We start from the raw sequence: 72,089 nt of genomic DNA, 5'->3' as shown, positions 1-72,089 counted from the left end.
ATGTGCTATTTCAGTGAGTGCTAATAGTGAGCTTTCATGCCGAGTAAAAAAAATGGTAGTGTTGTTTAACCAAGATATTAAGGGCCGAAATAAGTAAAAATACAGTGGAAACTTTATTGCCGCATAACAATGGAAAGCAACAATACCCCATAAAACAATTGACTATATACAAGCAAACAGTCTTACACTAACAACATATTTTTAAGAAGTATAGATAGAACCTCAGAATTGCATGTTTAAGGCCAGTGGTGGCGACTGGGTTCCGAAACCTGGGAGTGGGGCGGTGCAATGAAAATTTACTTTCTCTTGGTAGACAAGGCTTACCATTAAGAGGCCATAGTGAGGAGGCAAAAAAATGGGGAGCAACTATCCCTTAAATCGTCGCCACTGTTTAAGGCTGCCATTTTAATTAGAACGTGAAATCGGAACATTTTTTACCACACGACTCCTCTGTTTCCAAGCATTAATATTGTGTCCCGGAACCATCTGAGTATGCGTGTTTGCCCATTTCTTCTCATCAGGCATCAAAACATCTGTGGTATCTGTGAGTGTTTTTACGAAGCCGTTACAAATGCACGGAATGGTCAATCCACTCGACAACGCGAGATTCTAACTGTGGGCTGCGAACTGAACGCAGGCAGTTCTCGAACATTTCTATCTGATTCGAACCATAACACCACTAATGTGTCTTGTCCTCCCATGTTTGCAGCTCTTATGAAAGCCGAAACCCACCAAATTGTCCATATTCAGGCACTCGCAAGTGTTCAAAGTTGTGATTGATTCATTGATCTGCTTTATTTTACTTCGCCTTTTGTGCCACTTTTGGCTAATTTGCGGAGATTGGAATGAGTGATGATATTATGAAATTGATGAATGGACACTCAAAAAACATCCACGTCCAGACCGGGATTTGAACCCGGTACCCCTGGCCTCGTAGCGCTATGTGATAAGCACTCCTCCACGAGGGGCGGCTGTTTATAGATGCCTATCACAGCTTCCTCAGTCTTGTCATATATCGGTACCAAACAAAGGAAGTTTTCTCGAATATAAGCCGGATCGAGAAACAATTAATGCACAGTTCCCAACACATCTAATGTTTCGTCTCCCAATGTGATCAAATGTTTGTCTACAGTGACGTGCCCAAGGGAGGGTTGGTGGGGTCATAACCCCATTTGACAAAGTATTCCTTAAAAAAAAGAACGTCAAAGACAGACAAATATGGCAAAATGAGGACTGACCACCAAAAATAGTATTCATAACCCCTCTCCCTTCCGAAAATTCTGGGGATACCACTCTTTATCTCTGACACATTATTTATAATGAACTCACCAGAAGTTTTTATCATTTCGTATTGGAGACTTAATTAAGATCGTTCTTCCCGCAGGTTTGTATATGATCCTTTAGGGTGTTGTCGCCTGCCTTCGCACCTAACCTTAACAAAGCAATAATTTTCCATCCTTGTGACTTGGATCTTCAAGACTTTTGAAGATTGATTGAATTGCTTTATTTTACTTCGCTTTTTGTGCCACTTTTGGCTAATTTGCGAATATGGGGATAAGTGACGATATGATGAAATTGATAAATGGACACTCAAAAACATCCATGCCCAGGCCAGGATTCGAAACCGGAACCCCTGGCGTCGTAGCGCGATGTTGCAACATCCTCCAGTTGGACACCAGTCGTCACAAAGTTAGTCCGCTACTCCATTTGTCGGGAACATTAGACTCTTAGTAACTCATCAAGGCTTGCTGGGTAACAAGTATAAAGAAGCCAATATCTGAAATATCAGTATCTGCTGTAGGTTCACACATGCATATGCATTTTTCTATTATATAAGGTTACAAACCGCATACACGGAATTTGGTCCGGGCACAACTAAATCATCAATCAGAACTTTGTTTTTCAGTTGATTTGTGTAGTTTATTTCTTTTTTAATAAACTGCTCCAATACCCGGTATTGCTGAAATATTAACTTCAGAGAAAGAGACCTTCGATCTCTTCAGCCCTCGACCCGAAATAGCACTACACTGAGGCTTCGGAAGTTCCGCTGTCGTCATTGTCTTCATCTTTGGACCCGAACTGGAACTAGTTGTCGACTTCGTTACTTTTCATTTTCAAATCACTAGATCTTATAAAGCCACCAATGGACACTGATCGACTGTATGAGTTGCCACACTTACCTCTGAAGTCTCATTAACCGATTCTATTGTACAGATCAACCGGGAAATGAATATTCTCATATTCTAGAACGTTCAGCAGGAAAACGATTCGTTAATATATCCAGTAGTAGTTCGACTCCTTCTCTTATTCAAGAACGTTCCCTCTCGCGCTTTCCAGAGATTAAAAATTACAACGAATTGTCCTACTTGTGGCGCTACCTTTGTTGTGCAGCTTTCAAATGCTGACAAGTTTTTCCATAGTGCTCAAGTTCGCTGCGACAACACCGAAAGCGCAAGAAAAGTTTACGTGAAATATTATGAACAACAAGGTTATAAAACATTCTTCGTCTTGCCTTGATAATTATTTCTCTCTTTAAGTCATCGTCCTATTATTCAAGAAGACAAAAACCTATTTTTTTTTCTAAAGTAAATTGAAAAATTTCCGATCCTCACCTTGGATACGTGCTATTAATAATAAGAGGGTTATAGAGCATTCTCTGTCTTGTCTCGATAATCATAACTCTCAAATTATGATCACATTATTCAAGAAACTGAAAGCCTCCTTTTATCTAGTGTAAACAGAAAATTTTCGGTGGGGGGCTCGAGCCGCCTTGGATACGTGCCTGATGTCAGATTAAGATCGACGACTTGCCTGTTGTATGCAGTAATACCGATCTCACTTCAAAACCTTTCTACGCTGAATATGACATGGTTTAACAAGTTGAACAAGGGATGCTGGACGGCGTGAGGAAGAAAATGAAGGGGTGATGAAGCACCCTTCCCCACCTCCTGGCGGCCCCCCTGATTCTAAGTAAACCCAAACTCATACACGAAAATAGTTATCGAACTACTAACACCGAAAAAGTTACCAACTGTATATTGCCAAGTTCATAGTTAATGCCAATCTTACATACTTACAAGTTTCTTGTGAACAATTTAATAAGTGTAAAATATCAGCACTATGCCACGAAAATTTGAGTTTCTGTTGTCTCGGCACGGTGAGGTTGTCAGTTTCGGAATGGTGTCCTTCCTTAATCCACAAAGCTGCATACTTTGGGGCAGGGAAATCTTATGACTGAACCATAAATAACAAATGATTTTTCAATGGTGTCTGTTACATAGTTAAGACATGGAATAATATATCCTTTCAATTCCATTTTTCTTTAAAGGGATAAAAACACTTCTGGCAGAGATAAAAATAATTTTCTTTTGCAGGGGATAAAATTTATTGTGGTCGGGAAATCACCAGCACCCCCTTCGCTTAATTCGCACACTGCTTAACTCATTTAATTATTAACCTTCCTAAAATACCACTCTTTCTCCCCTCTGTCTTAACACATTCTCCCCGCTCCCCAACCTTCGTTTCATTACTGACATAAAAAGTAAAGTGTTCCCCTGTGCTTTGCACCAAGCTATGAAGGCGTATACGGGGTGTGGAGTTAGGGCCCCACACTTTCTTGATCACGGCCGAAGGTGGGGCCGCCTTTATCTCCCAGAGTATCCTCCACGTACCCACTTTATACGACGCTGGGCGGGCACCAGAGCCGCTTGAACAGGTGGAACAAATCCCGGGTCTCTCGCATGGTAGTCAGACGCTAGCTGAGCTACCGCGGTTTTCATTACGAGCAATGCAGATGCCATTAATTTAATTCAATTACTAGCAAGTAAGATCTTACAACCAAGTTCGTTTCTAGAACGCCGGAACAATCTTGGTCAACTATATCCATGAGACGTTATCTAGATTTAGCTTTAGTGCCTCGTACATACATATAATTGAAACCGTCAATCCATAAGGACGAAGAGAAAAACGGGGAACAGAAATTCCGCTGATCTGACGCCCTTGTTTATTTTAAAGGCAGCATGGCACTAAGCACCTACCCCTGAACGTATGCGGGTGGAGGTTTCAGGGGTTTCCCCTTTTTCTTTCCTTGTCTGTTTATTACTGAGGCAAAATGCAGGGCTTGAAGCTGAACGCTAGCATTCCCTTTCATCCCGTGCTGCGGTGACCTATTGAAAGAATACGCTGCATTCTTTATGGAACCAAAACACAATTATAGTCCACCCCTTCCAAGGTCAAGTGGAAACAACCTGCATTTGTTTTCCAAACATATGAAGTCACGTACGCGGTCACGAAGACGACGTGGGCGACCCAATGCTTTCCGAATCAAGTTATGTTTATTCCGTACTGAAAGAGACGAACAATACCCAGTCTGTAGGCCACATCGAACCAACGGAAAGCGACGTAAAATAACGAAGAAATAACTAATTCCACAAAGAGCATATAGATATCTCACATATTTAATAATAATAATAATAATAATAATAATAGTAGGTAAAATGTAAAGTTTCCCGCGCATATAGCACCGTGCATGAGGCAAATTTAGGGGACGTGGGAGCACATATTTTTGATCTCGGCCATTTTGGAGGTGATGTGTTCAGCACCACACTCCGGCCGCCCTTACTCCCGAGGATTACCCCAAGGTACTAATTTTTTTGAGTCAGAGTGAGCCTCAAATAATAATAACAATAATAATAATAAACTTCTGTATCTGTATAATAAACAAAACTTTGTATCAAGATACTTTGAGAGTTACTTACAGATATGTACTTAATTTTACATTCATTTTGGAAGACAATGTATGTTTCATAATTCACGAGTCTCTTTGGTTATTCCTAGAACACCCTTGTTTATGAGATAGGGCCTAGTGTTGTGTAGGCCCCACCAGATCAAAACAAATATTGGAGGAGCAAGGGAGTTTGTGCTTTCTTCATAGCATTGCTAGCGACTTCTGCCCTGTCACGAATTCACAACTCTCATAAACAAATGCGTGTGAAATAATGTGTAACTGTAAAGACAAGAGAAGAATTCGCACGAAACCTAGTGGTGTGAAAAGTTGGGTAAAGTAAGGTTGAACCCGCATTATTTTATTTTTTAAGAAATAAACTTGAAATGATAGTGAGGAAACAACAACACGAACAACAAAAAGAGAGGTTAGGCAGAAATATTGATCTCCTTTCCTGATGATACATACCACATTTCATTTAGCATAACAGAGGGAGGGCTTGCAGCCATTGGATGTAACCGTCACTTGAACCTTACATCCATTCATATACCTACCTATATGTACATACATATGTATGTATGTATGTATGTATGTATGTATGTAAATAGATTTAGGCATATTCACTACTTACCCATTTTTGACATTTGCAACGCTCTGTAGAAACTAAATATTCAGAGCTTAATCATCGAAACTCAACAAACAATAGATGTACAATTTGCCAGTAAGAAATTTACTTTTGAGTGCATAGGTGAAGGGGGGGGGGGAGAGCGGGAACAAAATAGAAAACTTACAACTCTGCTAAGATGGTAATTACTGTAAATTTAGAGCTTTTAGGCAGATTTTTTTTACAGTCGCTGTATACCTTTGAGGACCAGAGTGATAATTCATTTGAGTAAAATTGGGTCAAGGCCTTCGATAAGGCGGGAGGAAAATGGATTTTCGCTATTTTGCGCGATTACAAAATGCTGTAAGTTGAGAGATGTTTAGTTTTTCTTTCGGCGAAGTGACGAACTTGATTGATTGATTAATTTGGTGTTTTAAGTCCCACTTTATGCACAATAAGGCTAATCGGGACTGGACATACAGTTTAAAGTGGGATCCAAATCATTATGTGCCTCTACTGGGTAGAAGTGGCGAACTTGTTTCAACAAGTTAAACTTACTCTAACCTCTGGCGATATCTTGAATTGTACAAACATTGCCACAACAACAAAAACAGTGCTTTCATGTCGCACAAATATCTACACATTCAGTTGCTTGCTATAAGCGAGTGGTGTCAAAGCTACTATTTAAACAGTGGATCTACAAGCTGATGGTCGATATTCTGACTGGATTGGTTTTCGTAGACACAATAATAAGGGGGGAACCCCCGAATGTTACCAAACCTCCACCCGTATGCATTCGAGGGCATACGCTTGTCCCAGTGCCTCTGCAATAAACTGGGACGTCTTTTGCTCGAATTACGGTTCCCCCGTTATCGTTGTGCACTACTATTTTATTGATAATTGCAGATACATAAGACTGAAAATAAAAAGTAAACAATACAAGATTAAATAACATAGTTTCGTAGACACACCCGCATCATGTCGTTCGAATCTGTGCTTCAGGACAACTCAGGGCATTATTAAATGCCTCGACACCCATGGAGAACATGATAAGCTGCAACCCTAGCTCCAACTTGTTCAAACACAAATCTAGAACATATTTTAAAAACGAAGATTAATTGCTTCACAATGAAACTACTCGTTACGACCCTGTTGATTACAATTTTACAACTTTGTTCTCTACAATGATAACAAACAATTCAGGATTTGAGGAATAGAAGGGTGGAGGAGCGGCACCTCACGGTCGTACACATTCTTGACACATGCGTACATCAAAATACCTTAGCCTACAAGAAAAATTGTCATTTAACCAAGTTTTACCTCAAGTATGCATTTTGTATGCGATATTTAATGGGAATAAAATTTGACTATTCCTAAAAAAAATATTTCGGTCCCCCCTTTTTCTTCTATCTTTCTCGGCGACACTGTAATGCTGACAGAAGCTCTTTGATATTTCCAAAATAAAATGTTTCCTCTATTCGGAGGAACGTTGTTGTCCATACCTTACTTTCTTCTGTTTTGTTATTTTACGTCCTTTTTTTACCTCTCTAGGTTAATCACAATACAATGAGGATGAAGGATGAATTGATGAGACAGATGACGGAACAAACACACATCGATTACCCAAGATTCGAACCTAGGATCAGTGTGTGAAAGTGCAACCCCCCCTCTTTGAAAGGTTAGCCCCCAGTCCCTGGTTTCTATCCGGCCCTCTGGATTACTTCCTGCTTTAATCCTTCAAACCCTCCTTTCACCTCACCCTGGGTGCCAAGCGAGCAGATTATATTTGAGCCGAAAATACGAAAGGGGGTTTCACATAACAATTTTTATTTTTAGTTCCTGGTTCGTTACGCATGTACATCAAGTGAATAAACAACTGGTTTAAAATGGACAGTACTGTAGTTCTTAGAGTTAATTCAGCAAATCATAACATTTCTAGTAGTGCCTCCTCGATGGCGCAGTGGTAGCGTCGTCGCCTTGCAATCAAGGGGTCCCAGGTTCGATACCCGGTGGAGGTACATAGTGGTTCGGATCCCACTTTAAACTGTAGGTCCAGTCCCGATTAGCTTTACTGTGCATAAAGTGGACTTAAAACACCAAATCAACAACAACAGCAACAACATTTCTAGTAGGATTATATTGTTTATTATACGTTGTTATATATATAACTTTGCAAAACTATCTCTGCGGGCCTACCCTCAGCTGAAATGATATTCCGTTCATTACAAATGCGTTTCCTTACGCCTTTACTCTTTCTTTTGGGCAACAACTGTTCAATACGGAAATATCCAAATATTCAAAACTTTTCTAAACGGGACTTGGGACAGCAAACAGGGTCTGGCTTACACCAAATGCTACATTCGTATAATAGTCTAGCCACCAAAAGTGTACTAAACTCGAGGAGACATTCCTCGTCGTCGAAAGATGGGGAAACACTGTTTTCTATAAAAGCCCAATTGGCTTTTTTATGGTCTGGGTAAACGTCCGTGGACGTGGACCACGTAGCGTTGGAAAATTCCACTGTAACGGTCTTTGGAAAGACATCTCCCCCACTGGGGTGATAAAGAACATGGGAATCTAATATCCAGCAAAGGACAATCCAATGAACACATACACTTACATCCAAAAAACTAAATGCTGACCAAGGCAGTAATTTTATTTTATTAAAAACATAAACTAACGTAACGTTTCAACCTTCTAGCAAGGTCTTCTTCAGACTCTGTATCTGTCTGAAGAAGACCTTGCTAGAAGGTTGAAACGTTACGTTAGTTTATGTTTTTAATAAAATAAAATTACTGCCTTGGTCAGCATTTAGTTTTTTCATAATCATGGAAACAAGGCTTAATGGTGTTATACTTACATCCAGTAATAACATATAAGTACGCACATGGAAAAGATATTACTTCACCCTACACCTTGTAGCTGGCCAGCAATTAATTAACATATTTACAAAACCAGTAATGCTCAATCCAACCATTACAAGTGCTCCGAGGTTTTTCTTGGCTATGACATTGATGTTACGAAGATTTCATACAAAATATACAAATAACAAGTACGTCCAGGAGACAAGCAAGTTGCTTGAACCAACAGAGGGTTTCGTACCAAAGCAACAAAATGCAAGGGATACAACACCTGGATCTTCTTTGCAATCTTCAAAACAGCATTCACTGCACGGGAACGGTGCAACTAGACTATAGAAAAAACTAACCTTTTCGAGAGTCACCCAATCTACAGGCAACTGAGCTGCATATTGCGTCGCCCCGGTGTGGAAGGTCACACTTGCTTCTTAATGTTCGTTTCAAACGGCACTTGTTTCTTATTTACTTATTCTTCTGAAATCTGCTTTTGCCTGAATCTTGCTTAATGCATCAAAATATCTGCTTTCGAAAGTTTTAATGAGCACGTTTTAAGAACATCTCAACGGCCAAAGTCAAGAATTAGTAGAACTTTTGACTGTCTTCTAATCACCGCAAATTAGCAAATATATTTCCATCAATGGATTGTAAATTGATTATGTACGAGTTACATGCAAATATATTTTGTAAACTTCAAGTTAGTATATTTCATTGATTGATTGATTGATTTGGTTTATTTTACTTCGAATTTCTGCCACTTTTGGATAGTCGCGAATATGAGGATGAGTGATGATTAGATTAAATTGATTAAGTGATACTCAGAAAGAATACTCATGCCCCTGGCGCTGACCACTCCGACGGTTAGTGTATTTCATTTTACATAGAACTTTAAATAATATTTTTCTTCCATGTGCAGCAAGTTGTACCACAGTTATGTTCGGAATTTGGCAACTTCGACATTTCCGTTAACGAAACAAATAGTTGATGAAGGCACGATGAATAAAAGCGAACTATAAAGATCACATTTTATGTATTTTCCGTCCGTAATTATAATACATGAATAAAGTTAACCCACAGTTTTAAATTTTCACATGCAAATTTGCTTCATTATTCGGGCTGGTTGATTAGAGGATAACAGCAGTGTACGTAAAAATGATCAAGCATAGCGTTATGAACCTCAGGTTGAAATTCTAAGTAAAGCATGCATGTGCGAAAATCCCTCCACTTATTTCATGAGTTCATGATTCATGCTTATGTCTCGTCGTAGATATGTAAAAAGAAGTTATAGCGGTGTTTACAGTGTAACTGCGAATGCTCTATGCTATGTGTACTAATCAGAAAGTAGTATATCCATAGTTGAACTCACATTGACAGACAAACAATTTTATCGACATCTCAATTATTCCATAATACTAGACTTAAGACTACTTTCAATCCAATTTGCAATTATTTCTGAGCAATCGACAGGTATATGTTGTCAAATTGTTTACCCTCACTTACAAACAGACAAACCATTTGAGAACATTTTGCCGAGAGAAGTTGCCATAGGCATAACTTTGCGGAGGCAAGGGCGGGCAACCCCCCCCCCCCCCCAAAATCAGGTGTTGAGTGAAAGAGAGGTATATTCCACACATAAAATGTCAGAGACAGAAAATAGTTCAGAACTCAATGTGCTGTCAGGAATTTGTGAATATAAGAACACTGATCATGAGTTTCAACCCAGAACTTTCTTGTGTGTGAGGAACAACATTTACGAGAACATTTTCCAAATTTGAAATGAACTGTTCAAAACATTATTGACAACCTCCGTGAGTTCAGGATGCTGTGAGCATTCTTTCTTGCCCTCGAAGGTTCAGGACCAATACACTGTATACTCAAAGCTACTGGGAATTAAATACTTCGCCTTATTGCTGTTTTGTATATTTAACAAACGAATGATATTAATAGGTCCAAAATTATAAATGAATTTTACTCGGACGCAACTCGTCAAGAAATGAAACTGAAGCTTCATTAGATTTTTGATTGATTTGGTGTTTTAGGTCCACTTTATGCACAGTAAGACTAATCGCGACTGGACCTAAAGTTTAAAGTGGGATCCGAACCACTTTGTACCTCCACCGGGTATCGAACCCGGGACTCCTTGATTACAAGGCGACGACGCTACCACTGCGCCATCGGGAAGCCCCAGAAAGTCAACGAATCTGAAAAGTTTCATGCATGCTGTGTGACGTATAAATTATCTTGTTGAGTTGTTGTTCTAACATCACTTTATGCACTAATAGGATAATCGGGACTGGTCCTACAGTTTAAAGTGGGATCCGAATCACTATGGGCCTCCACCAGGTATCGAACCTGGGTCTCTTGATTACAGTTTAAAGAATATTGACAACAATTGTATTTGTAAATTCCCACGTGAATAACCAGATGTTACTTTAAATATCAAAAATATTAAATTGAATACTGGGAGACCTGAAGCTTCATTAGAACTACAAGCTTCACTCATACTTGTGTGCTATATGTGGTATGTGGCGGATCGGATTTATATGCTATATAAAGATCGAAATATGCTATGCATAAAAACACCTTCGAAATTGTATTATGGTCTTTATACGTTTATGACCTCACGGATACTCTTGGGGATGCCATGTCTCACATGATTACAAATACTGAAGGAATTCCCTTCTAAAGCCCACATTTCTTGCGTGGCTGGGTACCATCATTTTTCAACATAGATAGCGCAAAACTATTGCATTCCTATCACTCGTATTTGAATAATAGATATCGTTTACAGAGGAGGAATTGATGAGTTGCTGGGCTCATTTATAGTTTTCTTCTGCAATAATAGAACCATTATGCACTAGAGGTATTAACTGCTCAACAAGAGTGACAAAACTTGCTGCAAACAAATTGTAAAATTTACAGAATTTTCAGAATCACCCCTTCCCCTCTCCAGGTACACTTTGGACGTCATCGTATATACATGGTTGAGCTCTGATTCTTGTTCTCTAAAAAATGGCAGAAATACAAAGAGCGAACTATCGCGCCCTCTCACAGAAAAGACTACAAAATTTAGAAAGAGAACTACATTGGTAAAATTTATAAAGTAGGTATTGTCCAGGTTTTCAGGGCTTTGCAAATACTGTGTGGTCCTTACGGCATGGAGGAAGTCCTGCTCTTCACGGCCACTGGAAATCACATGAAACCGTGGAACATTTATGCGTGTGAAAATTTCCATACAAGTCGATATTTCTCTACGGCTCAAGTGCTGGGACGTACACAGTGGATAGCAGAAAGTCAACGAGTTTGGTTTGAGTTGGTGTTTTGAGTCCACTTTGTGCACATTAAGGCTAATCGGGACTGGACCTACAGTTTAAAGTGGAATCCGAACCACTATGTTCTTCCACCGGGTATCGAATTCGGGACCCCTTGATTACAAGGCGACGACGCTACCACTGCGCCATCGGGAAGCCCCAGAAAGTCAACGAATCTGAAAAGTTTCAAGCATGCTGTGTGACGTATAAATTATCTTGTTGAGTTGTTGTTCTAACATCACTTTATGCACTAATAGGATAATCGGGACTGGTCCTACAGTTTAAAGTGGGATCCGAATCACTATGGGCCTCCACCAGGTATCGAACCTGGGTCTCTTGATTACAGTTTAAAGAATATTGACAACAATTGTATTTGTAAATTCCCACGTGAATAACCAGATGTTACTTTAAATATCAAAAATATTAAATTGAATACTTAAATGCGAACAGTTTGCTATATATTATTGCTATATATTAAATAATTCTGGCATCAGCGAATGTGCATGATCATCATCTATTCACTGTTGAAACAGTTTGACCTTAACTCCTTCAATATTAAAATTTCTAACATGTACCATTTGAAACAAGTATTTTCAGGTGGGGAAGGCCACCTTAAAACAAGCCCCCAAGGACTAATATTTGCAACCAGAAAGAAGAATGCTCTTTTATCTCCTAAATTTAAATTAAGTATAACAACAAAAGTTTGCTGTGCGTTTAAAATTTCTAATCGGCTTGTTAATTTTCCAATAAATAATTAATGGTTTTAAAAGTTTAATTAAAAATTGATTTTATATTAATATAACTTTTTAATTTTACCTATCTACGCTTCTATTTTATGGTTTTTGACTATCTAACCAATGATTTCGTGAATCACTACAACAATTAAATGAAAGACCCAATGGAGATTTTTAATAACGCGTCCGGTTGGTTTGACAAATTTCAATTTATAGCTCGAACCGTTTCGGTCACGTCACCACTTTAAAATTCAGGGTGATTCGAAAGTCGAAAGAGAAACACCCATATAATTTATACAGATATTATAAACCGTGAATGGAATCACGTGTAGTATGTAGGAGTCTATGTGTCCATACCTTACTTTCTTCTCCTGTTTTGTTATTCTACGATATTTTTCTACCTCTCTAGGTTAATCGCAACACAATGAGAATGAATTGATGAAAGTGGATAGAAAGATTTTCTTCTTTCTTTTCAAATGGGAATAGGCAAATGACATATCAAATTCATGTAAAATTTTCTGAAAAATTGCATGGTGAAATCCGGTTTTAAGATATTTGTATTACTTTCGAAGTTACGGGGTGTCAAAAAGTACCAACGTAGTACAGGTGGCCCGGTTCTAAATCCTCATTTGGGGCTCGAATCATCATGTGGGGCTCGCAGTGGTGCCAACTCACCCCCCGAAAATTTCACCAACTGATATTTTGAAGCCTTTCACGGTGTATGTTAACCTCACAAGCAGTGTTGCTAACTCGGCGTAGCCTTTTATGGTGTATGTTAACCTCACCAGCAGTATTTCCAACTCGGCGTAGCCTTTCACGGTGTATAATTTTTTTAGCTTTTTTTTTGTGTGTGAGTGTACATGTGTTTGGGCGAGGCGTAGCCTTTTATGGTGTATGTTAACCTCACCAGCAGTATTTCCAACTCGGCGTAGCCTTTTATGGTGTATGTTAACCTCACAAGCAGTGTTGCCAACTCGGCGTAGCCTTTTATGGTGTATGTTAACCTCACAAGCAGTGTTTCCAACTCGGCGTAGCCTTTCACGGTGTATAATTTTTTTAGCTTTTTTTTGTGTGTGAGTGTACATGTGTTCGGGCGAGGCGTAGCCTTTCACGGTGTATGTTAACCTCACAAGCAGTGTTGCCAACTCGCTTTACAAAAACACTCGCTGAAATAGCGCTCGCTGAAATAGCGCTCGCTAAAAATAGGCGCTCGGGGTCAGTTCTCGGAGAGAGGTTAATTTAACCTAATTTTTTTTTACCTCTGTCTTCCACATGTATGTAATGCGATTTGAGGAGAAGAGGGTGAATTAACCTTATGGCTGACAATGTTCTATAAAATAACAATTCCTATGAACTCTGTAAATTTCCGAACATATGTTGTATTCACACTTTTACATATCTTCGAGTGTACATTACAAATCTGCAAACAGATTGTGGCTAACTCGTACTGTTTAAGAGATGAACCTACTTCCGGTTGCTATTTTGGATTTCCGAGCATAGGTTGTATTCATACTTTTACTTATTTTCGAGTGTACATTACAAATCTGCAAACAGATTTTGGCTATCTCGTACCGTTTAAGAGATAAACCTACTTCCGGTCGCTATTTTGGATTTCCGAGCATAGGTTGTATTCACACTTTTACTTATTTTCAAGTGTACATTACAAATCTGCAAACAGATTTTGGCTATCTCGTACCGTTTAAGAGATAAACCTACTTCCGGTCGCCATTTTGGATTTCCGAGCATAGGTTGTATTCACACTTTTACTTATCTTCGAGTGTACATTACAAATCTGCAAACAGATTTTGGCTATCTCGTACCGTTTAAGAGATGAACCTACTTCCGGTCGCCATTTTGGATTTCCGAGCATAGGTTGTATTCACACTTTTACTTATTTTCAAGTGTACATTACAAATCTGCAAACAGATTTTGGCTATCTCGTACCGTTTAAGAGATAAACCTACTTCCGGTCGCCATTTTGGATTTCCGAGCATAGGTTGTATTCACACTTTTACTTATCTTCGAGTGTACATTACAAATCTGCAAACAGATTTTGGCTATCTCGTACCGTTTAAGAGATGAACCTACTTCCGGTCGCCATTTTGGATTTCCGAGCATAGGTTGTATTCACACTTTTACTTATCTTCGAGTGTACATTACAAATCTGCAAACAGATTTTGGCTATCTCGTACCGTTTAAGAGATGAACCTACTTCCGGTCGCCATTTTGGATTTCCGAGCATAGGTTGTATTCACACTTTTACTTATCTTTGAGTGTACATTACAAATCTGCAAACAGATTTTGGCTATCTCGTACCGTTTAAGAGATATTCCAAAATTATATATATATTTGATAAGCGACAACAACAGAGCCATCTCTGTACAAATGTTGGAACTCGATGAATGCTTGAGTGGGACAAGTTATTTTTTTTCAGTACGTCAACATTTTTAATTTTTTTTGCCAGTGAATGGGTTAGGTGACTTGCAACGACGAAGGCCTTCTAGCAATACGAACTTAGCTTATGCCGGCGTAATTCGCTAAAATATCTTTAAATTTGCATATTTCTCATATCGCCGTATCTTGTTCTATTAGACCTCTTCAAGAAAATCGCCAATTAGTGAAAACTAATTGAGCACAACAGCAAAAGAGGTGCTAATAGGGCAAGCATACAATGATATGGGGATATGTGAATTGTCGGTTTCTTCGATTCAGATAAATGGATCGAATTGAAACTGGGATATTTTGCATTTTTTTTATATGATAGCTAAAATAACAGAGATTTTGATTGGCTAATAATTTATACGTGGTGTTTTCTGATTGGTTTAAGTAAGCAAAATTTCTATTGGCTGTCTAAAGCCGGAGCACAGCGCTGATTTCTCACCTTTGCTGGATTGGCAGAGGAACCCACATGGCGGGGGATAGAACCTGAACGGGCTCCACCAAAGTATAGGAGACTAGAAGCATATAATTTGGCGAAAAAACCTAAGTAAGGTCATAGAGAATATTTCAAAAAAAGATTTTTTTTTAAAAAAAAAGTTAACAATTATATTTTGCATTGCACAGCATTGGATATTAAATAACATACCCCCAAAAAATCTCTGCATTATGCGTTCTGTAAAAAATTGCCCTACGTGCCAAACTGCTGTGTCAAGTAAACATTTTCAAAGGCACTGTCGTACTTGTGTGCCGGGAAAACAAATATGTGCGACCAAACTGTGCTCTAAGTGTGGAAAAAATATTTCTATTCCCAACTTCAAGCGACACCAGCTTACTTGCAAGAGCACTGGAACATCTCTACCGCAACCTTCCAAGCGAAAGGTAGAAGTAACCTCTCTCGATGCATCGCCACCTGCCAAACGCGTCAAGCTGGCGAAGAAAGCAGACCGGTTTGCGTTTGAGCATTTATTAGAAGACTTTGACATAACATCAGACAGCTTCTGCGATGTGCGTAGTTTTCTGGGGAGCGAGCGAGCTAAGATAATATCCATCCTCAACGATGCATTGGCCACACACTCCACTAAATTCTATGCTGTGCTATGCTGCAAGTATAAGAAACCGTCTGATAAAATATATAAATTCTTCCATGCCACAAAAGCAAAAACACTGCATCAGGCAGATGTCACTGACCTCGACAGCATCTACGACAAGTTTGTCGAGGAGCTTGTGGCAAAGCACGAGGAGCATCAGGCTGAAGGCTCGGGCGGTTCGCTGTGTGGCGACCCCCACAAACTTTGTTTGAAACTTAACAAATTCCTGCCACTGGCAGGGTCTAGCTATATTGCCCTGCCACCCGAGGTTAAAGCAAAAAAAGCTATTCTCAATATTCAGAACAAAGACACCAAATGCTTCCTCTGGTCGGTGCTGGCAGCATTGCACCCTATACCTTGGGAAAAGAGTCCACGCCGTGTTGCACACTACAAGCAGTATGAGTTGGAACTGGAGGATGCAATGGCGGGGATTGCCTACCCTGTAGAAGTCTCGCATATTCGCAAGTTTGAGGTTCGTGCTCGTGCCTTGTTGGGCCTGCAATTAGCCATCAATGTTTACGGTCTCGAGAACAAACATGAGGTCTACCCCATCCGCGTGAGCAACGTGAGCAACAACAACGAGGCACGAGAAATCAACCTCCTGCTCATCAAGGACGAAACCCATCACCATTACACCCTCATTCGCTCGCTCTCTCGGCTTGTTTCGAGCCAACGGAGCAGTGATAGTCACCACGTCGAGGTGTGTCGCAGGTGCTTGTCTACATTTCGCAATCGAGAACAGCAGGATTACCGGCGCATCAGAGGTCCCAACATTGCTGCTGAGAAGCTAGCTCGCCACATGCTCTACTGTGGTACCAACAAGCCTGCACGAACTATCCTGCCCGAACCTGGTGCAGTAGAGTGCTTTCGCAGGCACAGTGCTATGGTGAAGCATCCTGCCTATATTGTAGCAGACTTCGAGGCCTTTCTTCAACCTCTGTCTAACTGCGAGCCCAACCCCGAAACATCCTCTACCATTCCTTTCCAAATCCACGAGGCCTCGAGTTACTCCTATGTTGTGGTGTGGCGAGACCAACATATTGCCTCCGAGCCCTATGTGTATCGCGGTCCCGACCCGGTCAAACACTTCCTGGAGAGAATGCAACAGGAAGCCATCAAGATAGGGAAGGTGCTGTTGGCCCCCAAGCCCATGCTGCCTCTGTCTCCCAAAGACAAGCATCAGCACGAAATAGCTCTAAATTGTCCTGTTTGCAACTCGGTCTTCACTGACGATAACAAAAAGGTCCACCACCATGACCATTATGGGACCGGAAGCTACATTGGCCCGTGGTGCAGCAGGTGTAACTTGAGAGCCAGGGACCCGCGCTTCATACCGGTCTTTTTTCACAATGGCTCGGGATATGATTTCCATCACTTGGTCACACATCTAGGGTACGACAATGCAAGAATCAATGTCCTGGCACAAAACGAGGAGCGTTATATTAGCGTCAGCAAGTGGGTGCCGATCCCCGGCGACTCAAAAAACAGGAGCATCGAGCTTCGGTTCCTCGACTCTCTGAGGTTCCTCCAGGCAAGCCTGGATGCTCTTGCTGGGAAGCTCAGAGACGACCAACTAGCCATTACCACATCAAGTTTCCCGAACTTAGATGTCGCACTCATCAGACGTAAAGGGGTCTACCCCTACGAATACGTCACCGACCCTTCCAAGTTCGAAGAAGAGTTGCTGCCTCCCCAGGATAAATTCTACAGCCAGCTGAGAGGTTCAGGTATTACCGACGAGGAGTACAAGCATGCTCAGTCTATGTGGGTCAAGTTGGGTTGCCGAACTTTTGGTGATTACCACGATGCATACCTGAAGCTTGATGTGACGCTTCTTGGCGATGTGTTCCAGGCGTTCCGGGCGACTGCGATAAACATTTACAACCTGGACCCTGTATATTTTTACAGCCTTCCTGGACTGGCATGGTCGGCCATGCTCCTGCTGACTAAAGTTAAACTTTCCCTTATCTCCGATATTGATATCATGCTTTTCATCGAGAGAGCTATCCGGGGCGGCATGGTCCAAGTGTCGCAACGCTTCGCACACGCCAACAATCAGCACATGGCCACTGGTTACGACCGCTCCCAACCATCAAGCTACATCATGTACACTGATGTGAATAATCTTTACGGGCACTCCATGATGCAGCCACTCCCAACAGGACAGTTTGAGTGGGTTGATCCTTTATACCACGACATCGAAAAAGAGTGCGACGAGTTTGGATTTTTTGCCGAGGTGGACCTTGACTTCCCCGAGAAGCTGCAGGATACATTCTGTGACCTTTCGCCTGCTCCGGAATTCAAGTGTCCACCTGGCTCAGATCAACCAAAGCTCGTCATGGACTTGGAGCCCAAAAAGCGTTATGTGCTACACTACCGGAACCTCCAGTGGTTAATGCAGCAAGGGGTCTCGGTCAAAGCAGTTCACCGCGTGCTCTTGTTCAGGCAGTCTCCATGGTTGAAGCCGTACATCGAACTGAACACCGAACATCGCACTGCTGCCACTTCGGAACTTGATCGCGATTTTTTCAAATTAATGAACAATGCGGTATTTGGGAAGACCATGGAGAATGTGCGAAATCGCGTTGATGTGAGGTTGGTGACGAAGAAAACACAGTGTCGTCGACTTGTTGCAAGCTCGCTGTTCAGATCTCGAACAATTTACAACGAACAGATGTCTCTGATTCACATGAACCGGGGCGAGGTGCTACTCAACAAGCCCATCTATGTGGGAGCTGCAGTTTTGGATCTGAGCAAGTTGTGCATGTTCGAGACATATTACGACATACTACGTGCACACTACAACCACAATATCTCACTCCTCTACACAGACACAGACAGCTTGGTGTACCATGTTCGCACGGCCGATGCGTATGGTGATATAGCCAAAGTTCCAGCTCTTGTCAAGCTCTTCGACACATCGGGCTATCCCCAGCCAAACCGGTATGGAATTCTGCCCCGAAACAAAAAAATACCCGGCAAACTCAAGGACGAGAAAGACGGGGATGTGATTGTGGACTTTGCTGGACTTCGTGCCAAAGCCTATGCGATCCGGGCTGAGGGTTCTGTAACAAAAAAGGCAAAGGGTGTAAGCAGGCAAGTGGTTCGGGAGCACCTCAAGTTTGAGGATTACCTCGAGTGCCTCAGAACAAAATCGCCCATTCTACAAAAAGAGCATCGTATCCAAAGCGTCGATCATGTGCTTACAACTAATATTGTCAGGAAAGTTGCTCTGGATGCACACGACGACAAGAGGTGTATTCTTGAATGTGGGGTCCATACACTTCCGTGGGGCCACTATCGCCTCCAAACTAGTAAGGCCTGCCCAGAGTGCAACAAAAAGTAATAGGCAATGCAAAATGAAAAAAAAATCAATTTTAATTTACTTCAACTTCCTCGATTACATGCATGGCACAGCAAAATTAAACTTCTGGGAAACTGCTTATTGTAGTTTGTACTTGTGTATATAAAATTCCACATTTCTTATTGTGTGCTATTTTTTTAATTTTTTTTTTTGTATCTAAAACTGTTCAGTTACTCTTTCATTCTTGACGTCATACACAAATGTTTTCTCTGCAATAAGAATGACACTGCACAGAGTATCTGCAGGCAAGGCGTCGTGGAACTCGCATACAATCTTGATGTTGGTACGATCGTTAACAACCACCTGTTTTCTTTTAGATGTGTTGATGACAAACATGGGTCTGCGAGCTATGAACTCGTCGGGGTTGTAGTACACGTCCACATTGCCGGAGGTCACTCTCTTGTAAGCTGTGTACGCCTCGTAAAGTTTTAGGTAATCATCGTTTGTAATGTTTAAGTTATAATTCTCGCGTGGAAAAACTTCATTCCTTCCATTTTTGAGGTAAACATTCTTAATTTTGCAATTATCGAACTGGCTAGAATCTTTCTCTTGGTTATTATCTTTCCCCGTCTGGAAGAGCACGACGGTAAACTCTGGCATATCGTACCGGATGCTGTTGAACTGCGTAGTAACATCAAATTCAAAATGGCTGCCAGAAGCAGGTTTCTGCACGCACTGGTAGCCGTAAAATTGGATGGGTACTTGGGGGTTCTTCAAAATATCGGCTTTGTACTTGAGACCGTAGTTAGATTCGTATTCTACCACAGGCATGCGCAGCTCCATGAACTGGATGACGCACTTGGCTGCGTCGGGTAGTGTGTTGGCAAGTGCTGCACCGTCTGCACCCAAGGTGCTGTAACGCATCAGCACATCGTTGTCATTGGCGCTTCTGCGAAAAGTGACGCGCAAGCCACCCTTCCACATAATCTCCGTGTAGTCGGAGAAGAAGCCTGGAAGCAAGCGCATGGGAAACAGTACTGTGTGGCTTCGAGTTTTGATTTTTGTATCTGCTTCGAATCCCCCTGCCTGGTAATATGCCGCATCGCTCTTGGAGAGTTTCAGTGTTCCCACAGCTGTAGAAGTAATCCCGGGGTAGTCAACCCTATCGATGACGGTGCCATGCTTTCTAACTTCCACTTGCGAGAACAGATGCGGCACAAAATTGTCCACAAGTTTTAAATTTGCATTGGCGTTAAATGCTTCCCCGTTGTCTCTCTTCACCACATCAAACTTGATATACAAATCAGCTCTGTGAGGGTGAATGAACCCATCCCCGACGTCCACATCGTATTCGATCTCCCTGTTCGGTTCGTTCAAATTGGCGAACGTGCGACGATTGGGTGGGAAAGATTGCAACTCGTAACTTTCGATTTGCTCCATGATTGTTATTTATTATACGTTAATCTCCACGACGGCGGTGGTAGTAGCTCCGGCAAAATTCACCACCTCATCTTTTTCGTTTGTCACTGCCAATTCTATGTTGTCTATGCGATTACGAGATATAGGGAAGTATATCGGTGGTGAGGGTGTGTATATAATCGGTTCCATGAATTCAGAGTTTGGTTTGAACGTAGCGATGATACCTGTCTGCTTGTGGCTGCCTGGGATGCCATCCGAGGATTTGGTGATCATGCCTTCTGCCACGTTGCAATGTATGTTCAGAGTTTCGATGGCTAGAAATTTAGGAATGTTGGCACCGATGTGCTTGATGCCAGGTTCGAGCTTTGTGTTGTTCTCGAATCCCAGAAGCTCTCCAACAGTGCCTAGGTCTACTGTTTCCGTAGCAGACACAATTTCAACTCTGTGAGTTACAGAATTTTGAGATAGCAGTATATTTCTTGGCAATTGGGCTTGCAAGGTAGACAGATTGTACTGTCCTGGCGTGATAACTATTTTTTCATTTCCAACAGTAATTTTGTTATTGTGCTCCGTGACATTGGGTATCAGGTACATGCTGTAGAATGCACGAAGAGCAATAGATTTAGGATAAATGATGTCGTCATGCAACGCGAGTTTCAAGACCGAAGTCTCGCTGGTGAGATGGAACACTCCCATGGTGTTTTAGGTACCACAATACTTTCTGAAAATGCTCCACTGAGGGGTTATTTATTTTAGACATGTATGCGAGAACGGAAAGGCATAGGTGGCCGCAGTTAACATCGGTGAAACCCTGGATGCGTTTGTCATTGTAGTAGAGGTTGGCAACACTGAGATACTTCACCAACCTGGCAGGCGGTGTGCCACCGAACGAATCGAAAACAAATGCATTGTTATCGTCAATTTTGAGGTAGCATATCCAATGTGTACCAGGATTTTTGTAACTGTCCAGGTTGACCACGCCATACTCCTTTTTCTTCACAGCAGAGGGTAGAGAATCGGACATGAAAACACCCCTGAAGTTCCTTATTCCCAACAGTTCGATCAGAGATTCAATATCGAAGTTGGACAGGGCTTCTTCTTTTTTTTATATTTCTTCAAAGCATCGAGGTTGCTTTTTCGCTTTTTGGTCACACCTTTCCCCTTCTTTTCCATAGCCAGGTTGTGACGTTTCTGTTCTTCCAGCTCGGCCTTGTTCTTTTTTGCATCGATGACGGTTTTGGCAATGGCAGCACTGCCTCCTGCCAAGCTGCCCACTGCACCCAAAGCTGCCAAGATGGCCGGAATGCTGAATATGAAACCTCCAATCTTCTGCTGCTTCCGCGAATGTTGCAACTTTTTCAATTGTGGAGTGCTGAGCAGCAATTTCATTCCGTGTCCTTTAGACAAGCATGAACGTTTCTTCTCGCGTTGTTTCTTGGTGAGTAACCCATCGAGGGCACCCAGCGTTTTCAGATTCGAATATGGTATCTGGTACACGACGCCCTTGGGCTTCATGATGTAATTTTTTTTTTACGGTATGTTATTTTATATATGTTCAGAGATTTTTTGTTTTCCCTCCCGTGTAATTTTTTTTACGGTATGTTATTTATATATACTTTGCAGCTATTAAACAAATTCTATTATGTGCTTTGTTTTCTTACCAAGAAGTTCTTTTGTCCCCTTGTACACGATTCGAGTTGTACTCTCGATTAAAATAGATAGCTTCTCGTCGGATAACATGCTAGCGTATCGATCTGGTAAAAATAGACTGTATTGTCCGTTGAGCAACAGACGTACTTTGGGACCATACTGGGTTGCAACAATTGAACCGGAAGTTATTGCGTAAGGTTTGTCCACTTCCAATTCCTGAATTTTTACATACTCGACTGACAAATTTAGCATTTGTTTTAATGCCTGGACGTCACTAATTTTTTCACCCATATCGAAGAAATATTTTTTTGGTCTCGTAGATTTTTTACAGTGTGTTATTTATAGAAAAAAGTTTTGGCATTGCCTAATGCGATGAGGTGATCGATGATCCTACTGGTTTCAGCATTTGAAGCATACCAGTCGTCTGTATATCATGTCCTCCCCTGTCTCCACTCGTGAAGTTCGTCCATCTTATCAGCCAATTTTTCATCAGCAGCCCGAAAAAGAGCATAGGGAGAAGAAGAAGATTTTACATCGCTTATTTTTCTCAGATGATCCAGAAGTAGCATTTCACAGGGCAAGCGAAATTGTGGTGTTATTTTAACTAAATCAATAAGCTTTTTAACATCCTCGTGACTATCGTCGAAAGTAAATGTAAATATTTTGTATAACACTTCTGTTGGTAAGTCTGTTATATGCGTAGACATTTTTTACTGTATGTTATTTAATTACAGCCCCCACCCCAATTTTCGTTTTGTATTCATGGCAATGGTCGTGCCCAATGCTGCAACCCGTTCACCCAGCGAGGCGTCTCTGCTGACGAGTCTCCCGAACGCGGCATGCTCCAATTTTTTATCAGCATCGTGACGCGCATCTAAATTCGTATATGTGTTGTAAGCAATGTCGTGATCCTTGCATGCAGCATCCAGCAGATTTACCCCCTTGTCACCTCTCTCCAGTCGCCGTTCCAGTTTAGTACCCGGTCCGCAGTATTGGTAACCTGGTAGGTGCATCTCGAAGGGTAGCTTGTTGATGATGTCGTTCACGAGACCTCGACCCTCGGCCACATTCCAGAATTTGGGAGGCAGGGTGTTGATGATTTTGATAAGGTAACCTATACCTTTGTTGTCGTTGACAATAAAGTTGCTAAGCTTGGTGCTAATCATGTCCATGATGCCCACTTTCTCGTTGTGGAAGTTGCGATTGCCTGCATTTTCCTCGCCTGCGATAACCAGCAATCGATCTACAAGCTTCCTTACGTCGTCTACCCAAACAAACTCTTTAGGTAGGGTATTGTAGAGTTTGACACCGCTGCCAGTCTTGAGCTGGTTCCATATTGGCTTGATGAGGTTCCTGTATTTTTCTCCACTGCTTGATTTTACGCGATTCTGTGTTGCATCGTTGTTTTGGTACAGGGCATCCGTCATGATTAAAATTTCTGTGTAACTTTGGTAATCCTCGTCTGTGTAATCTTTAGGTTGCTTTTTGGTGATAAGTTCCCACAGGCCCACAGTGCCAGGATACCTAGTCCAGCTGTTCTTCTCGCCCAAATTAATTTTCACGTCGTCACCTTCGAACGTAACTTTTGACTTTCCAATTTTCCAAACCACACCCTCGTTAAGTTCCACAGAGGGGTACAATCCAAACACCTCGTCCTTTTCAAATTTCCCAGTGCTCAGGTAATCTCTCGCCAACGGACCTAATTCAACTACCTTGTCCGAAGAGGTACTGCCTAGAACCTGACGTCTCAGAGGTGCAGCTCCAAGTTCGAACGGGGTAGTGTGAATACTGGATATCGGTGTAGGCACAGCATAATTTCGAGCAGCAAGTGGCACGAGCTCGTTGATTAAATCTTTATTTTGCTCGGTAACATCTTTGATGTCTTTACCTAGTCCACTTATAGCATCAATAATAGGTTGGTCCTGTCGCTTTTTCTCTTCGTAAATTCCGCGATTCTCTGATTTCCAACCCCTGAAGCGTTTGGCCAGGTAGTCGCGCAGCTTCAAGTTGTCGTCTGCGAGTTTGCGTTTCATCATTTGTTATTTATAATACGTCAAGACGTTTCTTGTAACGTCGCAACGTTTAGAAAGTTGTTTATTTTGTTTCTGTATTTTCCGTCATTGGGTTTCCTCGTCATGTCTATCGTGGCGAATCCGAAATCATCTTGATTCCAGCATGAAGAGCAAAATTTGGAAAACTGATTGTAGTTCATGTCCCCGCCTACATAATCATCGTAAGCATGTTTTAAATTGGTGTGGTCTTGACGAAACAAGCAAATAAAATTAGCGTTGTCTCGGAGAAGCTGCTTGGGAATTTTAGAAAAAGTCTGAGCAAGGTAGAAGCAGTCCATGCCTCTGTGCCGCCCCTGTGTAAAAAAATTGCGAATTTCGTTATGGTTCTCCAGGATGACATCGTCGAAGACCACCACCGAATTTTCATGGCAGCAGTCTAGTGGCATTACTTCGGAGGCAAAAGTAGCTATGCTCAGCCCTTCGTACAGTTTTGTCAGCTGTTGATATTTTGCTTGCTCCAAACTTTTGGAAAAAACATACAAGTGCCTGTTCTTCCAATCTAACCAGTCGGGAGCAAGAAGAAAATTATCAATAAGTAAAGTTGTTTTCCCACACCCTGAAGGTCCGACAATAAGGCAGCGAATGTTGTCCGGCAACAGTTCGCCGTTTTTCCTAGCCTGACGCTCCGGGGGAAAATCTGGTAGTCGCCTCACCACATCCCAAGCACCCGTTACACAATCACCTCGTTTGCATCGATCCAACTTTTTTCCTCGAGTCCCAGCCATTTCACCAACAGTTTGTCACCTTTTCTACGTAATACTTTTTCGATAAGATACGTATTGGGGTATTTTGTTTTAGAGAGTTCCTCCTCGTAGAATCGCCCTTTCAAAATTTCGTCGCGATTATCTTTTATTATATACGTGTGACGGTTACCGGGTAACAATCGAGCAACAGTGAAAAGTTCCGTACTCCAGTTTTTGGTAAAGCCTTTTTCAAACATGCGCTTAAATTTACTAATTCTTACTTGGTCTCCAATTTTGAATTTCGGTTTTTTGTTAGTGGGCCGGTACTTGGGGCAATAAACAGTAGAGATCAGTCGTGCCTTATCAGACTTGCTGACATCGGCAGGCTTCATGCGTATCGTGCTATGCAAACTGTGATTATAGTCGTTTACGAGTTCCGGAAGCACATTGACCCACTTGTGGTTACCTTGAAGCGTGAATCGTTTCCACATGCGTGTTTTGAGAGTACGGTTAAAACGTTCCACTACGCTGGCTTTGATGTGACTGAAAGTCGAGTAATGTTGAATATTTTGTTTCTGAACAAACTGTTGAAATATCGAGTTGTAAAATTCCTTTCCGTTATCCGTTTGAAGAAATCGAGGTCGCCTGCCACTTTCATTGAAAATAGTTTTGAATGCTTCCATTACGCACACACCTGTTTTAGCCTTGAGGGGCAAAGCCCACGCAAATTTTGAAAATGTATCTATAACAGTAAGAAGATACTTGTATCCTTTGTTGATTTTATGTAAATTTTTCAGGTTGCCGCTACTCATTTCCACAAGGTCAGCCTGCCAAAGGTCATCCACGCCTTTGGTCACCACCGCCAGTCGTTTGTAGTTTCGTCGTGCAGGTTTATGCAGCTCGTTCACGATACCCTGCCTAGACATGGCGCGAAAATAAGAATATAGCCTGGATGGGATTTCTGGCTGCAGACAATGCTGGGTTTTCTATATACAGCTTGTCACCTATTTCTATGTCGATAATTTGAGTGGCATCTTCGGCATAGGCAGTCTCGCGACTTTCGGGGTGTGTGAAATCGACCAGCTCAACTCCTCTTATTTTAGGCTCATCGCCAATGTTCGTCACGGTCATGATTGGGTAGTGGGTTGCGTGAGGCAAAGACCAGTAGGAAACCTTGACGAACTGAAGTGTGCCAGCGAGGAAAAATTGATGATAAGCTTTTGCAGGAGTCAACATGTAGAGTTTGTAACCTGGATTGAAAGGGGAGGAGAACTCTCTGTTTGGTATGCTGTACAGTTCGATGACAATCGTAGACTTGAGATTGTCGATGCTGGCATTTAAAGTGTTTACGTTGGTTCGAACCTCGGTCTCTATATCCTCCAATCTGCCATTCACCGATTCCAGGTGTTCCTCGATAGCGTGAACAACAGTGTCGTAGTTTGGTTTGATCTTTACATCGACAATAAGGCTCTTGAATTTTTCATTTAAGTCATGTAGTTGGGTGCTGAAATTAGCTATAGTCGATTCCTGACTTGCCTCGATACTCCCAATTTGCTCTTTCACGCTGGCAATAATCTGCTGCAGGCTTTCTACAAGCGTCAACTTGGAGCTCTGTATTACAAGGTCGTGGACCTGGGTTCTAATTTCCGCAAACAATTCATGCAGCTCGGTGATGTTCTGGTTGGTAGGTAAAGTCGCGACAGACCCCCGTATCGATTCAATTTCGGATTGGATGTTTTTGATGTCGTCGGATTTGAGTATTCGGTTGAGAGTTCTCTTCACGCTTTTCAATTCCTGAGAGGTAGGCAGGGTGGCCACCGTGTTTTGGAGCGATTCCAAAGCTTTTTTCACCGCGTCCAACTCGGAGGCATCGGCAGCAGCACGTATGCCTTCTTGCAGTTGTGTTATGTCATCCTGGGTGGGAGTAGATTGTTGCAGGGTTTCCAACTTAGTCTGTATGTCGTCGATCAAGTGATGGAAATGAGACAACTCGGATTCTGCATTCAGATTTTCCAGTTTGGCGATTTGCTGTTGAACGTTGGCCAGTGTATCCCTGATGCCCGGCAGTTTGGTTTCCAGCTCATCGTGAACGTTCGCCAGATCATTTCTAATGACAGCAAGTGCATCCTCAATATGGGTTATGGTGCCTTGCAGCTTCCCGAAATCCTCGTAGGTCTCAAGTTGGACTTTGATGTTGGCCACGCTACGGGCAATGGCGTTCAGTTCGCTAGACGACGGTAGATTGTTGATAAAATCCTCCAGTGTTTGGAGTTTAGTTTTTACTTCGTTGATGGCCGCATGCAAAGCGTCCGTTTGTAGCTCAGCCTTGATGCTTTCCAACGTAGGGATTTTGAAAGATTGAAACTGTTCGCGCAATTTAGCAATACTAGCGTTCACGCGATCGTAGTCGTCTTGTGTTTTAATGCTCTGGATGATAGTTTGCAGTTCGGTCTGGATGTTGCTTGTTTGGTCCTGCAAGCGTTGTTTCAGCTGTTCAACGTCTGAGGTTTGCGTTTGTTGCAGCTTCAGAAGTTCGTTCTGCAGATTGCCCACACTCAGTGCCAGCTTGTCGAGATTGTCTATCGACGCAAGGTCGGTGTATTTTTGCAGCAGCGATTTTAGCTCTGCATCAATCTTGAGTACAGGGTCCAAGCACTGAGACTGCAAGCTAGCTATCTCGGACTGGAGGCTGGAGTTGAGCGTGGACTGGAGGGCCTGCAGATCGCTTCGCAACTTCTTGACCCTGACGTCGAGCATGAGAAGCTCGTCGCCATGGTCGTCGCGTTTCGTATGGCCAAAAATATCGTTAGGCATTATTGTTATTTATTATAGGATAGCTAATTTTCATTTCTATGAAAAAAGGGATGAGTTTGTCGTAGTCGTCCAAGAGCTCTATGTACAGGCGATCGCCAGCAGATACATCGTACGTGGTGGTACTGTTCATCCTATCGTGTTTGATGCGATAGATGTTCTTGCCGGAGGAAATTTTTGGCCTCTCCTTTATTCTCGGGATTCATGTCAAACTGCAGTTTGCCGGAGATGGGGAATTGGTAATAATTCAAGTTGTTGTTGAATATGTAGAAAGTTTTGCCCACATCCTCGTCGTACTGGGTCAGGATGCTATTCAAGTGTATAATCAACAAACCGTTGAGTTTAGATAATAGGGAGGGTAACAGGTCCAAGCTCGCAGGTGGCGACGGTGCACTTTGGGCGAATGCCTCCATAGCCTGCTTCCTGAAGCCAAACAGGTTCATAGGCATTGTTATTTTATTTTATATTTAGCGATTTGTTTCAAGCGTCAAATAATAATTCGAGCCTCGTCAGTGCTGCCAATTCCTATTTGTAGGTTAGCTTAGCCAGTAAAAAATTATATAGTAGAATTTTCTTTAAATAAATTGGCAAAAAAAACCCAAGCCTCAAAGAAGGCTACGCCGAGTTGGAAATACTGCTTGTGAGGTTAACATACACCATAAAAGGCTACGCCGAGTTGGCAACACTGCTTGTGAGGTTAACATACACCGTGAAAGGCTACGCCGAGTTGGAAACACTGCTTGTGAGGTTAACATACACCATAAAAGGCTACGCCGAGTTGGCAACACTGCTTGTGAGGTTAACATACACCATAAAAGGCTACGCCGAGTTGGAAATACTGCTGGTGAGGTTAACATACACCATAAAAGGCTACGCCTCGCCCAAACACATGTACACTCACACACAAAAAAAAAGCTAAAAAAATTATACACCGTGAAAGGCTACGCCGAGTTGGAAATACTGCTGGTGAGGTTAACATACACCATAAAAGGCTACGCCGAGTTGGCAACACTGCTTGTGAGGTTAACATACACCGTGAAAGGCTTCAAAATATCAGTTGGTGAAATTTTCGGGGGGTGAGTTGGCACCACTGCGAGCCCCACATGATGATTCGAGCCCCAAATGAGGATTTAGAACCGGGCCACCTGTACATCACAACTTCCCATCAAAATGGAAAATCACTAAAGTTAATCCCTTCCCAAAAAAAGGCAAATGCAAAGAACATTGATTGCTTTAGGCCAGTGTAAATTCTCTCAGTTTTTTTGCAAAGTGTTTGAACAAATACTGTACGACAGAATAATGGAAAACGTACGACCGGCCATATCTCCCATGTAACATGGTTTTATATCGCGGAGGTCGACAATCCCAAACCTTGCCGAATTTGCACATTTTGTAGCTTATGAATTAGACGAAAGGAAACAGGTATCTATGCTGACCTGGCCAAGGCGGTCGATTCGGTAAATGATGACATTTTACTTCAGGAACTATCGTATTTTAATATATTTCTGAAAATGTAATTATGCTGCTAAAATCTTACCTCATGGACCGAAAGCAATTTGTCAATTATAGAGGATACATATCTCGGGAATACCCTACGCCTTCTGGGGTGCCGCAGGGATCCAATTTGGGCCCACTCATTTTCTTACTCTTATTAATGACCTCCCGAAAATTATTACGAAATCACGTTGACTTATATTTGCTGACGATGTAAAAATATTTAGAACAATTTGCTCCGACGAAGACAGCCTTGACTTGCAGGCAGACGTAAATAGATTACTACAATGGAGCGAAAATAATAGACTTTCATTTAATCTTGTCAGGTAATGTCTATAATAAACGCTGAAATAAAAAGAAACTTCCAGTGTCAGATGGGAGGAAAACAGATAGCTAAGGTCACTAAATTCACGGATCTTGGTATCACGTATGACGCAAATCTATGTTTTAAAGAGCATATGCATCATATCGTTAACCAAGCATATAAGAAATTAGGATTGATAAAAATATGTGGGGAAGATCTAGAAAGTATATCAATATTAATAATTTTTGTATGTCTCCCTACTACGCTCACTCGTAGAATATGCATCGGTAATATGGCAGCCCTTGGACAAAAATAAAACATATGAGGGAAATAGAAATGATTCAGTCCAAGTTCTTGAGGTTCATAAAGTATAGAGAAGACAAAGTATACCCTAAATTCAATCCGTACTCTGAGCTTGTATCGCAGTTTAACATTGAAAAAAATGAAGAAAAGTTTAATCTTAATTTGATGAGCACGTTATATAAAATTGCAAATAACAAAATAGACTCTATGGGGTTAGTATCTGCATTACAATATCATGTACCTCAAATGAGAAGCAGACCGAAAAGCGGTTTGTTTCATGTACCAAAATCTAGAACAAATTATGTAAATATATCTCCGATGTGGAAAATGGGTAAAACGTATAATGAAGTAGTAGCAAATGATCCGAGCGTTGATATAAACAGTCTGTCATTTCAATCATTCAAAAGAGTCCTACTGGCTCATTGGAGAAAGGGGTGAGGGGTTCGTCTGTATAGGAATTAATGAAACAATTTATGTTATACACAGATATATGTAATGCACATATATAATGCACAAAATGTATGTATGTCTCAATGGAACAATGTTCTGTGGCATCATTTGTTAAATAAATAAATAAATATATAATATCTGGAGAAAATATATGGGTGGTTTCCGACTTTTGGATTGGATTGGAGATAATTTATACCGGGATTGTTTAGAATTTTCTTTGTCGTAAGATTGTGTTTATTTTTGCGGATGTAGCGTCAACAGATCCTGTGATATGGATGTCTCAACTCGCATCGACTCTTGTCCCTCACGGCCAGACAGACGGACGGTCCGATAGAGATGTGTTTACCTACTATCTGTTAGGTCTATCAGATTTTTTTAATTTGTAGCTTTGAGACACTGATCGTTCATACGGGCTGATGGACTTGGAGAGAAACACTTTACACATTCGCTAATCAGTTTCCTAAAAGGAATATACAAGAATCCAAAAATATAATATAAAAATAATATGGCAATAAATATCGTGTTTTAGTAACTTTACAGAAAATCATGAAAAATAAAGTGGGATATTACACAGCCTTTACCGAGTCAAAACTATATTTTTTAATATATATTAAACATAGCTTGTTTATTGTGATAAATGTGATTTAAAAGGTAAAGTTCCCCGTGCATATAGCACCGTGCCATAAAGGCACATTTAGGGGATATAGGTATAGGACCCCTCATATTCTCGAAATCGATCTCGGGCATTTGGAGGTGATGTGATCAGCAGCACGCTGCCGCCGCCTTTACCCCTCAGGGTTGGCCCCAGGTAGCAATAGATTTGAAACTGTGTGAGCCCAGACCCGCTTTATGCGGGGACAAGGCCGGAAAAAATTCCGAAAGTATATCATGCCCCACCCGGAAATCGAACCCTGGTCACCCGCTTGGCAGTTAGACGTCCTGAGGAAAATAACAGTCATTAAATTTTTATCACATCATTCGTAGCATATATTTTGTAATATCAACTTTATAATAAAAGATGTGTGTATTTCGACGTTCACAAGATGGGACGTTTGACTTCCAATATACCTACATCACACGATGCAGTTCAAAGTGATTCCAGCGAAGGAACTCAAGGTCGAAATGGAGCAGTGGACATGCTGTGAGCAACTTCCACAAATGTTCTCTAGGGCTGCTGTGTTTTTATCAACAACGAAACACAATACATTAGGTTCCAAGCATGTGTGTGGGTATCACGAATCGAGGCATTGCAATCTGAATTTCTAACCTGTCACATTTCTCTTTAACTTCTCAAGTCACAAGGCAGCTGATTCTGATATGCTTACGTCACGGGGAACGACCTACGTTTTTTTATTCACGTCTGCTGAAAGGTTTTTGGAAACTATGAATTAAGTTAATGAGAAGCGGAAAATTGAAGGATCGTTTTTGTGATTGGGTGCTTGTTTATTTACTCATCATTGCTTATATGCACAATTAGCTGAATTGATTGATTGATTGATTGATTTGGTATTTTAAGTATACTTTATGCACAGTTAGGATAAGCGGGATTGGATCTAAAGATTAAAGTGGGATCCGAACCACTATGTGCCACCACTAGGGAATCGAACCCGGGACCCCTTGATGTCAATGCGACGACTCTGCCACTGCGCCATCGAGGAGGCCTCACAATTAACTGACCAGCGACGAGAGGATAACGGTGTATAAAAAGTGAAAATAAAGGACAGGGAATAAAGCGTAAGTGGCACTATCTCGGCAGTCGCCTGAATAGACTCAACAAGACAACGAGAACTCTTTAGGCTGTCGTGAGATGTGAAGCAGTGACCACCCAAATATAAATACGTATATCCTTTACCGAGAAATATGAAAAACGTAATACAACTGATAGCGACTGGTTGAAGCTGCAATCAAGGGTCCCCGGGACAGATTCCACATTGAACTGTAATTCCAAACACGGTTAAAAATATATGCTAACTAACTTACTCTATTTTATTTACACATACACTGAGGAATTTACGTAGAGGCTTCGCCGATAGGACGTTGATCTTGTAAATATAGGTTCCAGGATTTGATTTTTTATGGGGTCACGTTTCAAGTTGTCCTTGTCGCGCTTTGAATTTGTAGCTCCAGTTCGGTCAGATCGGGAATAAAGTGGACGTAAACTTCCGCTCGATTCGGTCAAAAATAATATGAAATACTGGGAAAATACATCTGCAAGAGTGAAAAAGCAGCATTAGGCTTCTTACTAATTTTCTGGAAGCGCCATTGAATTCATGGCAGAAATAGACGTTATTTAATTTCGTTCACATTAAGACGATCCGATTTTATGATGTTATTTATGTAAATTTAATTTTCCTTCTATTTCTTCCACACTTTTACGTCAACCATAAAACTTTACGTTATTTTACAGAATGAAATATTCAATGTTTGTTTCGTATGCTCAGATTATAGTATAAAAATTTGGAGCTTAACTCATGAGGGGGGGGGGGGTTGAGCAGAATATTTTCTTTTTTGCAGCTCATAGAAATATCATCCAGGACTATTTTGATAAATAAGTGTTACATTTGCAAAATCATATAATTACTGATTACTGTAGTCCTCGGGTTTCAGGAGGTTAACAAAAGTACCATTTTCTCGTGAATCTCCATAAACCTAAAAAAATTGGGAGCAAGTGTCTCCTTTACCCCTGATAAGTTACGCCTACGGTTGCTGCGCATAAATGCGTCGCTGAAAACCCTTAACAGTTTGAAGAATCAAGTACTCCATCCTAGTAGGCTGGAACAATGATGAATACCTGCAGGGTACAGGTATCTGGATAACTTAGTGGTAGCAACTGTCGTCTTTGACTGTCTCTAAGTTATCGAGCAACTGGGCAACAATATTAAACGTACCATGGCATTGTTACATTCAAAAAGGCATATGTGAAAAAATATAAATTCTATTCATATTTTTACATCATATAAATTGGTATTGAATTTAATTGATAGTATTTATGTGCAGAGAATGTTCTGAGAAGGTTCAAATTCGATAGCCCCCTTAAACACACCAGTGCCTTCAACAAAACGATTTTTCTAGAATTGGTCTAATTACTTTTGGGACAGAACTTGCATAATATATAGGCTGTGTCCTAGAGAGCAGTAAGTTTACAGTCAAGAAACAAAGAACAAAATAGGTATTAACGTTGTTCTTCCCTCGTTTTTTAGTCTGTGGTTTTACTCCCTACACATCGCAGTAATTAAGTACCAAAAGAAGTTTCTTTACAACATGTATTTACCGTGATAGGGCCTCTCTAACTTTTACACTAACACTAACATTAAGGCGCACGACACACAATCTAACCTATCCTAACAAAACATTTCCAAACCAATTACACACTTATATGACTTTGTATCTGTATTCATAAATATTATTAATATTGAACACTAACACACATTTACCTTCTACTATTATTAACGTTTATTTTAATCTTACTTATCTCCTCGTAGAATGCTGTAAAACCAACGTTGTTCAGGAAAACCGAACAAATTTGGTTCTTCATGCCAATGTCGCAGTGAGTTACTGTAAACAAAAAAATAAGGAAAATAAAGGATGAATCAAAAAGGGAATCCGAAAATGAAAAATCGCGGAACTCACGCCCTGAGTTAATTTTCAGGTACCAGGGCATAAGAAAATACCTCCGAAAGTATGGTGTTCCCCTCTTTTTCCTTCTGATAATTCTAAACCCCTCAAAATACTCGATCATCTGTAAAAGTAAAGGTTGAGCAATGTTCCGCAACCTTCTTGTCCTCGCAGAATACCATAAATTATCCAGTACTGAACACGGTACATCATAAAATGTATTTATCTAAAAAAAATACATTACGGCACTGTTGATATAAATTAAAAGTTTAGGAATGAGTTACAATATAATCAGTTAAAAATACTACTGCTACTACTAATAATAATAATAATAATAATCCAATTCACTGCACTCATACGTATAGACTTTTGGTATTATTATTATTATTGAAACGATTCATGCAACTGATTATATGGATCCTAAACACCTGTAGAGATTATGTATGTGTAATAACAAACTGACCCTTGTCATCAAGGGGCGTCTTATTTAAGTCATGACAATGACAGAACGAAAAATACAAACATAAGAAAACAAATTTGTAAAGTAAAAAGTAAAGTGCTTCCTTGTGCATTGCACCATGCCATGAAGGAGTAAAGTGCGTGTGAAGTTTGGACCCTACACTTTCTTGATCACGGTCGAAGGTGGGGGTGAAGTGATCAGCACCACGTCCATGGCCACCTTCTTTCGCCAAAAGTTTTCTCCAGGTACCCACTTTATACGACGCTGGGTGGGCGCCAGAACCGCTTGAACAGGTGGAAAATATACTGGTTCTCCCCCGCTGGGGATCGAACCCGGATCTCTCGCATGGTAGTCAGATTAAATAATTTACATTCAATTTGTTACTACAACAAAAGTTCGCAGCACACCCTTGACCTTGTGGAGGAACACCGGTTGCGAAACATAGATTTAGATAGAGGCCAATGGCGCCAAATAATAAGAATTAAAAGTATTTCAGAAATCGAATTCCAGAAAGCTGTGGGGTAAAAAGTGACCTTCAGCCAGACACTGTCTCAACCTCTCCTGACGAGCGCCGATACACCTTGAATATCTTGGCCTTTGACCGGGAGGTGATTCTCCGGTACCCACAAGGTCTACTCGGAAAGAAATCGTGTGTATGCGCTCCCCCTCTCACCGCACCACCACCCGAAACTTCCCCCCTTACTCCACTTCCCCCCGGGTACCGACAAGGGCGATAAAACCAGAGCGTGTGGGTGTGTAACGCGGACGCGATTTTTCTGCCACCTGGTGTGGAAAATAGTAAGCTCATCCCACACGTTGCATTGAAATTTGCCACCCTATGAGGACACGTGAAAATCAAATTTTCCCAAGTAAGGATGCTATCCATCAGGTTCTTCCATGTACTTCCTATTAGGTAATTCCATTATCGTTCCTCAAAAATTCAAGGGCAGTGATCCGAGGCTTCTAAATGTATTTTCGTAACGATTTCCTTGTGGGGACCGGATTTTGGTCCCCACAAGTCGGTGTGGTCCCCATAAGGTGGATTCACAACTGACGAGTGTCCCCATAAGGTAGCATCTGCAAAAGCACACACACACACACACACACTTACCAAAACTCGCACCTGTTTCTCTCTCTGCAGTTTATGTCTGAAGTTACAGCACCATCTGTTTCTGACATTGATGCAAACCGCTCATATTACCTCCAACAGAAGTTAGCGAAAATGCCAGGTAGCGGCGCTGTGCATCGAACGGAATGTCAATGGGCTTGCTGGAAATTTCCTTACCTTCCTCCTCCACGCCATTAAGTTTCCAAAGTGCATAAAAACAAGTAGAAAAAAGAATGAGGAGGGAGAGAGAAAGTGGGGAGCTCTAATGAAAGTTCATGTCCCTCTTTTATGTTTTTTCATTAATATTCCTTTGCTTTATTTCCATATCTATTCCTGTTTCTTCTATTTAAAATGTTCATTAGTTATATTATTTGTTTCTCAGTGATTTTTTCTTATTTCTTCCCTTCTTTCCCTAGTCTGTTCGTGTTATTCCTTTCAGTATGTATTTATTATTTCCTTTCAATTTCTGAATCTTTCCTTTTCTTGTATTCCCCTTTTGCCTTCTTTTTCATTCTTATTCTTCTACAGTAAAACCTCGTTAATCCGAACCGCGATAAGCCGGACATCGCTTAATCTGGACAGGCAAAGAAGAAAGAAAATGCTTAATGCACGGTTTTAAATGTGGTTAGAAGTCAAGAAGAGAACTTCCCAAGGAAAAGGCAGTCAACCACTGATGAAATTCAGTTTCACACAGACTTTGCACCGTACTGTATAGTGTATTTAGGCCTACGCCTAAATACACCATAATAGACGTGTTTTGTTGCTATAAGCGGAGTTTTAATGCACTTTCTACTGTTCTTTTAGGTTATTTCAGTTAATCCGGACTTTCGTTACACCGGTCAACTTATCCCCCATTAGTCCGGAATGCCTCCGCGATAGCGCAGTGGTAGCGTCGTCTCCTTGTAGTCAAGTAGTCCCGGGTTCGATATCCGGTGGAGGAACATGGCAGGGTGGTTCGGATCCCACTTTAAACTGTAGGTCCAGTCCCGATTAGCCTTACTGTGTATATAGTGGACTTAAATACAAAATCAATCAATCAATCAACCATTACTCCGGATTAACAAGGTTTTACTGTATTTCTATTCTTTTTTATTTCTTCCCTCTTTTGGAGTGCAATTTCTTACTTTATATTCTCACAATTTGCTTTTCCAGCCTATATTTTCCTGGCTATTATCATATTCATATTTCATTCTTATTCCTTCATATCTCAGTATTATTTTCTTAATTTTATTTCAGGTCTTACGTATTATTCTCTTTCTATCCTAATCATTTTGGTTGATTTGTATAGCTTATCTTACGCCTTTATGCTACTTTTGGCTAATGGCGACGATGAGTGATGATATGATGAAATTGATGAAGTGACACACACAAAGAACACTCATGCCGAGACTGGGATTCAAACACGGTACACCTGGCATCGTAGCGCTCTGCCCTAACCGCTCCGTTAATCATTTTGATACTTTAACATTATGAATCAATCATGTTTAGATTTGATGCGAGTGACATCTATATGCAACAGTACACTACAAAGACAGCGTCATGCTGAAGGTGTTGGCATTGTCAAACGCCACATTTCACTAGCTGTATATATTCGTCAACTCGATTAACTTATGACTTTATGACTTGTGTCCAGTGGCGGTGATTAGGGGGCAGTTGCCCCCAACTTTTCGCCACTTTTGCCCCGGCACTATGCTAAACCTTATCTACAAATGGACATATACTGTCTTTGCCCCCCCCCCGTAGTTTTGGCACCTTGTCTCCCAATTTTGGAACCCAATCAACGCCATTGGTTGTGTCAGTCTATTTATGTAATGCCAATTTTTTACGTTTGTATAAAGTCAAGCAAAAATTGAAAATATAGGCGATTTACAATGCTGCGAACGCCATACATGAATTTCATGTGGCCTACTTTACATATTTTGAGTATTTTTTACATTAATGTGGCATTGGCACAATTTCTCTAGGTTTCATTGAGTAATACAGATAGGTTTGTGAGGTAAAGATTTAAAATATGATATCTAGAAAATTGGCAACTTTTATTTGATTGTGATAAACCAATAAACCCTACTTTTACTTATTATTTTAAGGAAAACCAAGGTTCTGCATGTGTTTTGATCTTGATTACTGCCATAGTTAACACCAAAACCCTGCTGACCCATAATATAGTACTGCATGTCATCAGTTCAGGAAGTAGCACTGATGGAATTTCCGATAAATATACTCGAACTTAAAAAATAGAAACATGAAGGAAATAACCGAAGTCTACAATAAATATGTTTTAATATAATTACATATTTCAGTGATATATTCTACATATTTATGTACATATTTCGCATGCTTTGGCTACATAAAAATCCCTACCTCGCCTATGTGTGATGCTATGTACACTTAAAGACATTTCACTCAGTGCCTGCCACCGTCTCAGAGCGCTACGATGCAAGTGGTCCGGGGTTGGAATCCCGGTCTGGAGAGGGACGTTCTTTGTGAGTCTCCCTTCATCGATTTCATCAGTTATCCTCATCTTCACGATTAGCCAAAAGTGACAAAAGCGACGGAAAGTAACAAAAAAATCTCTATTACAGGTTGTATGTCGTACATATTTTGCAAGTTAAATAAACACTTCAGGTAATTTCTACTTATTAATATATTTACCCCTTTGTCATTTCCGAAGCACAAGAGCCGTGTAACGAAGAGCTCCCGGGTTCAATACCTGGTGGAGGCACATTGCACAGTGGTTCGGCTCCCACTTTAAGCTGTAGGTCCAGTCTCGATTAGCCTTTCTGTGTATAAAGTGGACTTAAAAACAAAAATTCAAAATTAAATTCAAAAGCACAAAAGTTGGGTCAAGTACGTAAATTGATTTTTAAACAACGTTAACGGTTTTCGAATTTGGACCCTTTAGAAGAGAAGGTCTAAATATGGGCGAAGGTTTAAATATGGGTTTTGGAGTTATCAGCGCTCCGGAGTGCTGCAGCCTGGCAGAGGCGATGGGAACTGGTTATCTGTCAAGGACAAAGGTTGCGACGCCAATTCGCAAGAGTAAGTGGTGGTTAGTTTCGGCCTTGGACGCTGTTATAGAATTGCGACCTCAGAAAACTTTTTTGTAGGTATGTTTTAAGTCAGCGTCTTCTGAATCCTCATCTGCTTTGTATAGGTTATGATATTAGCGGTACATAAAACAAATGAGGGCTTTTATAATGCCATGATTTGTTTGTGAAATATGTACCACAGAGAGCAAAAATAAATTGAAGAAGAAAAATAGCTTGATGGTCTAAATATGGGCTATGACATGAGGTCTAACGTTGAGATCACATTTTCAACAAATATTTGGATGTTTTTCTTAATTTCGATTTTTCGTATTCTGTGAGATTTTGAAAACAACAGATTATTCATAAATATGAATTTTATAATGTTTCAACGATAAATGACTGTTCTTTTAAATTTTAATTGCTTTTTGTGATATTGTCACTAGTAGCCCATGTTTAGACCACAATTTTGAAAACATAATTTTATCATTTTTTGGAAATTGCTTTTTTCTTTCAAAAAAATTAAGACCTTCTATACTTTAGCATGCTATTACATTTAAGTACATATTTCATAGATATGCATTTTAAAGGCAGGTGCTTGATATATTAATTTTTTTCCTCCGAAAATGACAACATAAAAGGGATGGCCCATATTTAGACCTTTTACAAAACTTGGAGGGGGCAAGGGGGACACTCAGATTCTCAGGATTGGTAAAAATGTACACTTTTTTAGCCTCCTTGGACCTGAGGAGCAAAATTATAAGGAGTAATAATTGTGATTTCGCAAATGTAACAGATATTTTGCAAATTATACTGGGTACTATTTTTATGGGACTCTGTTCCCCCCCAAGGTTAAGCTCCAAGTTCGATTCTGCCACCTCAAAATTAGGCCTTAAGTTAGTGCGTGACGTCATATAGTAATGAAACAAGTTTTGATAGCCTACAAACGCTCTTACTGGTTCTTAAAGTACGATTATTTAATATGCCTCATTGGTTAGTTGGTTAGTGGTTTTGAAAACTTATATTGGAATCTGTAAGCTGTTGAATGTTGTTCTTATGTAAGGGGTTGTTGATTATTTGCACTAGCAGCCACGGCGTGTTGCTTGTATTTTAGTCTTCTTTCTTCCCGATCGATTAGCGTCCGTTAAGGGCTTTACATCCCTTAGCTCCGCTTGCGGTGGCATCTTCGGGAAGAGCCGGGACCAAACCGGGATAGAACTGTGAAACCCAGGAATCACAACAACCGATCTCGCTCCACATAGGCATTTATTGAACACGGAGGGCGCTAAATCGCAGAAGGAAGACGCAGACATTCATTCTCTCACCTTGCCTATCGTAGATGATGTGGTCTTCGGCATGTCTCCCACTAGTAAGTTCCAATGGCACACTTGTAGCAATAGTCAATAGGAGAGAAAAAGTTATAGTTTCTGTAGATGACGCAAAAGTCATTTTGCACTTTGAAAATTACAAAATTATGTATTTACTGTGACACGTATGAACAATATAATACATTCTGGGTGTTCAAAAATGTTTTCCTTCTGCATTTAAGTAGCTAGAGTCTAGACGTACGCAGACGAAGTTACAGCTCCAGGCCAAAAAAACTGGAATGTAATTCTTCAGCTTTCAAGTATTTGAGCTTTCTCCCATACACTGAATCTTTCACCACAAGACACAATAAATTCATTGGGGTGAGACACGGTGAACATGTTGGCATGGCAATCGCTGCAAGCAATCCTATCCTTTTGCTGTTAAAAACTTGATCATGGTGTCTAACAAGTCTCGAAAGCGAAATTTCTTTCTTCTGTGGTTAACATTGCGTGAGCAGAGAGAGAGAGAGTACTTCTAACACACTCCAATAAATACTATGACCGGAAAGTGATTCTATTTGCACACACATCATTCGAGACGATACTCACAAATTAATGGAAACCAAGTTCAACTGTTAACAATTTACTTTTTCCTTTACTTTAGAATTATTTCCAGTCCTTGATTTCTTGTTTGTTCCTATTCCCTTTATTTCTGCAAATCTATTTCTCCCCTTTTCCTCTTCCTTTCTTTTTTTTTTAATCCCTTACCCCTTAAATGTTTCGTCTTTCTTCGAATTTCAAAAATAAATGAGCCTCCTGTATTGGTGTACTTATAGTTCTGGTTCAACTTGAAGAAAGTCGGAACTTTTCTCCTTGAAGCTAGACAAGGTATGAAGAGGCATGTGACCACAATATTTCCCTTCGATATTGCCAATCCTTGTAAGGACCTCCACGTTGATATTTGGTGGCCGTACCCCTCTTCATGTCTCGTCAAGATTGTGAAGAGCTAAAGAATGTGGCATTCATCAACACATATACCGTCTGCTTGTTAGTTCAAACACAAAACATCCGCTCCCCTTTCTCCTCATTTTAGCATTCTAGTAGTATACATAGAACACATGGTGTACGTACTGGTGCCTCAATAAGTGCTCCAACATTTTTTCAGTACCCTAAACCTAGTCCTTTTGATATTTCCCTACCCAACGTAATAAGCGAAGGAAGAAATCAACCGCCTTGTACAACCCGAGGCACTGTTTTTCCTACCTGCGCCTCCCTGGAGCTAAATTGGCCACTAGCGACATATCGATCTCTTGTTTTATCTTACCTTCCCTCCCCCTTCCCCATCTCCAGCTTCCTTCCCTCTTCCTCTTGTCATTTCCGCGAGTCAGGTGTGGAGATGAAAGAAGACGCTCTTGCTTGGAGAGACAGGCCCAGTGCGAGAAGGTCGACAAAAGAATGCTATGAGCAAACAAACTTCAGCTGAAATTGGTTCCTTTATTCCATGTTTAAATCTTTAAAAAGAGGAAGGGAAAATCAATTAGGAGGGAATGAAGGGATCAAACAAGCAAAGGGCGACGCTTGGAAGTGTCACCGGATTTTACCTTCATTTCTTTGTTGTTCTTCTGTCTCGTGTATTTTTGACCTGAGTTCACTGCGACAAGAATTCTGGAGAGAAATGTGACAGAGTACGATTTGCGGTGTCCTTCGCGTGTAAACTTGGCTTCTAGTTTGATTGAAGTTGTCTTTTCACAGGGAAGTCAGCTTCTAGCATGATTGAAGGTGTTTTTACACAGAGAAGTCAGCTTCTTGTAGATTGAAGGTGTATTTTTATTGTGATCAACTTCTAGTGTGATGCAAGCTATCTTTACACAATGACCAGCTTTTAATTGGTATTATTGAAGTTGCCTTTACACATTACTGTAAATTCTAGTATGATTAAAGTGACTACAAAGTCAAGCAAAGTTGAAGTATGTTTGAAGGTGTTTTTAAACAGATATGTCAGATTCTAGTATGATTAGAGTTGTCTTTACACGGTGCTGTCAGGTTCTAGCATGATTGAAGGTGTTTTTACACAGAGAAGTTAGCTTCTTGTAGATTGAAGGTGTATTTATATTATGGTCAACTTTTAGTTTGATATAAGTTACCTTTGCACAATGATCAGCTTCTAATTAGTATGATTGAAGTTGTTTTTACACAGTAATATCAATTCTAGTATGATTGAAGTGAGTACTTTACACAGTCAATCCAAATTGTAGTATGGTTGAAGGTGTTTCTACGCATTGAAATCAGCTTCTAGTATGCTTGGAGTTGTCGTCTTTAGACAGTGCCCTCAACTTCTAGCATCATTGAAGGTGTTTTTACAAAGTTAAGTCAGATTCTAGTATGACTAGATTTGTCTTTACACAGTGGTGTCAGCTTCTAGCATGATTGAAGGTGTTTTTACACAGATAAGTCAGCTTCTTGTAGATTGAAGGTGTATTTATATTTTGGTCAGCTAATAGTTTGATACAAGTTACCTTTGCACAATGATCAGCTTCTAATTAGTATGATTGAAGTTGTCTTTGTTAATTCTAGTATGATTGAAGTGACTACACAGTCAATCCAAATTGTAGTATGGTTGAAGGTGTTTCTAGCCTTGAAATCAGCTTCTGGTATTCTTGGAGTTGTCTTTAGGCAGTGCTCTCAACTTCTATACCGCGTTTGTTACAACCTTTCCCGGTTCCCGCGCTAGCTGATCGTTGGCTTTTCTCCATGCTGGGGAAAGTCAAAGCCAGGCAGCAAATGAAAATACGCAACGTAGCAACAGCGTCTATGTAAGCGCCTCTCTTCTGGCTTCCATTCGCTCCTCGCTGCCCACCAGACGATTTTTTCCTCGTTTCTCATTGCCACTGAAACTGTCGAGCGATCCCTAGCGCGGGAAACGGGACAGGTTCTAACAAACGCGGTATAGTATGATTCAAGTTGCCTTTACACAGAGCGGTCAACTTCTAGTATGATTGAATATGTAATTGCACAGTCAAACCTGCGGTTCGGTTCTATTTTCGAGGGCATTAACAGGTAGATTTTCTATCCGGCCAACTAAGTTCGCGGATTAGGGTTCCGCCTTGACCATAGGTGTTCTTTGTGATTGTCCTTTTATCAACCTCATCTAATCATCACTCATACTCTTTGTCGCGATTAGCCAAGAATGGAATAAAAGCGACGTAAGTAACATTCAAATCCAGGTTAAACACAATTGTAAAATGTTTGAAGGTGCTTTTACATGGGGGAGTAAGTTTGAATGGGACATCAGCTTCTAGTAAAATTGAATATGTCTTTACACATGGATGTCATCTTCTAGCATAACTGAGGTGTTTTTAAACGATGAAATCAGCGCCAAAAATAATTGGCGTTGCTTTTACACAATTAACTTTTATTTTAATACGTTTGAAGATCTCTTTACATAGTGCATGCAGAACCATTATAACTGAAGTTGGTTTTACAAGGTGAAGGTAGCCTGTGGTGTCACTGAAAGTGTCTCTACGCAATGAAATCAGCTTATAGTATAATCGAAGTTGTCTGTACGCAGTGGCGTCCGCTTCTGCTATTGTAAAGATGTATTTACACAGTGAAGGGAACTTCTAATGTGATCGGAGTTGGTTTTTACGCATTGAATTCAGCGACTAGTATACCTGAATTTTATTTACATAGTGAATTCTCTAAGTACCGTAGTACAAGTCAAGTTGGCTTTATGAAGTGAAATCAGGTTCTCATATGACTGATGCATCTACACAGTGAAGCTAGATTCTGGTATAATTGAGGGTTATCTTGCACAGTGCAGTTATTTTCTTGAATCATTGGAGTTACCTTTAAACAATGTTGCCAACTTGTACTTCGTTTGTCTGCATTGCCTTTCCACATCTAAAGAAATATATCTGAAAAATCAGGCGCTTACATAAAAAAGAATTAGGTACAAATTCTCGTCGTGCATTCCACTAAAGGTTTTACAAACTTCTGTTCAAGCGGATACTCAAGTTTACTTATCACATGAGCAAAATTTGAACAAAAAACTGATCCTTTCTTCACTGCAAGAAAGCCATTGGCACGTACTTATAGGGAAAAAGGCATCAAACACTCCCCTTACTCGCCAGACTTTGCTTCTAAATTTCTAGGCGAATTGGGAGAAATTAAATATTTCTGATTGCCAGTACAATCCTTACATATTTCCTAAGTTATTTTCAGTTTGCGTTCGTCCTGCTGTTTGTTTTGAGTTCGTTTCCAGTTGAGATGTTTCTACAAAGGATAAAGGATCTGAATGATCAAGCCTCTCGACACAGCTGAGAACTTAGACTAATGTTGCCTACCACACAGGAAACAGGGATACTTTATTAATTTCTCTCATGAAAAATTAATGTTGAAACCTGTCTTATGTTCACCATATCCCACTCGTAGACCCAAGTCCTGATCGATACTCGAATTCACCTTCCCTTCCCTTCCCTCTATATCCGGAGAAATTTAATATAACATAAACCACTTTCCGGAACTACTTGATCCATAAATTCCTGACATGAGACACGATATAGGTTTTCTTCCTTGGAAACAGGAAATTAAAGATAGAAAGGAAATCGTTATCGACCAGCATTGCAACTCTGAAATGACCAGTCGTTTGAAATTTTAACTTTTATTTATGCCTTACTGCTAGCACCTATGCTGTCCTTGCAAGACAAGTATCTTGGAACTGAACACCGGGTATTGCATCAGCTGTAGCATTCCTAGGAATGATTAGATGCATGAGAAGTAGGCGTGGGGATGACGACAGTCTTTTTAGTATATTTTGCTTATTCCACGTCACTTATCTGCCACTGTAATCCCATACAGCAAACAAATATCCAAAAGACGAGATCTAGCTCTGTATTGGATATCCAGAATTGGATGAGTTTTAGATATCCAGTTCTGGATATCCCATGAATGTCCAATGAATATCCAGAATTGGATATCCATATCTGTATATCTAATGTATATCCACTGGATATCCTTAATTTCCATGTATCTGATCTGGACATTGTGGATATCCAATGAATATATCTTGGAGATTTGTACTGTATGTGATTACGATGAATAGGATGAATGATGCATAGATAAAGGGATGTTCATATAAGAAAGGGCATCCCGCCCGGATGGCGTAGTGGTACCGTCGTCGTCTTGTAATCAAGGAGTCCCTGTTCGATAGTCGGTGGAGGCACGTAGTGGTTCGGATCCAAGTTTAAACTGTATGTCAGGTCCCGATTAGCCATTCCACCCTCATACTCCCGTCTTCAACTGGAAATAACTGCATACACTTACTCCCTGACAAGTGACGTAATACAACACATTACATTACTCTGTTGTGTCAGTACAAAAAACCCTTGTGAGCACACAACGAACTCTGGAAAGAGAATCTAACACATTGTAATCTAAATTATGACAATGGTTTTGTGTACATCTTTACGGAGAAATTAATTTATTTGTTATCCTCTCGAAAGTAGCGAGAGAAATCATGCTTGAGCCACTATAACGTGTCGGTATTATTGTTAAAGAAATTTATTTTTCTGGTTTATGCATTTCCATAATACTGATAAACGCAGCAGTATGGAAAACTATCTACTAACTAACTAACTCTCTAGCCTTCTTAAACCCGAAGGATTATTGCTGCAGCAAGACAAACCTTCCATCTGTCCCAATCCTGGGCAAGATCAATCCAATCTTTTCCATCCTTACCGATTTCCTTTAGGTCAATTTCAACGTCATCCCTCCATCTTCGTCTTAGCCTTCCTACAGGCCTTTTCCATTAGGTTTCCCAACAAGATTCCTGTAAACTCCCCTTTCCTGTCCCATTCGTGCCACATGGCTTGCTCACTTAATTCTTCTTGATTTAATTATTCTAATAGTATTCCTATTCAGATATGGAAACTATCATGATCATTTATTTATACATAATGAATGTAGTACTGTTTTTGTTTGAATTTGGTCATGCTTGTGAAGGGCAATTATGTTTTACAATGTTGTAATATTTATTATGAAAATTTCCTACTATGTTAAATCATATGGGATCCAAGATCTGAGGCATCATTTTTCATACATTTTTTAATATCGTAGAAAGGACTTTCACTTTCTTTCTAATAATTCAGTGGTGTTTTGTAAGCTGACTCTTATTGTCAAATGCACCATAATTATATTTTCACCTGCCTCATTCAACTTTCATTCTATGCTGAATGTTACTTTCGGTTTTTATTCCAGTAGGACGACGCCACATAACAACATCGCAAGCAATGTCTCTGCCATCCTGGTCTTTTGGTAGCGGCAAAGTAGATTCAGGGCTCATCATATTTTCTAGCTGTGTAATTTCCTAAGATGGTCATCGAACACTGGAAAAATCATAGCACATGCATATTTTTACTTTCAGCTACAGAAGTGCTTGAAAAACATTCTGTGAAACTGTGTCCCTTGAAATTGCTTGTTGTGCCTGCATCAACTGATTCCTGGGTTCGATTCCAGTGGAGGTATATGGCACGGTGGTTCGGAATCCACTTTAAACTATTTGTTACGTTCCGATAAGCTTATCTGAGAGGACTAGAATAAACGTTTTCAACAGGAAATTCATTAAACTTTCCTTCGGCGCTAGATTTACTATTACAGGAAAGAAAAAGCGAAGATCAGTAAACCATAATGTAGAACTAACACAATGTAACAAGAAACGTTGCAACTAAACTGGTATTGCTTTAATTTGGTATGCTATTCAACTTACGAAGGCTAGGAAGCCAAGCAAAACTGTGTCAACTGAGTATTGTGGAATGACACGCTATGAGCGCCACAGCGGCCAATTAGTGTACTACCATCTGTTCTTTAGAATACAAGGGGAGCAGCGGAAGTGGGAAGGCGTAAAATATAGCAGAAGCTATGTTTGGTCAGTAGTTTTATTTGTGGGTTGCAGTGTGGAGCTCCCCTTATGTCGGTGGTGGTGGTGGGGGGGGGAGTTTATCCATTCCTTTATTGCTGTGCCTACAAAATCATTTCCATATTGTGTTGTTTTGTGCATGGGAATCGTGAATTTAGTTTCGTGATGAAGATTAATTTGTTTTTTGTCCCTGTTCACTAACGACAGTACCACATATGTGTTATTCTGTTTTCCAAGTTGATCTAATTAAGTCTCTTTAAGTACGGGAAAGTTCTCTTCTTTTTACAAGCAGTGTAAATCTTACACAACTCATTTGAAGTTTTTGTGCTACTAATTTGTAACTTAGAGTACTGTTGATGTTTATAAATGTTGAGTATCAATGAATAATGAATTTTTGGCATTACAAGTGTGTTGAGTAGGTGAGTTTTGTTTATTTGCTTATCCTGTGCTTCATTGGAAAAGTTATTTTACGGGTGAATTGTTAACTGAATTGTTAACTGTTAACTGTTTCATGTAATATGAGGGCCCTTGTGTAGACCCTAATCCCTGATTATGCCGAGGTTTGGTGCTGTTTTTACTTTCTTGATTCTTGATTTGTTGTTGATTTATTGACATCTTCTTTTTTGCCACTTTGGTTAATCGCGAAGATGAGAATGAGTCATGACACGACACTGAGAAACAACAGGCCGGGATTCGAACCCGGGATCTTGATTCTATAATTATTCAATGTAAGGAAGGGTAAACTTTGGGATGACTCGCTGTGCCTAACAGTGACTTATCCATCCCCAACACTCCCAAATACCCCAAAATATATCCTCAGCACCTCCTAAAATTTTTCGCAAAGGTCCAATTCGTGGTCATGTAGACTCGAGATGTACCTTTAAATTCTGGATAACTTGTGTTGCTTAGTGGTAAAAGGTAAGACTTGACTGGATTCAACTTGATTGCTTTACATTCAAACTAAATAGAGATCCTGTTCAATGCTTTTAGAGTGATTTCACTGTTTCTTAATAGTGTGCGTGTATATGTGTGTGTTTATGTGAGAGAGCGTGGGTCTGTGGGTGTATCATCCGTATATTGAAAGTATTTGCAATGTGTTATTACCTCATTAATGTAATTTTATGCATATAAGACAGAGAAAAATATTAAAGCATGACGTTTATTTTCTTATTCATCTAGATATACTTGACAGAAATACGTAACTACATCTAAAATCCTGGATTGAAATACTATTACTGTGTAATACCACCTCTGTCCAGTGGAGAAATTAGACGTAAACCAGACTGGCTAATCACCGGGAATTCCTTGAATTCCGGGAATTCTGGGCGAATTACGGACTCCGGGAATTCTGCGTGAATTATTATCGGTAGACGTGAATAATTGCGAGTTTTATTAATCCAAATACTTCTGAATTAATACATATGAACAAATATTCTGAGGCAAGATTTCACAATTAAGCTTTTATTTTTATCGAGGAAGGCGAAGAAAGCTGCTTGGAGAATTTTCTCAGTCCGTTTACTTTGTAAGAGTCCTTTGCAGAACAATCTGTCTGGCAGACAGAAGATTATTGCACGATAAGATATCTTGAAGTTAGTTAGGTAAATGTGAGTTTTAAATTATCATACAATTATCAATCTTTCGCTGATTAATGTACCCCGCAACATTTATGACTGATGTTTGTAGATGTATTCTGAGTATGTAAAATGACTAATGCAAATTTCACACCTGAAATTACAATAAATATTTCAAATATACCTATATAGCGTTTAATTGAATTGAATTAGAATTTTTGGATTAATTGGAAGCACACAAACACTTTTTATTGTTTAATATATATGTGTGTATATGGGTGTGGGTGGTGAAAGACTGTAATACGTAAGGGAAATAGAAGAAACATTTGCTTGTACCCTTGAAATTTTGGAACGTTCACCTTGAACACCGGGAATTATACTTGAATTTTATTATCGGCTTAGAGTAGTCACCCTGTAAATAAACAAAAAAAAATATAATAAATTGGCAATTAACATATTCGTACCTGATGATAGATTTAGTCCAAATATAGATTGGAAAACATAAAAGAGAGGTTTATATTGAAACGAATCTCTTGTATGGCTAGAGGCAAGATATTTCAGCTTGTTAAACGCAATTTGCGGCTTTAATCAAACAAAGTCTGTCGCTTGCATCAGCAGCGCCAGTGATGGATTCGAGGATTGTTCTGTGGCTGCCTTTGTGTGTCGGATACCGGCACAGTTAATCATACAAAACACTCTACGTAGATGAGAGATTTTTGTAGATTTTATTTTGATAGTAGTGTATCTTCCAAAGGAAGGTAAACAATTGCAGAGCTTCTACCCCTCCTTCCATTATGGAAACTGAATCCGAGACTAAATCGTATGCATCGATCTCGAGCTATATAACACTAGGGAACAAATTTCAACTTGTTTTTCTGTATCCTGGATGAAATAACGTGTTCTTTACTAATTTCGGTGCGAGGAATTCAGAGAAAGTCTCAAAATTATGTGTCACGTCACATTTCCGAGATATACAGGGTGTCTCAAAAGTCACGGAACCGAGACTTCGAACGTTCTTAACTTTTGTACAAAAAACGACAGAGACATGAACCTTGTATTAGTTATTAAATTTATCTATATGGATATTCTATAAACATTAAACACAAAAAATATTATCTGCATGAACGTTCAGTATGGAATAAATTCTTGTAAGGTGTAAAAATATGTTGTACAAAGGGAAGAAAAACATGGATAAAAGACCGATATGGAGTCGGTTTCAATAATTTTTGATGTGTGTCGATGTCCCTCACGCCAGCCATGTTACGGAAGATTTCACATCGCACCTGGGGGCGAATAATACTGTGCCATGAAAATGGCGCTGTGCACACAGATCTTCTGGAGTAAATGGTGGTCGTTTGTCTGATTTAATGGTATACCATCCTCTCATCATACGCATGCTGTTAAAATAACATTTTGCAGGTTTGTCTACAATTAAAAGGGGGGTAATGGGACTTTTGGTACACCCTGTATATTATTTATATACAGCCCACATATATAAGAAATATATATAATATTCTGCTGAATCGCGTTGTTTTCCATTTTTGCACTTAGCTTTTTCAACTGATATTTTTGTGTTTTAAAAAAAGGGACGATATTCGGATCCTATCCCTTACTGGCAACATTGGTCGTGTCAGAGTCCAGTACCAGGCGCACCGACATCGGGCGATGATATTCAATTAATTTTAAGATGAAATAAAAGATTTGAAATTTTTCGTGCAAAATAGTAACCTACCTATCATTTTCTATCTAACACTATCTTTTATATTTGAAAGAACGTTCCTGGTTACGAGATATGCTCAATTCCACTGTGATGGATAGTGATTTAGGAATTTGGAATCCCTCACTATATGGTACCGACTGCGGCCCATCGGCATACACATATACTTTGATTCTTCGAGAAATAGCCAGCCGAGTGCCACAAAAATAACAATTTGTCACGTGGTCCCTTGGTCCAAGCCATATCATAGATACATCAAAAGGCATTGAATTAATACTATTCACCATTCTTTTAGTGTTACAATGCACAATTATGACATGTAACATGTCAGGCCCTTGGGCGGTCTTGATCTCCCAGCGACAACCAAAGTACAGTCGGTACACTATCTTTACACAATCTGTGATGTTTTTACATTGCAATTTTGGAATGCATTGGTCAGAAATGTAACAGAATGTGTTAGGGTGATATACACAGCTAAGGGGTTCTTTCAGTCGACATAGTTTATCACAGCACAGTCCACTGTGTCACTGCACAAATCAAACGCTGTAAACAGCATGTTTAGTTATTACGTATATTTCATTGTAGCAGACAGGGTTACAATAAACCTCACATACCAACACACGAGACACGACTGAAGGTATACATGATGATTTGGCACGCAAACAGTTAGCAGTGTTGCCAGATTACAAAAAAAGCGGAAATCAGCGGTGCATACATAACCAATATTATACCAAATATGACGTCAGGCGTATCTAAAAACTGGTGCGTGATGGAGAAAAAATGAGTGGCAAATCCGAAATCAGCATTCCGAAATTAGTTAAGAACACATATGCGCTAACAGGATACCAAATTGCTGTGCCCTAGTGTAATGTGACTATTTGTGCAATATAATATGTCGTCGTTCTTAACATTTTTAATTCAGCTGGAACCACATTTCCGGAGCGTAAAGAACTAAACTTACAAATATTTTATTGCATTACCCTTGCACCAGGTTGCCAATAAGATAAAAATGATACAATGTGAATTTTAGGACCGTAGGGGTAAAGGCAGTACCAGATTTAAACTGTTTTAGTAGGTCTGAAACTACGTATGTATGAGTTACAAAGTTACACCTCGTTTTATTCAGTGCAGACTACATGTTGTAAGCTTATAATCGATAAAACAATTTTCATTTATCAAGTGGAAGAATGTTTTCAAAATTTGAACCTCGTTAGGCCCCACGTAGGCAACGCCGAGAGGTGAAGGTTCAAAATTTTACCTGGATATTGATCGATATGTGTTTCATTATCTTGTCAAGAATTGTGCACTTTCTGCTAACACTTTCGGAGAAAACAAAATAATTTATTATGTAAAAGCCGTGCTTTTTTTTCGGTGGGAAATTCCCTCCTCATTCTCACAGTACAGCCAGAATTAAATTATACTTTGGTAATTACTGACAGGATGATGCCTCAAGGCTCACGTAGCATTCTCTGAACAGTATCCGAGTCACAGTATGCTTCAAAATGATCTATGATTTGTTGTTTTAAGTCCACTTTATCCACAGATAGCCTAATCGGGACTAGACCTACAGTTTAAAGTGGGATCCGAACCACTGTCTAATGATTCTCCACCGGGTATCGAACCCGGGACCCCTTGATTACAAGGCGACGACGTTACCACTACACCATAAGAGGAGGCCAGTCTACTACAATAGACGAAAAATGCGACATATTTATATCTATATATCAGTGTTAGCAACTACCCCTGAATGTAACACATATAATATCTGGCGTTTAAGGGTCTCATTCTGTCTTCACTGCTGAGATGGGGTAACTAAATATATTTTAAATTGAGAGGATCTCATTACCTTATTGGCATTAATTATACATAATTTACACAGCTACACACACAAAATAACTGCTGGAAAATGATTGCAAGTCGACTACACAAAGCGCTCGGAATCAATAAAAAATTTGGAAATCACAAATGTCGGATTTCTTGTTTTACCCTTAGAGTTTATATTCTTCGCCTTTAGGGTGAGGGTAAAAAAGTGAAATTGAAGGACTGGTCCTACGAATTATCTGTGTTGTAAACAAATTCTGTAATTATGTTACTCCACTGAACACCTTGTCTCCGTACGTTCCTGGCACAGGTCTCTCGGCAGCATTCTACTCCTTACGGGAGAGGAAGCGGCTCTCACCAAACCCTGTCAATACCAAACGCTCCTTCATCAATGGATTTCTCTGGTGGGGGTGACGAGATAGAGACGAGAAAAAAAATAGTCCTGCAGGGTGTAGAGAATGCGGACTCCGTTGGATACCAAATGACTTCCTCTCAGAACAGAAACACCAAAGCTCTCAAGCTCCCGGCAGGTTACGTTGAGATCAAAAGACTAGAAAATAAGGTTTTTTGTTTTTTTTTTTGTTTTCTTTTTTCAAAGGTTAGTAAACTCTTGACGTTTCGCCCTTTCCGAACTCGGCAAAGGGTCCCTGCGCTAAGAACTGCTGTGCTCCTGACGGGGAACCCTTTAAGTTGGAATAAACTGACGGCGGTCAGCACTTTCAAGTGGGCTCCGTGATCGTCAAAGTGTTTTTGCCGACGCCGCACCGTCTCCCTCATTATCACTTAACGAGGAGGTTGAAATGAATGGAGTCCAAGTTCCTTCGCGTTTCTCGGAGCTGAGTCCCGGCCCAGTTTCCTTGTGGTACCGCTTTGACGATATCAAAGCTTATATTGCCGAAATGTTTCACTACTTTTGGCACGGGTTTGTACAGTTAAATAACAAAAGAAATTATAGGAATGGTTTTCTTTCCGTACCACTTTACCAAAGAAGAATGCGTGTAGAAATATTGTACAATTTTGCGCAATTTTGTACATGTCAAAGTTTTGTGCAACAAATCGGAAATTTTGTACGTATTTGTACAACTTTGTACAATAAGTAAAAACTTTTGTAGTAATTTTTGTACAATTTTGTACAACAAATCAGATATTTTGTTTGAGTTTGAGTTTTGAAGTCCACTTTATGCACAGATAGGCTAATCGGGACTGTACATGTATTTCAAAGTGGGATCCGAACTACTACACTCTATCTCGGTAAACTCTGGGGGAAACGAACAAAAACAAGTCTGCACAAGTAGTGACTCGAGAGGGCTCGACCAATGAACTCGCAAGTCCATGGAGGGGAAAACGTCACTTTGGCTACCAGCGGTTTGTAGCAGCGCGCACTGTTTTGGTCTGCCCACTTATTCTGCAGATTCCCAAGACAAAGTGTATGCGCCTCTACCAGGGATCGAAACTGGAAATCTTTGCTTACAATGCGGCCACGTTACCACTACGCACGCCATTGGAGAGGCCCCAGAAATTTTATAATATTTTTGTACAAGAAATCAGAAATTTTATTCTGTTCTTTAATCAGAAATTTTGTGCAATTTTGTGCAACAAATCAGAAATGTTGTACTGTTTTGTACAATTTTATACAAATTAAATAGCACAGAAAAATGAAATATGGCATCTGACTTTTACGCAGTGTGTGATCTCGATAAATCTCAAGAGCTTCCCCGATGGCGTAGTGGTAAGGCCGCCGCTTTGTAATTATGGGGTCGGATCCCACTTTAACCTGTACGTCAAGTCCCGATTAGCCTATCTGTGCATAAAACGGACTTAAAACAACAAATGAATCAATCAATCACTCGATAAATCTCAAATGCAAGTTTTTCGACAACGTCCTCCGATGAACCCGACTTGGGGTTCATTCAGACTCCGCCGGGAGCAACTTCCGCAATAGTATGTTTTCCTTTGGAAAATATATAAATAAAATAATAAATATAATATAATTCTTAATCAGAATTTCATTTAGTTATTATTATTCATAGATATTGCCTTAGGAAAGAGTTTAAATTCTGCAAATCCTATTCGGGGCACATCTTTGCACGAGGCTGATATAGCCTAAGTGCCACCAGTTCGAAGGTTTCGCCTTTGTTGCCGTCTCCATCATGTCTATTTTTCCCTCGAAGAATTAACGAGGATTTGGAAAATGGCAAGGGCACGTGTCTTTCCCATCTCAACAAGGGTGAAAGGAGGCATTAAAAGACAACAGGCGCCGTCTTTCAACTCCAAGGAACCCTGGCAAGAAATCTTCGGGCGAAAAAAGGAATTCTCCACTCTCTGTTTACCCAAGGAACGGAGGCTGGAACGCCAGTAATTAAGGGACGGGAGGAAAAGGGAATGGGAGGGGACCGCTTCACACATGCTTGCATAAGCTTCCAAAGAGAGTAGGGGACAAAAATACCCTCCAAAAATTTCCCTCCAAGACTGTGAGCGACGTACCGCCTGCTACGTCTTCTCTCAACAAATATCCTACCAGGAGGAACGTGACTGTGAGATCCTAGGAAGTGCCTCAGCAGCTGGGGAGGCCGTATTTTTCTGGAAGTGCAGGAGACCTCCTAACTTAATCCCGTGAGCGTGTTGCGTGCTTATCCTTTAATGACGTGCGTTGCGTATTTTGCCACAGCTTCGTGTGCGGTTGCACTCGAAGATACTGACTGGGGTGCAAAAAGGATTTTTGTTAAGAAGTATAGCACTGATATAAGTATTCATACAACACCATTCATATGTAATATTATACCATTTTTTTTTGTTTTATGTTGCATTTATTCTTTTGTATCTAATCGGGACGATGAAGGTGAAACGATGAAATTGGTGAAGGGACACTGACAAAGAACAACCGTTACCAGGCCTTGACTCGAACCCGGGAACTACGGTGGTGAGATCGAAATTATCAAACACGTTAATCTCACATAGAAGAAAATTTACTATTTTCTTGGTGTGTTTCAAAGAATAAGACAAGTATGTGTTGAAATTAGTGAGCTACACTAAAATTCAGGTAAAATTCCAAATTGACCCTACTGTGTGATACACCCTACCAGTTTCATGCAAGGCCACAAAAACATGTTACATATACGTGTATGTGTGTGTGTGTGAGAGAAGGGGGGGGGAATACGCTCCATTCACACTGAAATATTCTGTGAATGCACATGGGAAAGCTGGGTCACACACATTTACAATAGACGCTACTTCTAAGGATGATGCGATCAGCAACACGCTCCGGTTACCTTTATCTAGTGATGTGCTTTTACGAGTAAACAACGATAGTCTAAATTCTACACGTAGACTATTTTATACACGTAGATTACGTAATCTATGTAAACAACATTGCAAAAGGTGATAACTTAGCGAAGGGCGCCGTGGAATTAAAAGAAAATTATACTGCGTATCAGTTGCTGATGTGTAAAGGAAACTTTTCATACTATTTCTTCCAAATTTGAACAATTTCTCACCTAGGAAGAAACCTAATATAGAAAATATTCTATTGTTTTATGGGGAAAAGACTACTCTTGCCTCACGACTGCCATCTGTTGTTGTTTTTTTAATACTATTTATCTTCTTCCATAGTTGGTAATAGAAGAGAAGAGAGATTTTGTTGTAAATAGGGTTCTTTTCATTTCGTTAGGAATCAATATAGTTGAAAATATCATTTTCCTTTCACGAAAGCCTTGAAACTTAATTTTAATGCACTTTAGATTGTCTACGTAGTCTATGTAAACTACAACCGAATGTAATCTACGCGTAGATTACGTGTAGACAACATGTAGACGTAAACGTATAGTCTACGGCACATCACTGCCTTTATCCCCCGGGTTTGGATACCAATTTATTAGAGGCTGAGTAAACCCCAGAGCTGCTCCGTGGAATAACATTTCTCGAAAAATTCGTAAAATTACCCAACCTGCGAATTGAAACTAGTCCGCCGACGTACGAACTGTGTGTGTGTGTGTTTGTGTATATTTCATATTATATTTATGAAAACAGTCTTTTTCGAAATCTACATACATTCATTACCAGGAAATGCGTTACATAATACTATGACCTTTCTTTATATTGGCGGCTCCGTACTTTCCTGCGCACAATACTTCGTCTAATATGAGAGCATCCTTACAAACTGAAGCACGAGATAACAGACAATAGAGATGTTTCCACCCCTCTCATTGTTGTTCAAGTTACATTCTTTCTCTTTCATTCTCTTTGTGCCTTTTATACATCCCCGCCCTTTCATTTTTCCCTCGGCCTTTATTACATCTAGAGTAAGTTGATTAATAGAAGATTTAATTATGTATCTAAGGGCGCCACCTGCTTCATCGGAAGAAAGAAATAGGAGGGGGAAAAATGAGAAAAATTCGGGAAGAAAAGAGACAAGAGGAAACGAACGGGAGGTTAAAATGTCAGAAATTCCACCTGAAACTGAGGACAACAATCAATGATGCTTCTTCAAGTGTAGCCAGGTGGTGTAATTAAAAATTAAGAGGGAAGTGACTGAAAAAATTCTACTCTTATGTAACTCGTGTTGTTGGTAGAGACTGACGTTCGGGTTGACCGTTGGCTGGAATTTTTGGAATGTGGCTTTAACCCTTATGAGAAATTTAGTAAAAATGTCGGCGGTCTCTTTGAATTAGCACCGTACCTTTTTTAATATTAGCCACTGTATGTAAAGTTACTTTGTAACATAACTGAGCAACTCCGTTACAGTTATAATTACCTATTTTTATTCCATAATTTAGTACAATACAATGCAATACAATGATAATGCAAGACAATACAATATGCTAGATCCGATGTTCGGGTAACCAGAACAATATGTTTTTAAAGGTAAAGGCATGAAAATAGACCAGTCAAGGTCACACCGCCCACCTTCAGTGTTGCCAATCAGCTACAATTTCAACCGACGAAATCAACCTCATGCGTACAACGCGCGAAGTGTCGACTGAGCAACTTAAAAGAAGTGTGGCAGCCTGAGGGAAAGGGGAGTGGCGGAGGCAAGGGGAAGCTCCGACCTTGACTGATCTATTTTCGTGGAGAGAGCAATAGTAGTTGAGTTGATGGTGGTTAAGGGAAGTACGAATGAGGGTATATTAGAATGTTGGATGGTGCTTTAGTAAAAGTGCGAGTTAGCTGATGAGAGAAGTAAGAAAGTGAATCTGCTGGAAGCCAGCATAAAAGGAAAAAAGAGAAGAAAATAATAAATAAACAAAAAGTAAAATAAATAATAATAAATGAAAAGAATCTAACTGGAAATAGGATCGTGGATGCTTATTATTGGTTATTATACTGATGACTAGAAACATAAAAGTAAGACATATTTTCATTCAATTACAATTAAGGTATATTCTGTCCCGGTAATCTTTGGAGCATGAAAACAAAAACAAGTGTCTACGTAAAGAGGGACTCGAGAGGACTCGAACAATGAACATGCGAGAAGGGAAGTGAGTGCATGGACGGACAGCACGGATGCAGCTACCAGCAAGCTATCAGCAGCGCACACTGCTCCACCCACTCGCTTTCTCCTCTTCTCTACCGTTATGCGCTGCTTTGCTCGACAGATTCCCTGGACCGAACGTGATTGAAAGCAATCGTTCTTACGTAACAATAAAGATTAAACGTTTATGTATAAATTTATGTTGTATATTCACAATTTTGTTAATTACTGTTAACCCAAGAAGCTAATTGGCGTATACCTAGGGGTATAAGTGGATGGCATCGCTTCTCCCGTGATGAAGAGAAAAAGATCACCGAAGTATTTCAAATCTGTAATAAATCATATTGTTCAAATTTTATGAAATTCAACCCTGCCCCTCAGTATCAGCGAAAGCTCCTTCATAACTTGGGTTGTCAACAATTAGCATCATTAGCCTATGTTTGAAAAAACGGATGCGGGCAATTGGGCGGGGTGATAACACATGTGGACGCGAGGCTGAGCTGCCCACTCATGTAATGTGTTTATTTTCGCAGATGAGTAACTAGCTTGGGGATAGTTTTCATAGAGGTGTCAATCACCTCAACAGAAACTTTGGTTACTTTGAAAACGATTTTTTTTTGTCGTAAGTCCACTTTTTGCAGAAATAGGCAAATTGGGTAGAGGACCTACCATTTTTGCATCCACACCACTGTGCAATGTGCCTGTCGAAGCCGGGAAGCTTTGATTACAAGGACAAAACGTTACCACTACGCTATCGGTGAAACCCTTGTGAGAATGAGGAACCGCAAGTATGTTACGTTTGAACATTAGTACTTGTGTGCAGTAGCGGCAACTGGGTGCAAAAAATTGTGGGGAAGCGGCTGTTTACTTTCTCTTGGTACACAAGGCTTAGCATTAAGAAGCCATGGTGAGGGGACAAAAGCAGGGCTGTTAGAGGTTCAGGAACCCATACATTTTAATGGGTTCTATTGGGTTCCACAACAGGACCGGAACTTTCTCTCTCACGCAATTCAAATTCGGTCCAAGTTGCGTGTTGTTTCCGACCGTATTTAAATTGATCCGGAAAAAAGGTTCCTGGACCGAATTTAAATACGTTACAGATGAAAAGGTTCCTTACGGTCCAGAACCCATTTACGCTTGCTGATTTTCTCTCCTGGACCGGAATTGAATTCATTTAAAATTACTGGATCTTTAACAAGCCCGAACAAAACTGGCAATTGGAGGGGGCAACTGCCGCCCTCGGGCCCCCCTAACCGCCGCCACTGTTTCTATGTTTTGATATATGACTTTCAAGATAAGTCGATGTATCACACTTAACGTTTAAGATCATTGTGCTTAAGTTTCATAAAGTCAGCAAGTGTAAGCACAGCAGGCTTAGTGTCAGAGCCTCTATTTTACCGCTCGTACTTATCGTAGCTGGTTGGTTGGTTGATTTGATGTTTTAAGTCCACTTTATGCACAGTAAGGCTAATCGGGACTAGACCTACAGCTTGGTGTGGAATCCGAACCACCCTTCATTACAAGGCGACGACGTTTCCACTACGCCATCGGGGAGGCCCCGTACTTATCGTAGCGATGGAACGGAAGAGTAGAGTGGTGCACAGTAGTAGGAGAAACTTGACCATAAAAGTCAGTACTCTTTTCCCCACCAATGAGCATTCAAGCAAAGTTTAGTAGCTGCCAATGAGTCCTTTTTATCCGGTTGGTAATTCGAGGATCCTTACACGGAAGCAGGAGTTTAGCAGCGCCGAGAGAAGGAAGTGGAAACATGCCCCTGTCCCATCTGGTACATTCTGTACCATCTGGTACTGGTCCTGCGAAGGGAAACAAGAAGAAGCATCACCATGAAGCGACTACCAGCTTTTGCTTCTTCCAGTAACCTCCTCCCCCTCCCAACCAACCCCCTTCGAAACTGAGAGTTTCCCAAACCACTGATTTATCCGCAGAAGTGGCTGAGGTAGTTTGAAAGCAGTTTCCTTCCCCTCTTGAGGTTAACATCTAGGTACATCATGCTGTCAGTTACATACTTTCTTCATTACTAATGCTAATTATGTTCAGTACATTGGGCAACGTCGTTGCGATAAATTTCTGAGAGTTATGGTACGTTTCTGCAACCTTACGACACATGTTCAGACTTGCTTCATGAAGCTTGGGGTGTTATGTATCAGAAGTTCACTGTTACAAATTGACTGAAACGAATGACGGTATAAAACCATTAACTTAGTACTGTAAAGATTGCTATGACTAGGGTTCAAAACGTTTATGAAAAGTAATAATTTTTCTGAGCCTTGAAAACGATGCTAAACCTGAAATCAGTCCGTTTTCCTTCGGTTGGAACTAGAAAACACTATTTTTATTTATTTATTTATGTATTTGTTCGGTCTTTTTTGGTTTTGGCTTTTAGTCATTTTTCAGTATTTGTTTTGCTGTTTTTGTTGCATTTTTCTTTATTTTTGAGGTTTCATTCTCCTTTCCTGTTGTTTCGTGAATTTTAAATGCATTTGCTAGCCAAACTTACATATTTGAATTTCCTAACATGGTTATATTTAGTAAGTTCGGTATTAATCGAAAATACGGCCACTGGAAATGCACAATATTTTTCTTAACTGAAATCTTTTGCATGGATTAAATAATTAATTGCAGTAAATTTATTTTTCCTCCAGCAAACTTACGTGGATGAATCAGAAAAAAAGGTTACAACAAGCGTTCTGTGAATGCACGAAATAGAGGTAAGTAACTTGTAACGACCCTGCTTGGTCGCCATTTAATTATTATTAGACCTTGCGTGGTCGCTATATTCTTTTTAATGTTATCAATTATTGGCATTTACAATGTTCAACGTGTTGTTTAGAATAGCAGAGTCCTGCAAGGCTCATTATTAATTGTATTGTCTGAATGCACACAGTTTTAGTTTATATTGTCACGTGCATCTAAATAACCTTGATATTTATCAGTACGAAGTTTGCAATATGTAAAAAAATGAATTAGCAACGCGTACTTGTAGTTAAAAATTTTCACCACCCATGCGCCACCGCGAGTATAAAACCCAGCGCAGCGAGGCCGGAGCTCAGTTGGCTCCCGGATGTCAACTGGCAAACATCCTGGGAAAAATCGGCCATCAAGCCAGAAGCCTAGCAGCCATCCCAGAAGGAAGGAAGGAGGAAGAAAGAAGAAGAAGAGCCTAGCAGCAACCTAACTACCCGGCTTGTCTAGGAGCACCTAGACCTCCTTCCTAACCTGCCGCCCTTTTACAGGAGACACCGGTCGGCTTGCCGATTCCTAGCTAGCGCCGGGGGTGTCGCGGCATCCTTAAATCCTTTACCCAGCGCCCGCTTGTCGGAGGTGCCGGCTGGCTACGGCCAGTTCCCAGCTGTGGTTGGGGGTACCGCGCACATACTACTTTCTCTTACAGGGGAGCCCGTGACGTCAGCAGCGAACAGCGCCCTAAATAAAATTGGGTCCCTATACTCCCCCTGGCGCCTCACTGCGAGGAATAAATTGAATGGTCCCTTCCTCCCTTTTGAATCCAGAAGTGGTGAATGCACGTGTATGGTAAATGTAAATGCACTTAAGTGATAAAATTTAAAGACTGGTGTGCTAACAGACTTTCTTACGATAAGTTTATAATAAACATATATATATATATAAAGCTGTTGTTCAAGTTTTACCCAGCAAGCCCTGAGATATCTAGAATCTGTGTTCAACGACTGGTAAGAAGTTAGCATTTATGGGTAGACTTTTGCCGTCCTCCTAATTGAAGTGTTTAGAGTGTGGTAATTTTGTGTAGGTGGGACGTTGCAAACTGGTTTACCCGGAGATGCAACAGATGGCGTCATATACGAGTGGTGAGTTTCAACAACTTTACGTTTACCGTCAGTGGTGTAGTAGCCAATGTAATGGCGATACGCTTGTAGAATTGGTCTGCCGTGGAAGTGCAAGGTGCCATACGCTTCTTGTGGGTGAGGAATATTACGGCAGCGGATATTCATCGTCAACTCATGGAAGTGTATGGTGAAAATGTTGTCTTCTTTCATAACAAAGCAAGAGCCCACACGGCCCCCGCCAGACTCAACAGTTTCTGCAACGTTTCAGGTGAGAGGTGTGGAATCACTCCTCTTCCACAAGGACTTGGCCCCCAATTACTTTTACCTTTTTCCAGTTGAAAACACAAGCGCACTGTCTGGAACACGGTTCTCGTCCGACGATGACGTCCAGCCAGACTACCACGAAGTGATTCAATGAGCAGGGACATGATTTCTACCAACAAGTTGGTCCAGTGGTCTGATAAATGTCTCAATCGCCTTAGCGATTACTTGGAAAAGTGATGTGTTTATAGCCTTCTTAGAATAAATACATCATTAATTCATACCACGTCATACTGTGTTTCTTGATTCGTTGTTGTAACCTTTATTTTTTTCTGATCCAGCCACGTAAAATACTTTCCGTGAAGTCTACTTTGAGGTTCCCTTGCTGGCCGCTACTTTCGCTATAATCTGTTGTTTTAACGTAAAATTACTCACAATGTCAAAATAATATGGTCTGATGTACGCGAAAAACAACTGTATTTTTATATGCTGGCTCACTACTGTATCGTGCTACGAAAATGGTCTGCATACAGATGATCTCGACCCTAAAGTGCGATTCGATATATTTTGATAGGGGTTCTATTACTATTTGATTTCGTTTATAAGTGGGTTGTATATGAAAAGCTAAAACTATGCGGTATGTGTCATTCATTCAACCTTAACCATCGTATTTTCGAAAATAAAGTACTCTGTTTGTTGCCACTCTGTAGAATGGCCGTTCGGTATTGTGTCTGTAACTTTAGGTAAGGTCCCTTGGGGTAATAACGCAACGTTAAGGTTCTGTCAATTGTGTCTCTACTGATGAAAGTTATTTTTTACAAACCAGCACAGGGTAAGATAGAGTAGCTTATGTAGTACCCACAGTACAGTATAGCAAAAGGGTAGCTGAAGTCCAAAAACAAATGTTGTAAGGGACTCTAAAAGAAACGGTCCAAACTGGCTAGGTGGGTAATAACACCAAGTTCTTAAATTGAAAATAAATTAAGGAAAGTACATTTACACACAACAGTATTAAATTCTCATCAAAAGTATTATGGTTTGTATGCATTTAGGACAATTTGTACAATTATGATTTTTCAAGGAAACTTTGCGAAAGAAATGGAAGCATTCATTTCAAGAGATCTTTGCTATACCATTATTGGATTGTAATAATTACGGATCTGTACGTTATAATTCAAGAGCAATGAGGTACACACATTTTTCTTCTTTTTTGTTAATACAATACAGATTTCACGAACATAAGCATTGCCCTCACAGCTTCCTTGAATGAGATTTCTTCGTTTTCACTATGAACTGTTTACCTTCTTTTGGGTTCTGTTCATTTTGAGCAGTTTCCAGTAGAAGATGATGAAGATCCACTACCAACCCCATCGGAATTATTATTCTTTGGGACGATATCTGTCTTTAGAATTGTGGCAAAACTAGTAATAGCTTCAATCACCTCTTCGTGCATGCAGTATGTAAAATTTATTTTTGTAGGTCCTTGGTATCTAAAATGCCAAAACAATACTGATCTCAGGCCCCCAATTCATAAACTGAAAACAACAAATCCTGGCGTTATTACCCCGGCTCACTTATTACATTTTCTATATTAAATTACGTGGTTGTTCTTGAACATATTCACGATAACTTAGTACAAACACTAACACATTAAATACACTAGTAATATATGTGCAGTGTAACTAACAGACATTTAAATTACAGTCTCACATACAACAGACTTCCCTTGGCTATCTTACAACAAGCCGGAAATCAACTGTCTTCAGCACAGAATAGAGGGATACTGGTGCCTCAGAGAATATTACAGAGGGATTTCTTGCTTTCCTGACTTCAGAAACTTCAATCAAGGTACTGCATACACAGTCCGTCCAGTGGGAAAGGTGACTAATGAGAAATGAAAGACAAGACGTTGTGGACTGGTAGTTTACAATAACGTTTATTCAAAATAGACACCTTGTGAGTCAATACATGCACTGAAGCGGTTGTAGAACTTTGTGAAGCAGTCTTGGTACTCCTGTTTCGGAATTGCCTCCAAAATCGTGGTCGAAGCCTTTTGGATGTCTGGAATGGTGTCAAACGCATTCCTTTCAACGCCAATTTCAGTTTTGGAAATAGCCAGAAGTCGCATGGAGCTAAATCTGGAGAATATAAGGGTGATTGAGCTCCACTATCCCTTTTTTGGCCAAGAACTGGCGTACCAACCTGCTCTTGTGCACGGTTGCATTGTCGTGCAACAGAGACCATGAGCCCTGTTCCCGATATTCAAGACGAACTCTACGAATACTGGCTAATAGACGATGCAAAATACCTACGTAATACTCAGCGTTCACAGTGTTACCATCTGGAGTGAATTCCTTGTGGATGATGCATTTGGAATCGAAGAAAACCGTGAGCAGGGTTTTGATTAGGCTCTTCTGCATGCGCACTTTCTTTGGGTTTGGAAATCCGAAATCATCACGAAATCTTGCATACCACTTAAACAAGTTCTTACGACTCACTACCGTAAACAGTTTGAATCATTTGAAACGTCTCTGTTGCACTTTTACCCAATGTGAAACAGAATTTAATGTTGGCACATTGCTCCGTTTCCGACCGAATTTCAGCAGGTACTGTCAGTCACAAGATCCATATGCGTCTACCGTTGACGCTAGTGCTTTGCAACTTTGCCGGAAGAAAGTCGAAATACTTCTCCATAGATGGCTCTGGTGGTTCCGTGACAAAAAAAAAAAATCAGTCATCTTTCCTACTGGACGGACTGTGTATGTCATGTCTTGGATTTCTTGTGAAGTATGTTATTTACGAGCACTGGCGATATTATCCCAAGAGACCTTACATAAAGTTCACAACAGTTCAATATCACAATTTAGTATTCTTTTGTTTGATCGATATCAATTTCAAGAAAGCTCAAAATATTAATGCAGGGTGGAGAAAATGCACCCCTGACTAATGCACCAATACACCCCTGCCCTCCACTTACAAGGATCTCCTAATCACTGACTTGTTTCGGGCAAAATCCTGAAATCGTAATTGTACCCTTGACTTCTATTCAACATCCCTCCCATCCCAACATCGCTTTAGTTGCGCCACCCCTAGTTACGACTTACCCCCTCTTATTTTCTTCCATGTCTTTCGCAAGACCCCTTCTCGAACTTACGTTAGGGTGCGGTGCATTCATGCTGACGCAAAGAAGAAGGGGGCTCTCTCTTGATATTAACCACGCAATATACGAAACTGACAAACCCACTGGAGTGGAAACGAAGTCTTACTCAACTTTGGTTAACCGCTGGAGCGCGGTTGTAACTCCCACCCCCTAGTTTCCACATACCCTTCAAATTCCTTACAATGAGGAACGTTGTGCAATTCTTTGAGCGTATCATGTTCTGAATGTTGGCTGGAAAATGGTTGATGTGACTGTTTTCGGGCAGTATTCAGCTTAAGCTGAAAAGATTAAACGCTGTTAGAAGTTAACGTATTATTTACAGTATTTGACCATTAAATTCTAACAGTCTTGCTTGTTATTTTACGAAAACTACTGTAGATGTAACCTTTTTTAAGGTGCACAGATTTGTCATCTCTCTGTGCTGTGGTTAGAATGAGAAATAAAGATGGCGCTATAGCGAGTTGAATTATTAAACACAGACCTACAATCGTACATGTTACATATTTAAGCCCATATCAGAATAATTATACATAAGAATATAGTTTTAAAATTTTGATTTGAATACTTTATTTTGCGTAAAGATAGATCACGATTTTTAAAACCGGTTTTCTGTAGCAGGAATATATTTCCAAAGTATTTAACCTTAACTATAATAGCAGTTAAAACAAAGTCTAAATATGATCATATGACATCTTCCTCTCTCATTTAGAAATGATGGTCTAAGATCGATCGTCTATAGATCGTTATGAACCGTATAAAATTACAATGACCGTTTTTGTAGTATTAACGGTCGTTCCCCAGGTACCAAAATTTGCGGATTTTAGTTATTTAATTTAAATACACATTTATTGTGCACGCAATTGAAATATATTATCATTATGTATATTTATGAATGAAGAAATATTCAAATTTAAATCAAACTATTTCGTCCAGTTTGTGTATAAACCCTTAACAGGAAGTATGATTTTTATTACGTAATTGGAAGTATGTGTCTGACAGACACGGAACGCCGAAACTTTGGTTTCCTTGGCAAAGTATTAAATAGATTTATTCTTATAATCTAATATTATAAAATTTATTGCAAAATACATACACAACGCAAGTGCTACGTAAGAAAGAATAACTATTATTGAGAAAAACTTTTCTTTTTTTTATGAAAATGAAATTTTCACACACTTCAAATGAAATACACTTTTTTTGTGAACAAAAGTTTTCTTGAAAGTACTGAGCAAGTTTGAAATTTACGTGCTTCTGTCAACCAAACACATCACGCACACTTTCCTGGAACATTCGAGACATACTGGTTTGTCACATTTGACGCACTTATATGCTGTGTTCCTATTCTTCTGATAAGGACAAATACTACATTTCCTTTTGCGTTCCATTTTGTCACTTCTTGCTAAATGTTGCTCGTCTTCATTGTACGGTGTTTTCTTCCCCAGAACATCCTCGATTGTTTTTTTCAGCTCACTCCTCAAATTATGAACCTTCAACCTCCTTTCAAGATGAGGTCTCATGAGGTTCATGGCTAGTTCTTTCACAAATCTGTATCTGGAAATACTTGGGCTGTTTTTAAAACATAAGTACAGAATGCAGCTATTTACTGTACTTATATTTACTAACGTGAAAAATATTGCTAAAGGCCACCGCCGACATCTTCTATTAGAAGAATAATTGGCACACTTTTGATCCAGCGTATCCACCCCCCTTTAGTGCTATTATAAAACGCAATAATTTCTGGTTTCCTTGTCTCTTCATCCAATTCTTTCGAGTGATGATGCATACTGGATACTAAAATTACAGCTTTCTTTTTTTGGGGGACAAATGACAATAGCGTGACGTTTTCTTTAAAGCCATAAAGACAAGACTCAACTTCTCTGTTACCAGAAGGCAAGAATTCCTGGGGGATTTCTGGTTTATTTTTTCTAACAGTTCCCACATATGTTAGTCCTCGGTTTTCAAGTTCTTTCACTAGTTCTAAAGAAGAAAACCAGTTGTCAGCAGTTACGTTTCGGTTACTGTTCACTATCGGTTGCACTAAGCGAAGAACTGATTGTGTTGGAATACTAAGCTTCTTCTCCTCATTGCTTAGTCCTACTCCATCAGATCCTTTACCACAATAAATGTAGGCATTGTAGAAATACGACATGCGGGCATCTGCTAGACAAAGAATTTTAATACCATATTTAGCTGGTTTCTTGGGTATGTAAACTTTGAAGCTGCATTTACCACGAAATGGTACAAGCATTTCATCGATGCAAACATATTCTCCTAAAGAAAATAATTTTTGGCAATTATGCGTGAATTTGGAGAAGATTTCTGAAATGGCTGCAACTTTGTTTGTCTCCTTCCGTGTTTCTCTCGTTTCAGGGTCGTCAAATCGGAGGCACAGTAACAAAATTTGGAAACGCTTCACTGACATAGCTGATCTAAATATGGGTCTACCCATAGAATCAGTAGAAAAGAGGGAAACCATATCCTCATGTCCAGACTTACAAATTGATGTAAGCATAAAAAGAGCTAAAAGTGCCTTTATTTCACACTTATCAGTTGGTCTGTAATTGCTCTTTTGATGCTCTTGGACTTTAATTCCTGTTTTCTCTAATTTTACATTTGTCCACAACACAATGTGATCAATAATGTCGTCATCAAAAATTAGAGACCAAATATCTTCCATTTGAGGATTTTCACCTAAATTTCTAACAATCTTTGTCAAGCCTGGAATTCCTCGTATTATATTTTGACGAGGAACACGTCTAGTCTTTGTTGGTTCTTTAGATTCCCAAGAATATCCTTTCTTCCCTTGAAAAAAAGCCGGAACGTCTTTCTCTTTATTTGTTCTGCAACTTACAGACGAAATACTAGCTTCGAAATTACGACAATCTTCATCATCAGTGGAAGAACCATATGTATCAGGAATGAATGTGGGGTCCACATCGGAATCATCATCAGAAAATAGATCTTCCATCTCCTCTTCTAGCCCATCTTCTTCTTCCACTTCTTCCCACATTTTTAAAACCTTGGCGCAAAAATTGGGTTCACCCAGTTTAGCTACATCGCTTAGTTTCCTTTTCCTAGATGTAGAAGGTCCTTCCTCCATTATAACTAAGTTCTAATCATCAACATCAATAATACTTGTGTGTAAGAAAACTACACTACTGGAAGTATGTGTCCACGGGACACGCAAAAAAACTTACGTTATTGGAAGTATGTGCCTCTCAGACACGGTAGGTTACAAAAAAGGTCTTATCAGCTAACACACAAGCGCGACCGACAACAATGAATCACACCACCAAACTAAGAAAAAAAAATTATGAAGGTATTGAGGAGCTCGCTTCACAGAAACATCCAGGGTTGCCAGCACAACGAAAAGAAAAACCATGCGTGTCTGTCAGACACATACTTCCTGTTAAGGGTTAACAAAAAGTGTGTTAATTTGTAACGGTAAGATATTTTAAGGTTTTCGGTGTAGACTCTTACTTTTCCAATGCACTTTTTGCAGTGTAGTGTACTTGTGCGACCTGAGTATTGTTCCGCAAGTTAGTAACAGTTCTTGTTGTTTCAGAAACTACGAGAGCTTGAAGGATGAAATTTGGTGGACTCGAATACCTATCAGCTCGATGCAACATATATAAACTCAATCGGTCTGAATCTTGAGCAAGCATTGGTTCACATGGACGTTAAAAAGAAATACTGTTCGCCAGCACAAGTTTTGTTTAATATTTCTGACCAAATCGGGCATATTTGTTTCGGATAAAATAATTAACTAAAAAAATAATAACAGTGGAATGCCTTTTTGTTTGCGGTACCCAGTGTCGTCACCAGATACTTTTTTTGTGGGGGAGGGGTTTCAATCCATGAGGATTCTATTTCGGTGACCATGGCTGAAAGATTATCTTTATCACTGTCTCCTTTGTTTTCTGGCTACCGATCTTTGTTAACCTATCTCTCTTTCTCTCTCTTTTTCTATATTTCTCTATCATTCTTCCTCAGTCTCCTCTCTACTTTGTACTATGCTTACCTCTTATTTCTCTCGCTGTGTTTCTATCCCCCCTGCCTGCTTCTCTTTGTTTATTTTCTATTTCTCCATCTCTTTCTTTCTCTCATTATCCTGATATCTCTTTCTACAACTTTATTTCGCTCTTTATATCACATATCCCTCTCTCGTCATCCGTCTTGTAGTAATCCTGGGTTTCTTATGTAGAATATTTGGATTGGTAGGAGCCCTCTCTCTTCATTCGTTAGCGTTAACTACCAAAAAACCTCAACGATATAGTTTCGATTAATGAAAACAAGTCAACTTATTGTGTGTATCTGAGTGAGCTTGTCACGCTAAACTGGTACGTGGTATACCGACTGGAAATGAACGTTAAGAACCAAATTCATCCTCTCACACCATAAATCAGTGCTTGTGGTTTCACGGTACACAGCATATTATAGTAGCAAAGTGCCACTTCGACAAAAGTCGATGAAATGCAAATATCTTGTAAATCATCACTTTTATAACCAGATGGCGCTGCTCTTTCTTAATCCATTGCAAGCTGGATGAACCGGGATGAACGTACAGTTGAACATTGTAACGTAAGAAATAACCCAGATGAAAGAATAATTCAATATCCTAGCGGGAGATCGTACACACTACATAAAATATGCACCTGAGTTGCTACCAAAAGTGGGGAAACATCTACTTGGTGTAACACCTAATAGAGGGTTAGAGGACTCCATATCTGATGTGGTTTGACAGCAGATGGCGCAACAAGACACCAAAGACTGTGCTCAACAAAGTTAATTCCGCATTAACACCAAAACGAGAGTCTTGTTACCACCACTTTTGATAACAAGTGTGTTACATATTTTTTTGTAGTGCAGGCACAACCCAGATGGACGAACAATTGATCATCTTAGCGTGAAAAGGTAACACTCATGAACAAAGTATGTAATATCCTAACTTTAAAAAGCATCCCAGATGAACCAACAATTGATCATCCTAACTTCACAGATAACCTAACTGGTCAAATAATTGAACATCTTATGGTAGATAAACAAGGGAATAGGAGCAGCAGCAACGATAATAAACTGTGTGAAGAAAGCATAATTCGAATTGTCCACCATCAAATATCGAATTAATGTTTGGAAAATAAGAACTTAGTCATTCGAATGTGGAGGCAGATTTGTCACAAACTGCTAATATATACTGCTGGACAAAAAAACCGGGCACCTTAATATTTGACATCTGAATTGCAATTACTTATGAATTACGCTCTCAGTTAAGTATTGAACAATTGAACATTCATTATTGAACATTTTCCATAGTTTTTATGTTTATTACTTATCTATTTATGTACTCGTATTTACTTATTTGGAACACCTAGTAGGCTCAAAATTAATTTCATGCAATTTTGTTTTAATTTATTGATTTTCAATTCCTATTGATGTTATTTTATATAATGTCTAGAGAGACATGAATTTTGATTCATAGTAACCATAGTAACAGATATTATTGACATTGTCATTGCTGGTATTTTTCTTGCAAGTGTATTGTAAGTTTATTAGCTTGAAAATGAGACGTAAACAGGTAGTAAAAGCAGTAGCTCTTCGCGATAATGGTCGTAGTGTGCACTATATTGCTAGGGTGCTAAATATAGCACGAAATACTATCCATGAAGCTCTCAGACGGTTTGATGTAACTGCTTCCTATGCTAGAAGACTGGGTTCTGGCATTGTTCTGTTCGGAAACGAATCACAACAGCACGGGAAGATCGTTTAATGCGTACCATAGTCTTAAGAGACCGTCATACGACTTCAAATATTGTGGCACAACGTTTGAGAAATGTTCATAGATCTGTGGTTTATTCACGAACAGTCGTAGAACACTGAATGAAAGTGGTTTATCATCTCGGAGGCCGGCTACAGGTCCCAGGTTGTTAGCACGTCACCGGAAGCGAAGACTGGAATTTGCTACAAAACACTTACATTGGAATGTGGAGCAGTGGGAAAGGGTTTTATTCCCCGCTGAGTCAAAATTCAACCTACGTTCATCAGACGGGCGTGAACATGTGTATAGAAGTCCTAATGAGCGTTATGCAAGATGTTGTTTCGTTGAAATTACACTCTTTGGAGACGGTGGTGTCATGGTCTGGGGAGGTATATCTTTACAAGGACGTACAGAGTTGGTTATTGTAGAGAATGGGGCAATGGCAGCTCGCAGGTATATTACAGAATGTGTGGCAGATCATGTAGTACCATATGCACCATTCATAGGCCCGTACTTTGTTTTTATGCATGATAATGCGCGTCCTCACATTGCGAATATTGTCACGGAGTACTTGGATGAAGTTGCGATTAGAATGGCCACCACAAAGTCCGGGCCTAAATCCGATAGAGCACGTCTGGGATCAACTGAAACGACATGTCAGAAACCACGCAATAGTTCCAGAAACAATTGAAGAGCTAAGACGTGCTATTCAAGAAGAATGGGAGCAATTGGACCAAGAAGTGATTGCCAACCTTATTCGAAGTATGCCACGGCGGTTACAAGCTGTAATTGATGGCAGGGGAGGTAACACCCGCTACTAGACAGCTTATATACCCCACCAGTACCAGTTAACAATATTAAAAAAAATATTGCTAAGATTTTTTTTTCTAATTTTTTTGGGTAGTTTTCTGTAACTTTCGTTTATGTTCTAATTTAACTTATTAACAATAAATTTTAATTTGCTTTGTGTTGAATATATTCAGGTTGAATATATTTCCAATAATTCTGCAACATTTAGTTAGCCTTCGAATCAGAATTTTTTCATTATCACAAAAAATGCAAGTGTCCGGTTTTTTTTTGTCCAGCAGTGTAGTACCGTTGTATTTAATATAATGCATTTAGAGCATAATGCAAGTGAAGAAAAATAATACAGTAATTTTACTGCTATTTACAGCGCTGGGATATTTGTACGGTATGTGGAGAATGAACGCCTCGGGAGAATAGCAAAATAATCTGTGTCGACTGTCACCACAGATTATAGAGGGTGTCCCAAACAAAAGTATACCCAAAACAAAAGTGGTAGTAACCTTTCGGTATACTTGTGTTTGGGACACCCTGTATAATTCGTACCATTTAATGCAGCAAATGAACTTACACTATTTTTCAGATTCGTCACCTACCGCTGTGATAAGACCTTGATACACACGACCTTCACAGTAAGCTTCTCCTTGAGCCTTCCAGTCAAGTAAACTAATAATGAGCAATTCCAAAATTGAACTAGCTGACAAATGCTTCAAGTACCAGAAGAGAACGAACCGAAAATAAAATAAAAAAAAGAAAAGAAATTTTCAATTCCAGAAAGATCAAATCCTTCTTTACGAAAGGAGAGGAAAGTACATGAATGCAAATATTTGCCAAAGTTATTTCATACTGAGATTGGAATCTGCCTCAAAGGGAGCGAGGAATTTTTTATCTTTAACCTTCTAATCTCTGAGGGCTTTGTACCGCTCTAAGGTACAAGGAACTTGAAAGCAGATCCAAGGACGATATTACCGGGGGACTTTGGGAGGTAAAAGGAGATTGTCCTGTGGAAGGGAAATGTCATCCATAAAGGAACAAG

The sequence above is a fragment of the Lepisma saccharinum genome, chromosome 5 (assembly GCF_977018435.1).
Source record: "Lepisma saccharinum chromosome 5, izLepSacc3.1, whole genome shotgun sequence".
NCBI lineage: Eukaryota > Metazoa > Arthropoda > Insecta > Zygentoma > Lepismatidae > Lepisma > Lepisma saccharinum.
Note: the sequence above shows the minus strand (reverse complement) of the source record.